The 72,089-nt window shown below is 37.7% G+C and overlaps 1 protein-coding gene across 1 annotated transcript; it reads left to right on the forward strand.

Moving 5' to 3' along the window:
• Window positions 1–2,632: 2,632 nt before the first annotated feature.
• On the forward strand, window positions 2,633–55,110 carry cfap74 (cilia and flagella associated protein 74). The gene is made up of 38 exons (XM_088937863.1): window positions 2,633–2,738; window positions 4,390–4,483; window positions 5,210–5,359; window positions 6,570–6,668; window positions 7,471–7,575; window positions 8,999–9,172; window positions 10,246–10,356; window positions 11,991–12,093; window positions 12,450–12,607; window positions 13,122–13,341; window positions 13,683–13,877; window positions 17,415–17,588; window positions 18,109–18,227; window positions 23,910–23,976; window positions 24,975–25,064; window positions 26,496–26,669; window positions 27,093–27,249; window positions 27,609–27,712; window positions 29,571–29,693; window positions 30,097–30,218; window positions 33,736–33,864; window positions 38,631–38,718; window positions 42,096–42,269; window positions 43,128–43,261; window positions 44,009–44,285; window positions 44,687–44,839; window positions 45,937–46,094; window positions 46,689–46,823; window positions 47,423–47,532; window positions 48,003–48,058; window positions 48,616–48,735; window positions 49,348–49,503; window positions 50,350–50,470; window positions 50,948–51,102; window positions 53,277–53,403; window positions 53,699–53,826; window positions 54,377–54,511; window positions 54,742–55,110. Exons 1-38 carry the CDS (start codon window positions 2,633–2,635, stop codon window positions 54,859–54,861), a joined length of 5,121 nt encoding a protein of 1,706 aa, XP_088793989.1. The 3' UTR covers window positions 54,862–55,110.
• The last annotated feature ends 16,979 nt before the right edge of the window (window positions 55,111–72,089 follow it).

Genomic DNA, 72,089 nt, shown 5'->3' on the forward strand with positions numbered 1-72,089 from the left:
TGCTTTAGCATAAGTCCCAAATTGGGCCTATTAGAAGATTTGTCCTTATTATGGAAAGCCTTGTGTCTTTCTAAAGAGTTGGAACACAGAAGAATAAGAAGAGTTGGAACACAGAAGAATAAGAAGGATTACAAAGAGAAAAAAACACGTGGCCCTCTTGACTTGTTTGTTTACTACTAGCCTACCAATCAAAACATTGTCTTTTTATTTCTTAAAGGACCCCAGACTCCCACAATCCTCGGTGTAAAACTATGCTTCCTGTCTTCTGTCCTAAAGGGCTATAATGTTCATTTCCACTTGTGTTGCTGCTGATCGTGAAGAACTCCCCAGAGTTTACTTTAGTGCCTTTCAGGATTTATAATTCTTGAATCACGTCTCAAACGTTATCTCCTCTCTTCCAGCCTATAAAGATTCCTTAATTTGTCAGAGTGTATCATCCCTTTCAAACTAGGAAGTAGTCCAGTTGCTGTCCATTGTACTGCTTCTAGAGTAGCAAAATGTTTCCTGTAAAGTGATAGCCAAATTGAACACTATATTACCTATGGTAACAAATTCTCATTTGCCGTGATGACCTGGAGACCCATTTAAGCAACACAGTATGTACCAGAGCAATCCGAGTGAAGTGGGATGCTTAAGGAGGCAACAGCAGTCACCTGGGATTTGAACTCAGCTCCTACCACAGCTCCATACTGCTCCCTAATGCATTGTACATATGTTGTCATTTACAATCATTTTGTATTCATTTTAAGTTTTCCACAAAAACAAAAAAGGGCACCACATTTCCCCCATCCCCAAAGCTCTCTCACACACACACACACCCTCCATCAGTGTTAAATCCACCAGAGTGTCTACAAAAGAGCTGCTAAAAACCAGCTTGCCGGCAGTGCTGACAGAAGTAGCATACAATAAGAGATCGACCATGTCAGCAGCAGCCCTCCAAGACTCCATCTGTCCCTGCAGCAGCGGCATAGATGCAAGCAGGTAGAGCCCCATACGAATGCTGTCTAGATAGGACAGGACCCAGAGGTCAGGGGAGGCGATTTAGTTTGTGTGAAATCCAGAAACCCTCTCCCTCAAGGACAGATGAGCATTTTAAAGTGCCTCAAGGAATAATTTCTCCCTTAGCATTCAAGTTCCTATTCTTAATGTTAACAGCAGCTAAATATTGGTATTGAAGCCTCTCTAACACATACAGTACATGGAAGAGGTCAGCCTCCCAGTTTATACAGGCAGGTTGAGGCTGACAGACCTGTCCGCAGGGGGTCAGCATGGGCCTGTGCTGCATGACGGAGACGTTAGTAAAGATACTACCATCTATTCAGGCTTCAATTCCCAAATGCATAAATTATTTTTACAAAAAAAACTGTGGTGACGTACACAGTTTGTATGCGAATTCAGTCTTATCAAAATTCTTCTATGCAGTTTTCAGACTAACAAGACTAACTAATTAACATGAGGAGATATATATATATATTACAAAACATTTCTAAAGAAATATCAGCTCCTTCAGATTTATTGGTTAACATGCAAGATAGAAACACGGAAGAAAGACAGGTTTTACCATTCCATTTAATAGGGTCATAAAAAATCTGTTCGCTATTTCGGTGAACTTATGGTTCTTAGGAAAGCCCTTAGCTGTAATACATAAAATTAATTTAAATTTAGCGAATTTTTATATTGTATTGTTTCCTAAATAAAAGAATTGTTTCTTGCTTTAAGACTAATTTAATGGTTTATCCCCCTACAAACTAATGGTCCGGTCCTGTCGCCTTGGAGACGGGAATAAACAATTTGGACCTTGAGTTAATGCGGAGGTAAAGTTGGGAGGTTCTACAGTGTGTAAAGTATAATTATTTCAGTTTGTGTCTTAAGGTTTAATCAGATTAATAAAGAGAATATATGCTTGTTGTATAAGTAGTTGTGCTGAACTTTGCAGATGCCCCGAAGGCTAGTTCGTAATGTTCATTGGAACCAGAATTATTATTTTTTTGGTAGTGTTTTCAAAAAAGGTCGTGGCTTCATTATGACAGTCGTACCGCAGCATTTATTTATAGCTGTTTTAGTGCTTCTGGCCTTTTCTATTAAGTGTACCGTGACAGATTAGTGCGTGTTTGGTATGCATTAAATGCAAACTAAAGGTTTAAACCCCTTTAAACTAGTGCATGTCATTCATCGCGCAGTGAAACGACAACGCTTGTGATTTGTTGGAATGACGCAATGACATTTAAAAGCGTGTGCAAGGTGTAAATGAACAGGTAAAATCGGTGGTCGGTCAGGAACCATCAAATTAAAACCTAGGCTGAGGCCGCATTTTAAAAGTGCGATTCCGGGGGGGGGGGGAACTGCGTAGTGTGGTAAAGTAGAGTCAAAACATGGTAAAATCTTTGCAGAATGTTGTGGTTATATACAATTCTTAGTTTAGCTGTATAACACAGTATTATATAGAACCAGAGACAGATAAACGTATTATTATTGTATGAGCATGGTGAAAGTTTTGGAAAAGTTGGAAAGTACGTTATTGTATAGGCAGGGTGAATGTGGCTTTGGAAAATTTGAATTTGCCTCGGTGCAAATTTGTTTTTGTTGCTTTTGTTTTTCAGGTGCAGGATAGGCCGGGCTGTACTGGATCAGAATGGACGCGACTGAAACCCGCCCGTGTTCGGAAGGAGAGATGTCAGCGGTTTCTGACGGACACACGCCGCTAAAGAGCGTATGGACTGACGATGACCAATCTGCAGGTTAATCAGAGCTGTCGTGGCTGCTGTCTTCGTCTTCTGCTGCTCAGTGATCTGTGGGCACTAGTCTAGAAAGATAACTCTTCTTTTCCTTTACTACCCTTGCAACGTTTTATGAATAATATGGATAGTATATATCTGGGTGTGTGTAGGGAAAATTTGATCAGAAAATCATTTTCAAGATATAACTGTGAAACTGAAAAAATAAATTCAAGTTATTTTTTTGGGGGGGGTGGTACGTGTGGAGTTTAATTGTGCTTTCTAAAAAATGTAATCATTCTAGAACAGACACATTCATAATAGTTTTGGCTACAAAGTTTTTAAAATTTAAAATTAATATGTGGCATCGTTGTTTATCCTCTACAGTACTTACTAGAATCAATTATTTAGGTGGTAGGGCCTAAGATGAAAATAATTGGATGTAATTATATCAGTCATTACAAAAGGAAACAGATGAATGAGTGAAAAATACCATAATTTGGAAGGAAAATAGATTATTATTGTGTCATTTTTGGAAAATATAATACTACAACTTTTATCTTTCAAGGAATTTGAAACCTGCGTTTGAAAAGTCTATTAGAAATACTGTCATGCATGAAAGAGGCACAGAAAAAAAGCGAATTTTTTAATGCTGCAAGTTTTGGAGGATTATGAAAGTTTAAACCACTGAATTAATGGGGAATATGCTAATTATTCAAAGCTGCTTATAAGCCAATTAACTGCAGAATACTTTCTAACAATGTTCAAGATATCTTTATGCTCTTGCATCTACACAATGTCTCTGTTTTTTCTCATGTGTTTCATTGCTTCTTGAAACAAATGATAATTGTTTCCTTTGCAATCTGGCAGAGCCATTTCCAGAGTTCTCTTTCCTTCCTAAATTGTGTTTTAGCGCTTGAGCAGTCCGCAAGATGTTTTTTTTTTTACTATTAGATTGTGCTGTTGAGAGCAGTAACATTAATTTGGGCAATCACTGTGACGTCTGGGAGCTATGGCAAAAATACTTAGGCTGTGTGTAGCATGTTGAGGAAAAGGATGATGCAGTGAAGATAATAATTCAATAATACAATAAGAAGTTGAAATTGTCATGCTTATTAATAAAACTCAAACCCCAGCCAGGTGTCGGCTTTGTTTATAATGTAATACATTTGCCCGAGGTTAATCAGTAATGCAATCATAAATTGCAGAAAGACCTCATGAAATTTCCACAATTCAACAAATGATTTCAATGTAAAATAAAATAGCAGTGATGGAACCTATCATGGACTTTGCAGCTGCATTGTTCTGTTTATTCTTTTTAAGACTATTTTCCTTCAATTAGACATTCCTTGGAAATAGATACTGTACTGTAGCTACTATATATACTTGCTACAAAAATTCTGGTTGCCTGTTATAAAGTAGTACACATACAGTAAGCAACCTAATGACTTTTTGTGGACAAAATACTCTCTGATGTTTCATAAATCTTGTTGTTTATCTAGGTCTTTCTTTTAAAAAAAATAATACTTTAGCTTTTATAACTGGTTCTCTGACTGTGTCCTGATTTTTGTAGCAGTGTGTTTAAGTGCTTCAGGGAAAAACTGCAATTGCTGCATCTCAATAAAGGAGTTTTTTTTTTACATTGGCTAATTAAATGATTTTTTTTTGTTTCAAGATGAGGAGGCTGACAAGGAAGGGTTCCAAGATGAAGACACATTGTTTCCTACATCTGCAGATGAATTTGGAGGTTTCAGCTCCTCCTCTAGCTGGTTAGTGTGATGTGGATGCATGGGATTTTTGGAATGTCAGATTGGGATAAAGAATGTGCACAAAATCTGCCACACTTGTAAACCTGTTCAAATTCTATCTCGATATAAAATAAGTGGAGAAATACAGGTCTAGTTTATTTAACAAAGATAAAGAAAGTATAGTGTAATGCACTGTAACTTATTAAATTAATTAAGCAAGGCAGGAAGTTCAGGAGGTGATGGAAAACAGTAAGCATGCTTATATAATTAACTTTATTGTTGGTCTCTTGTAGTATTTGATGTATAAGTCCATAGATAAGCATCTATACTTAAAATGTCACATGTTTTAGTCTTATACTGTATATACTGTATAAATGTATATGGCTTAAAGTATTGATGAATGAAGCTGAGATGTAATCCAAACAATTTTTTGAGCAGTTACCTTTAAAAGTATTAATTTTTGAGTGTATAAGTTATGTCTTACACCATAACCTAATACTTTTAAATTTAAGTAAAAAGAGCAGTTTATGTATATATTTGGTAGTACACTTTTTTAACCATTGCCCAAAACATAAATATACAATTTAAAATAACATGTAACAGAAGCTAAACTGAACTAACTCTTTCCTTTTAATTAATTACAGAAACATTATTTGACCTTTGTGAACACCATATGCCACTTTAGTGTCTGTAAAAAATAATAAAGCTGTAGTAGTTACTGCTAATTCCGTGTCTTCTGTCTGAAAGGGAAGAGGAAGAGGCTTATCTGACTGAAGACCAGGACCGCAGTAAAAAGAAGAGCTATGCTGAGAGAGTGCGGATATTCAAGCTGCGAAGAAACCTGGACCAGCTGGACTCCTTCTACAAACAGAAGGAGCACGATGTCCTGAAAGCCAGGTTTGTTTCTATTAGAAATTAGACTTACATCAAGAACATAACCCTGGCAGCATCTACTCCCTTTCTGGACCAGCTCAGAACAGAAGGTTAATTTCCACATCAACTGGTTCATCTGTTAAAGCCCTTTTTACTTTACCAAAGAAATTATCATGCTATATTTCTACCTTTATTATCAGCCCAGATAGGACACACTTACAAAATAATACGCTTCCAAGTCTGTGGAGCTGTGTTTCGATGATCATGACTACGCTAGGTTTTCACTTTTGCGATGTAGTGTAATGCACTGTAGTTATTAACTAAATAAATTACGCACGGCAGAAATTTCCAGGGGTAATTGGAAACAGTCAGTGTGCCTGTCAAATTTAACTTCCTCGCTGGTCTCAGAGGTGGCAGGGAGATCATCATTTTTCTTTCCTTTATCGGTATTTTTTTTTCACCCCAGTGGCAGATTGCAGTGATGCAGCTCATTTGATGGCAAAGAGAATTCACATTGGGAGGCCTGGAGCTGATCTATAGCAGTGATTAGAAAAGCTGTGTGTAGAGAGCTGCTGCTCTCCCCATGCCAGTGCACCTTCGTCTGCTCCAACCCGGGGCTATGAAATGTTCTAGCAAGCGTGTCTCTCTTACTCCCATGCAGCAGCTGGAACGACAAGAAAATTTTAAAACTGGCATCTACAGTATAATGCATAGGAACTGTATGGTGACGACAGTAATGCATTCCCAGACAGAACTTATTCCCTGACCGCAGATTCAGCAGGATTCCCTTGACTGTACAATACGGGTAGCCCCCCTGTTTTTGAAATTAATGTTTCACTCTTGTGTTTGGGGGTTTTATCAGGTCAGTTTAACTGCTTACCCCTGCATGGAACGTCACAGTGGTAAAAAAATATAGAATTATAAAATTAAAAGTAATTATTTAATAATACCTAAGATGTAACTGCTTTTTTACTTTGTTTTTGTCTGTTTTTCTGCAAAATTGAGCTTATTCATATGTATTTAGACCTAATTTATGTAATTTGAAACGCACCATATTTTAGGACGAAAATAGCTTCTCGGTGTTGCTGTACCTCCAGAGCGAGATAATCCAAGACAGAACTGGACTCCATACAGGGTAAAAGACTGCTGTCTAAGCCAGCTCAGGGCATGCTGTCTTGTGTTCCTGCCTTGGCTCTGAGACCCACAGACCGACTGTGACTGTCTTTGTTGTAAGGGAGGAACTGAAGGCATGCCGGCTACGTATCGCAGAGCTGGGGAAGCAACGAGACGTGGTGGAAAGAGATATTGAGGAGCTGAAAGAGTCTGAGAACACGTAGGTAGACACCTGGAAATGCTCAACCACCAAACTTGTGTATTCCTAGGCTATACTTCTCACACATGGAGGAGCTGCTACTCTAGAACTGTTGTTATAAAACACTGTAGAAAATACATGGCTTTCAACAAGAGCTTCATACTTAATTAAGACCAGTCATTATACTTTCAAAAAGCTTTATATGATTAAATGGTGTGAAAAATGATCATGCTCAAGCTCATTCTTGAGGAAATGAGAACCTTCCAGGACGTTATTAGGCAATTAAGAATGAAATTAATTTATTGTGTTTAAGTAATGTCAGTAATGTTTATACAAGAATGCAAAAACTCTTTAATTCACTGTTTCTCTGCTGTGTATCTTCTGATAATGTGTTCTCTTCATGGGTTGCAAAGCTATGAAAGAGGTGTCCAATTGGCTACAAGACAGGTTAACTGGATTTTGTTATCCATTCACCCCTTTCATTGCCTTTTTTGCAGGCAGCTGCCGATAATGCACCTGCAAACCTTACTTCTAACCCACTTCCAAAGAGAGCTACTATGACATAGTTTCCTTGAAGAAGGTCTTTGTAGGAAGCATAGCAAGTGGCACTTTGAGAGCTTTCTTATACACTTAACAGGCTGTCAGCTCCCAATGGCAAGTGATATGTCATAAAGTGAAATTGAATTGCGCTTTGTACACAAGCTGAATGCAAAAGTGTTTTTTTCTGCCTCAAGGTATTCTAATTGTTCCCCATTTTACAGAGTTTAAATATTCATCTTTTTTTTTACTTTTATGCTGTTATTTTTGTCCTGTTTCTCAACAGTGCAGCGTTGTTCCGCCTGCGGGCCCTGCACAAACGACTTTGTTCAGAGCTCCAGGGGGAAGAGGACCTTGAGTCACAGATAGCAATGGCATTGACACAAAATGAGTAAGTCAAAGGGGGCGAGAATCTTGATTTCTCTCTTGGCTCCAACCAGGGGCTGGAAATTTGGCTTTGTGTTTCTGACCCTAAGTCTGAGAGAGTGAGTATTGCAATACCCATAACTAACAGCGCCACCACATCCATTTCTTGTATAATTCTAAGTCTGTTTTTGTTCTTTTTTCCACCCATTCTGCACAAATTCTGCAAGAAATCTCTTCTGTTTCTAAGGAATACATTTTGGATTTTGAGACCATCACTTTTATATTGTGCTTAACAGAGGAAGCTACTGTAGTGGGAAAATTTAAGATCGTGATATAAATTTTAATGATCATAAGAACAGATTTCACTAGGCAATCATCCCTCACAATCCAAATGTTTGTGCAGCTGCAACTGTATTATATTGCTCAGGACCAGCTACCTCAAGAAATTAACAAACTTGAAGTGAGTATTAAGTGTAAGGAGGAAGTTTCTCAGATGTTTTTTTATAGCCAAAATTAACTTATTTACATTTTATGTGTATTTTAATTAACTTACAGTACAATTGCTTATATATTTTGGAAAAAGAGAGCTTCTTGTATTCTAACATGCAGCTGTTTCTGTTCAATTACCCCAAAATTTTCTAACTGCTCATATTTGATGAGGTTTCAGACATCATTTCCAGCAAAGATTTCAAGCCCTATTGCTTTCATTGCATTTTTTCTAAATTCCTGGGAACTGTCTGTCAATCTGAGAGTCAGAGATACCATGCATGGGTGCTCATCATATTCCTAACTGCCTGCCTGTCTCCTTATCTGCCATCAAGACGTCTCAGCATAATTTTCTATGCAGTCTGCTGATTAACATGGAGCATATGCTGGAGTAGGGATTTAATTTGCAACTCTTCTACTTGAAAGACACACGGCATATAATAATTTAAATATAGAATTATTTGTTTTATTTTTAAATTGTGAGGCAAATATCAAAATGCAAAATACGTGATACTTTAAAGAAAGCCAGAATCAGTGGCAAATTAGGGAGCTTATCAGCTTTCAACATTAGAAACAGGCTTTGTTTTTCTTAGTTGATAGGTATTAATACAGCACCACCAGCTTTTTATAACTTCAGACTTTAAAGTTATGACAGTATTTTAAAACTTTATGTTTTAAAATGGTAGCATATCCTTGCATATCTTTAATTATAATTAAAATTTGAACAGCAACAATATTAAGATTAGACACCATTATTTTATGATTGTTATTGGTAGAAGTAGATACACGCTCCATTAATTTAGAAATAATAGTAGTAGAAGTAGACATAGCAGTATTCAAAGTCTGAATTTGTTGCTCAGCTCTGTACTGTGCTCTCTGTAGCTCAGTTCAGTAGAGCTGCTGGGGTCTCGGGGTGTTCTTGTCTGCAGCTGCTGAAGGAAATTGTTGTTGTGGTCCGACAGGCTGGAGCTGTGTCAGGTGGAAGTGGAGCTGGGGCGGTTCTCTCACCTGCGCCAGGAGGTTCAGAGGCAGGAGCAGGCCCTGGAGGCTCAGCAGGAGCAGCAAGCTGCCCGCAGGCTACGGCAGGAAGAGACAGCTGCCAGGGCAGTCGAGCTGAGGAACCGGCTTGAGAAAAAGTGATTTGAGTTTGTTGGGGAATCTGTGCAGTTACTTTTTGGTGATTGAACTTTAGGGGCTGTTAATCAAATATTTACTACACCCCAACACATCTGATGTGTTGTGATGTCTGACATCAACAATGATTGCTCATAGCAATGTTGAGACACTTTTCTTTCTATTCACACAGTGAAAATCTGATCCCTGTGTAATATTTTATTTGAGTTTTTTTCTCCATATGTAAATATGATTTCCTTTTTAATTATTGTGTTTGAAAACATATTTTTGAAATGCTAGAAAAATGTTTTCATAGCCTGACTACTTTTTTAGATGATGTGACTCATTGTTACAAGTTAGGCATCTTGCATCACTGGCAGTTTAACTGTTCAAGTTACGGCAAAATTTGCTTTGCATTCTTCAACTCACTACTGCTAATTTGTCACTTTTCAGTATCGGAAAATGGGAAGCAATTAAAAACTTCTGCAGAATTGCCTGGTAAATGTAATGAAAAACATGCCATAATACCTAAAAAATTAAATCCTGGATGAGATTGGTTAACAGATCGGTATGGGGCATGCTGCACAATATGGATAAATGTATTGCATGCTGGAGTGAAATCACTTAACAGCAGAAGCCTTTCTTGTAATAATCTTTTTATGGGACTACATGTAGAGAATAAAAACAAATCGGTTAACTGAGCTCTTTTAATTTGTTTACCATACATTCCTGTGTAGTACTTATTTCTTTTCCTGCAGCAGAGCATAGGTTTTGATAATTACTATGCTTTTCTATCCAGTCCTGTTTGCATTTCAATTAGGTGTGACCATTTGGATGCTCTGAATTGTCCCTTTTATATGGGCCTTGTCAAGGGCGTTTCAATACCAGTCTATGACGAAACAGAATCAATGCAGCATGATGGACCTAATGGCCTCTTCTTATTTGTGGTCTTTCTTTTCATTACTTTCTTAAATAAAGTCCTAGATTAAGAATAAAAAAGTACATATTTTAATTGAAAATTTATTCAAAGTTTATTCCCTAATATAAGCTCTCAGCATCTTAAGATCATTTTAACTCTTCCTTTGTTTTTTACTAGAAGACAGATGAATTCCCTGAAGGAACGAGAGGCTCAACATCGCAAGGCAGTGGTAGAAGCACAGCAGAACCACAAGAAAGCTGTTGTGTATCTGAAGGAGACGATGAACAGGTAATGACTTCATTTATCACCCAGCAACGAGAGCTTAACACCTGGTAAAAGTAAGATGATTTATATAGCTTTCTAATACCAAAAAAAGAAGTTTGATGGTACAGAATAAATAAAGGTGCTACTTCTGCATAGTCTACTAAGATCTGTGAGTAAAATATATTATAATTTATGGCATTTCATACTCATTCAGTATCCTCCAATATCTTATTTTTAATTTAATTTTGATATTTGATTTTAGATGGCATTAGTAAATCACCTTTTCCAAGATGTTTTTATTGAATAACTATCAGTTCAGAGAACCATAATAGGATTATCTGTGTTAGAAAACATATAATCCAGTTCATATTTAAAAAAGGAATCTAATAATTTGTGAAATCTGAGAGAGAAATATTTTTTAATTTTTTTCATCTTTATTGAAAACTGAAGAAAAACACAACATGATTGATTTAGCAGTCAGTGCAGCAAAGCAATGCTAAAGAAATTAAAATATGCATTCACTTCAGGGCATTAACTCAGCTGTCAATATGAAAGATAGGAAAAAAGTCTTGCTTGCAAATTTGAGCTGTTTACTTTCTAAAGCTGCAAACAACACTGGAAATTATGTCAAACAATGAATTTTACATTAAAAGTTTTTTTTATTCAATAATGCATGGCACTATAGTTTTCAAATTCACCTCATAGTATAGCATTGCCAAATATTTGAGTCGGAACACTAGTCTTCTGTCAAGTCTACTGGTTTCACATACCAGTTCTATATCCTCTTGGGACATTTGGGAAAAATTGTTTGATCTCTTGGTTACCTTAGAACTGGGGTATCAAGCTCTAGACTGAAGAACTACTGTGTCTTGGGGGACTTTCACCTGGAAAGCTGATAGAAGTTGATAAAGTGGACTAATAAGCTAAATTAAGAGGTCAGAAAGTGAGCTGTATTGGTTTTCCTTATGCAGAAACTTGGAGAGGAAACCACCAATGATGTTGGTGTGGAGAAAGATTGGTGTGATGTTGTACTCCTCTGTTATTGTTTAGTTGTGTTTTGAAGAATTTACAAGAAAATTAGTTGGATTAGTGAGTTTTAACAGCTACAAAAATATCACAGTGAGGGGATTAAACTGCTTTTGCCACTGATTCTACCTGTTTTTAATGGGATTGAGATCTGGGGCTTGTTCTGTGGAAGGTATTGGATGTCTGTTTCTTTTCCCTCAAGCCAGCCAGGCATTGTCTCGTGAAAAAACAAATTTTGTTCATTAGGTTAAGGGTAATGTAGTAGAATCTCTTTAGGAAAATGTTGTTTAATTTTAATTTGTAATCGTATGTAATAAAAAAATAAACATTCTATATTTGTCTTGAAATATTGTTTGTCTTGACCTCGTTGTTGGTGGTGGTTGTTATGCTGTATTTTTGTGTTGGACTCTGCCATAAAACCTTCCCTTAGTGGATAACAATAAAGTTTTAATTTTGGAAATTCCTGTTAAGGATTCATGTTTTTTAGAATTCTAAAAGTGGGATGATTGAATTATTGTACAAGCTTTTGATTTTGTAAAGCTTGTATTCCTTTGCATTCTGAGCTGTGTCCTGGTATGAAATTAATCAATAACTTGTCCCTTTGATGCGGTGCTCTGTTAAAACTCTTCTAGAATTCGTCAGAAAGAAGCTGAAGAAGAGATGCAGAGTCGAGAGCAACTGGAGAGACGAGTACAGGCAGTGCTGTCACTGAAGACAAATATTGCAGCCACCAGGGTGAGATGGCTTGAAACCCATTGCAGGAGTAATAACTTCCCTTTCAAATAAAATAAATCTTGGCCTCTGTATTGTAGAAAAGTTCTATTCACAAGAAAGTGTTTTCGTTTGAAAGGTAGTGAGCCATTTTGGGGGGGACCATAGGCATTTCGTTTTTTATCCAAAGCATTGCTGTTATTAATCCTAGAGTTTAGTGATTAGCAAATCCTTGCTGTTCCACATTGCTGTACGTGCATAAACATCAGCAAAATGTAAATTCTGCTCCTGTGTGGTGGATGTCATTTTAAAGCAGAGGCGTTGTTGAAGAACTCGTGTCTGACTTTGTTCAATCATATCGGGGTGTGCTTGGGCTTCAGGAAAACCTCCGCGCTCTGCAGGCGCGTGATAAGGCCAGGATTGCAAGGCAAAAGGAAAAGGAGAGACTGGTGAGGGAGTCGGTGAGGGCCGAAGGAGGAGACGTCACTAAGTACATGTACCAGCAGAAACAACTGCGGGAATTTGAGAGGAAAAAACGGTAGGCTTTCTGAGCTCGGAGCCATGCCACCCAGATAACATTCTTTGAGGTTGTTTTTCATTGTCTAGCTTTTATCTTTTGTTTGGATGTGTAAAGACAAATCTAATCATTGTCAGTTTTGAAGACGAATCGCGTCCATAGGTGTTTCTTTCATGTGCCTGTCTGTGAGGAAACTGGTTGAAAGATCAATGGCCTCTGAAGTCATCAATGAAAAAAAATAACTTCCTGGACCTGTTTGAATAGCACGTCACCCCTCACCCCATTCACACAGAAGTTTTATAATGGTACCGTTTGTAATTAAAACTTAAACAAGCTAAGTGTTCATACTAACAACTGGAAGATTTGCACCAGAAGCCTTGATAAGGTACATTTTATGCTGTGTAAATGGAAATGAATGGGAGCCCTCTGAGGCATTTCAATATCTGTATAATCTATGTCTTTGGGGTAAAACCCTTTCCTTATTAAACCACGTTCCTTTCTTACTGTACTCCTATCTTAATATATTCTCTTTAAGAGCATTTGAGGAGCAACAAAAATCCAGGAAAATCCAAATAATCTCTAAGATCCTACAAGAAGAAGCCTTACTGGAAAAACGCAAGAAATACCAAGCTCAACATTTTCCCACATATCGGAAGAGCCTGGATAAGGCTACCTATTCCACGAAGACTCGTGAGAAACTATTGGAGTACTTAGATTTAACTTATGGGGAAGCAGATGAAGAAAGCTATTCTCCAGTAAGTAGGAAAACCTACTTGAAGAAATGTAATGTAATTGATTTCATGTAAGAAAATGCTGTCTTGAAAGCATTTTTCCTAATATATCTGCATTTCAGAAACATATTTGGTAAATAACTGTCCCATCAGTGACATTCCACCAAACATTTCTGAGGTTTTGTGTATAACTGATGAACAAGATGTTAGCCATTCAAAGACCAACTTGTTCAGGAAATGATCTGTAATTTGAGGTGGGTTATATGTAATTAGGTTTGATCTAATTCTGGGCCCCATTTATTTGGTCGTTTTAGAATAACCATAACCTCGATATATGTTTTTCCCCTTTTCTGTTCTGTTCCCAGGAGTGGCGCATTCCTTCCCCATTGTCAGAGGATGAGAATCCAGTTGCTGAAGATGGAGCCGTGCTCCCCGAAACACAGCCTGACTCTCAGGGTTCCCCTGAAAGGGATGACAGTGAGGAGGAGAGGACAACAGAAGAAAGTCTTGCTGTACCTGAATTTACAGGCCTATGGGATCAGAAGCATAAAGAATACAAGGTACAGGCTGCATGTATATTTCAGTCTCTGTGGCTAGATCATGCTAGAAACATGACCTTTTTTCTAGAATTATTTGTGAAGGTACAGGAGCACACAGGCTCAGGGTATTAGACCAAAGAATCAAGGCATCCATTCAAAGTTAATTCAAATAGATGCTCTACAACATTCCTGATATCAGTGTAGTTTTATGTATGTATATTTGTGTCATTGCCCCAACATTCTGTTTCCTATCCTGTTTCATTTCTGTTTGTTTGCTCTAAGAAAATCCTTGTGCTGAGAAACTTCTATGAGTTTATAGTGGGAACGTTCTGATAATTTGTTGAAACATTATTGATTGAAAGGGGAGCACCAGAATTCTGGCCAACATCCATGCTTATAAACAGAGATGCAGCGGGCACATCATCTGTCTTCAGAACAGTAATTGAAATACTAAGTGAGAGAGACACGGAGTTATAACAGTGCTTATGAGGAGTTTATTGAAAACAGTGCATTGGTTCTCTGAGCTCAATCATTTTAAGGCACCTATGTAGCTGAATCGCCCCTGCTCCAAAATTTGTGATGACAGGCATCACTTCATATTTGCTTGTACTTCTGACGTTCTCAACAGAACATGACATTCAGCCCTGCTAGTTCTGTGAGTGAGGAAGCCAAGTGGAAAATATAGTTTTAACATTTGGTTCAGAAAATCATGTCATAATAGCCCATTATGGTAGCTCATCTTGTGTTAACAGGGGATTAAGCTGAATCATGTAAAAAGCTGGGAAACTTCTTGGGTTCCTTACTTATTAATGTATTACTTTTTAAATTAATTTTTTGCTTTTGAAAACTGAATGGAATTACTTACTTAATCAAATAGTAGATGAAGATGATCATGAGGATGATTTTAAAAATGACTAGACCTATATTGTATGTCACACGAAAAACATTCTTTCTAATATAATAATTCTGACTCCTCATTGTAATGTAGCCTCCAAGAAAGACAAAATTTAGTTAATGACTTTATTCATTGTTGGGGGTGTTAATACTTGTGACATTTATAGCCTTTTAAATAACTGGATACATTGTGTGTATAATTTGTTTCAGGACTGCTGGAGGCAGCAGAATGGAGCTTCACTGATGTTATAATAGATTATACTTTTAATAGCTGTTTATCAGCCCTCATTTATTTCTTGTAAAAAGTACCGTTATAATATCATCTTCTGTTTGATTAACAAGTTGCAAATTCCATAGCTCATACTTCGACCTAATTGGCTTTGAAATTAAATTAGTTGTTTTTTAACACCATTAGATATAAGGCTTTCTTTAACAGAAAAAAGCTCATTAACCCCCTGGTAGCTACCGCATTGTGTGCCATGTTGTGATGTTCTGAGAAAACGTAAGGTTCTTTGTTTAATATTTTATAGAACACTCTAAATAATAAATTGCCATCCATACTATCAATATTAAGATCACAGCTTTAAAGTATTTGTTTGTGTTCTGCTAAATTATTTTTTAGATTTGGTTATGATGTCATTCTTTTTGTATGACGTATCCAAACTTTCAATTTTCAAGGCTATTTTATAATTGTTGTCTCCTTCACAAAACAGAGGGTGTTTTGAGAGATGTTTCAAAATGGTTCAAATTTATTCAGTGTTTGCCATATTAACATAACATACTAAAATGCTAACAGCCAGATTAAGAAGTAATATTCTCTCTATCTAGCTTGACATATTAATGGAACTTCCTGTGCTTTTTTTTACATCTGCTATTATTTTCTCTGGATAGAAATAGTATTCCTTTAGAATTCAGAACAAAAAAAATGCATTTCTCTTGGAGATATCAGCTTCAAATGGAATCAAGCATGTAAAGACACATTGGGAAATTATACATTTCAGTTTATAGTGTTATGAATAGCACTAGGTGGGCCTCCTATATATAAATATAATTCAATTTGACATTCACATTTTTAAACTTTATGAAATTCTGATTGTCTTTTTAAACTGAATGTGTTTCACTTGAGTATTTCATGATTTTAGCCTTAAAGTTTGGATTAAATCATAACATAGAGACACTAAGCAAATTACAGAACAAAGACATGGATGTATGGGATTTATTTAGTCATGGTTTCTTGGTTCTACCCAGTAGGGAGCAGACATCAGTCACTGGGCTTTTGGATTAGCTGATGCTGATTCAAAACATGAATAAGGCACATGTTAAATCAAAGCACAATGCGTCATAGTTTCAATAAAATACGTTTTTATGTTTGGGGGATCTATGTAAGTGTCAAAAACCTGTTCATATAATGCAAGTTATTAAACCTGTCAAGAAATCTTGACTGTGTGCTGATGTTTTAAAGTTGGATTTATTTTCTATGAGCAGTTATTCAGTACTTTCCTCTGGTCAGCCCCCAAAGAATCCATTTGCAGTGGACTACAGGGCCTGTTCATTCTGTTGAAAGTATTTTAAATTATTCCTGAAGGTTAAGAACTGCTGCCTGCCATTATTCATTTTCCACAGTGAATGTAAAAATGCAGTAATATGCTTTTCTGAAGCAATGGTCCTGACAGCATATTCACAACAGATTTCATAGACAAACATCTGGTGAAACAGCCTTGGATAGAATTTGGTGTCTTTACCCATCCAGGATTAAAAAGTGAAATTAGCTTTATAGAAAATAAATTTCTCATGGGATATCATACCTCTTTCTAAATTTGAATGTGATTAACTCAATCACAAAAAAAGACACAAAACTCCATCAAAAAGTGTAGTTTAAATGAGTTGAACTTACTTTAAATTGTGAAAACTCAACACAAGGCTGTTTGCTTTGTCAAACCTAGATTTAAGTAAACAGTTTCAATATGATACTAGAATTGCATCTCTGTGTAAACGTTTGATATATAGATTAATAATCCTTCTCAGGACCTAAAACACCTGAAAGACCTGAAAAACTCCAAAATGCAAAGACTGCATTCACACAATCCCCAACGGCCTTAGCTCCTGCATGCTGTGACATTGCAGTGAATATTTCTTCATTATGAAAAATGGGTTTGTTAAACTAGATTTCTAATTTGCACCATTTACTGACAAGGCACATTGATATGAGTCCGTTCATGTTATCAAACTCACTAATGTGGAAAATCTCAGGATTTGGTTTGCTTAAATCTTTATAGGAACTAACATCATCACGTGTCCTGAATTTGACCAAGACTCATTTGTGCTCTCCTAGCTCAAGCAGTGATCCCCAGTGGTCAGTTATGTAATCCATGATGTGCACACTCACAAATAACCAGGTCATTGTTTGACTTACTTTTGTAGATATTTTACAACATTCCCAACAGAATCCAGGTGCCAAGTACAATGTACTTCATTTTCCTGGTTGCTTTTTTTCCTTTCTCCAGTGTAGTTTGACATCTTGACTGATCAAACCTTCTAGATACTTGCTAAATAACATTCTCTCTTACTGAGAATAAAACAAAAACAAGAACTTCTGAACTATGAAAACTTCTCAAGATTAAATGTTTGCAATGTGTGTTGCCAAATTTCTGTCTGTTTTACTAGATACCTAAGGATGATGCAAAATCCAAACCTGTCAATTTAAGCAAAATGGACCAAGAGATTTTAGCTCGGACTCTGGAGAAGCAGAGGAGTGGAATAGTGCGAAAGCAAGTTGTGGTTGGTAGGGAATTTAAAGGATGCCCTTTCTGCAGCAAACCAGAAGTCATTCACTTCAAGGTACCATTGGGTCCAATCTCGTGTGCACTCCATCTCCCTTCTAAAGACTGCAGAAATACAATTATCTGTTTGTGTCTGTGATATGTAATGGAAAGGAAAATAGTACTGAAACCATGCTGATTTCTAGAAAAAAAGCTTTTCACTCATATAGATCTATCATGTTGAAGATGATATGCTTTTAGACCAAATTAATTGTCATTTCAAAGGTTTTACAGTATATAGCTTTCGACTACATACAGTACGTGTATTCCACTTCACCTACTTGAAGGCCATCTCTTGCAATTGTAATCTTTAAGTTGTCGAATGCAACTGAAACAAGGGGTTAAATCCATACAGTACACAACAAAAATGCCACGTTTTTGTGTTATATGAATATGAATGTTACATTAATTGAACAATTGGACATCCTGTTGAGACTGTCCTTTAAACTCAGTATCGATCATTAAAGTCATTCAAGTATAAAAGTATTTAATTTTGTTTAAGAAAGGACTTCACTCTGTGCCTTTTACACCTGCTTTAGGATTTTGATGTCGGAAAGACATATAAGAAGAGGGTAACTCTGACTAATGTCTCCTACTCAATCAATTTCTGCAAGCTATTGGGAGTTAGTGAGCACCTGAAAGATTTCATCTCTGTGCAGTGAGTATTGGTGCTTTATTTGGAAATTTTTTCGTGTTGAAATTCTACCCTGAGAAAAATCAGGATATCCTGTCTTAATTGGACTTTCTCTGTGTCTTCTGTCTTCACCCATTTTGTTTCTGAAATTTTTCCATCTTCAATATTTGGTTCTCCATTCTCTTTGAGTTATCTTGGGGGTTTCAGTTTCAGATAAATTAAATTGTCATCGGCTGTGATGTTCTCTTCCAAAACGTATCCTTCATCTTTCATAACCTTGACATTTGCGAAAATAATTTAAAAAAAAAATCTATGTAAAGATGGGAAAAACTCTTAAATGAAAAGAATAAGTCTAGGACTCCTGCACAGCAGTGTATAGCTTCATGAAGCGAGAATGAACATTTTTATGTAATGAATATTCCCTCATTACAAGACAAGACATTCAAAGCCACAAAAACCCCAAGAAAGGTAAGGAGCGATTATCCTCCATATGGTCAGTATTATCAAACATGTTTATTTCTTAAAAGCTTTTTCTAGATTAACCATTGATTTAATTAAACCCTGGATCTACTGATTGCATAAATGTTCCGTTTCCAACCAGGAACAGTGCAGTGCTTAATGAAGGATAAAAACAGCACAAGGCAGAACTCTTTCAGTATATAGCACTTTCAAGTCGTTGTGTTTTGTTTTATATATAAGGTATTTAGAAATGGATTTTCATACTGCATGCAATGTTTTTTTTAGATGCTCACTTTATTTAGAAATGTGTATATATGTACAGACAGTAAAAGGTGTAACAGACATTTTGTTTGTTGTGAAATTGGGGTAAATTTCTCCCCCATGGTCTTTAAATATCACAACAATATGAGCAATCCCCTTGTAACAACACGGGAGTGGGCGGAGCCGCGGTGAGCACCGGTAAAAGTTGACGCCCCACCCGAGGGGGCGGAGGCACCGGCATGAGGTTAGCAAAAACCGATAATAACACAAAAGGGGAAAAACGATACAAAAAGCAAAAATAGAAAAATGCTCCCCTGTGCACTTCGGCATCCAGCCTGCAAATACCCTGTCTAACGGCCCAGCCTGGGACAAAGAACCCGCTTAGCACATCGGTAACTGGACTGGACTGACCTTATTTAACGGGGTCCAGTCTAGAGCAGGGGGCGCAAGGCCAAAACTCAAAAATAAAAACTCAACTCGTGCAAAAAGGGTCAGCCTGCCCTGGTGGAGATGCACGGCGGGACAGAAAAAGAAAAGAAAATGAAAGAAAAACAACGGCCCTACGCTCGGTCACAATCCCCCTCCAGGACTGCCGCTGGAATGACCCTCCCCTTGCGGGGGTCCGCTCGTCCCTCCAGGAGGTGCTCGGTGTGTTTTAAAGGGCCCCACATCTGCGGCTCGTCATTAATTAGCCAGAACAGCTGTGGTTACAACGGCAACGCGTCGCCCTTAATCAGGGCTCCGCCTCCACACTGAACACGCCCCTGTGTAATGCCACACCCCATAAAGATGAATCCACCATTTTTGGACTGGTTCTTTCTCTCCAAGGAGCTTGTACTGATAGGATTTTATTTCTTCCAGGAAGAAAATAAAGGAGAATTTCCATGAAAACAAAGTTAATGGCTTTTTCAATTAACCACAATTAAATGCACTGGTGAAATGATGCAGTTGGCAAAATGGAGAACTGTTAGCTGAATACTATTAATAATGATTTTCTAAATTTGACAATATAATTCGATAGAAGATCATTAATAAATGGTCTACACTAACCTTGTTATTCAGATGTGCAGAAGGGGAAATACACAACTTCTGTTTTGGAAAAGATTTATTGCAAGCACAGAAAAAAATATTTTCACTTGGTACCGATTTATTATCTCCTCTCATTAAAGGTTTTGCTGAGTTGCATTGAATTATCATTTTAGCAAAAGGTAAACATAACTTGATAAAGTCATGCTGAACTGTTTTGTATTATGCTTAGCATTCTGAAAAAAACTCTTCATAGAATTGCCTGGATTTTCAAATATAATTCATTTAAAGTACGAAAACCTCATTTATTTTGACAGTTAGGATATGACAAGGATTGTGAAAGTAGATTAAACATAACCATTTTGTTCTGGTCATTTAACAGTTTTCTATATAGTGTGAAAATGTATCTTGTAAATATAATTTAGAAAAATTTAAAGAAAAGCATTTTTTTAAATCTTTCATTATTTTTGGATTTAAGGAATATGAGTTCTTCTATTGAAAGCAGAATTTGCCAGGAAAATCCACTTACCGAAAAATACAAATAAGCTATTCAGCAACTTATGTAAACACTGTACTCAGAAAATAAAACTTGTTCCCTGTTTGGCTTTCATAAAGCTGCTCTTTCTGGTAGAGAGTATTTAATGCAATCGGTAAAATAAAAAAACAGCTTTGTGAATATTAGGAAAGAGGATAAGTATAGCTTTTTAGAGGGCCACTCAATAAACCCAGCCCTTACAGTGAAGGTCTGCAAAAATAAGCAATAGACTATAAAGCAATTTCCACAACAGCAAGCCCATTTAGACTACACGGAATGTAAAACCCTTATCTAGCATAGTGTCTGCAGTCAGTGTTGTAAAGACAATTTTTTTTTTGATAAATGACTTTGGAGTTAAGCTTAATTGGACAGTGCTTTGGTGATGGAAGCTTAAGTCTTTTTTTGGGATTGAAGCCAAATTTGAAACTGGACATTTAAAGGCGAAAACAGTTTCTGGAACTCAGTGTTTTCTTTATTTACATGTAGGCGGGATATGTCAACAGTACGGGCGCCCTCTCTCTTTTTCAATCTTAGAACAGTTATTTTCGAAAAGGAGTAGCAGTTTCTGCACTTTGACTTGAGATGCAGGGAAGCTGGAGGCTGGCACCTCTTTATCTCAGTGCTGTTTTCCGTGCCAGGCCTGTGACTCCTGTGTTACTGGCACGCTCCAGTGAAGTGACATAATGCATTTCCTGCTGATATGGGCCAATACGAGTACAAAAACTGATTTTATGCATGGCTGTTATGTGTTTTTACCACACTGCTGCCTTGGCACAGCACCTATGGAGGCTCTTCTAAACTTTTGCCATTTTTTACACAGATGAAAAGTGTGCCGTTCTGAATAGAGTGATTTTTTTTCCCAGAACTTGAAAAAGTCACCTTAAAAATTGCAGGGCTGAAGATCTTTTAAATGTTCGAGTGGGGAGCTGTGTCAGTGTGTATTGGCTTCAATGGAACAAGTAAAGCTTAATTCATGATGAAAAATACAAGATAGAAATATAAAATTTTTGGCTGTGGTGCTTTCTTCAGGTGTAACACACCGAGTTTGTCCTTTCTATTATTTCTAGATCTTTTAAAAACAGGGTCTTGTAGCTACTACGTTTCACGTTCAGAATGGATCTCTTTGGGGTTAAAAAAAAGTCACAGAATAATGTTGGGGGGGAAAAACAGTGAAAGTCTGTGAACACACATTTCCAATATAAAAAAAAGACCTGATGTAAAGGTATACTTGATGTATTGATAATTATTTTACTTCCAGCCAATGCATAACTTTAATATTAAGATTCAGTTGCGAAAAAAAAGCTTTCAAATCATTACCACTTGAGAGTGTTGTCAGCTTGAGCAATCAGACAGAAAATTACAAAGGCGTACATCTGTGGAGGTAATCTAAATTGTAGTGCTTTACTACTGATTGATATTAATTTTTCTTAGTGACAAAATTAAGAAGTTCTCATCACTTTAATGACAAGGGGATTTGTTTTGTCTTACTTTTGCAAGCTTTTTTATTTTATGAGGGATAAAACAAAAAAAATTACATTCACAGAAGTAGGTCAAAAGATACTGGAGGGATTATAAAACATATTCCCACCAATGTCCTTGAAAGCAAATAATGCATTTTGGGGTGTGTTGACAATGCACATTCTTCAGAGTTTGAACCCACTTTCCTTTTTTTAGTATTTAGTTTAGATTTTGATCTGTACTTTGCTTTTTCTTTTATATACAAAGTGTTTGTGTATTATTAGAAAAAAGGCTATTGCAGGTAAGCATTGATGGGTTGCTATGCCTTTGATGTGTATGTGCATCCGTCCCAGGGCACACATACAATTCAGACCAAGGGAGACCAGGGCACTCATACTGCCATGCAGGTATACAGAGGCTATGCAAACTCAAAGCAGAAGGCATTCAAGTCTGTGATTCAACCCAGGTCCGAAGAAGTCTGAGCCAGTAGTACCAAACACCCCATCACTGTGACACCCTGTAGAGAAAACAAAAATGTCTTGTGTCCTTTACATACAGTACATCCAGTGCATCAGGTGAGAGCCGTGTGTGTTTGCGTGTATTTCTCATGTCCTGTCCATATGCTAAAGACCAGGTTGAATATAATATTGAATTGAATAGGGATAATGTGAAAGTATGTCATTTATGAAAAGCAGCTAATTTAAGTGCTAATACTCAAGATAATTCTTATATCATGAGATGTTGACACCTTGGAATTGTTTCACCACATGCCTTCAGCCACTCAAACATTGGCAATAAAATGATATAATGCTATAATATTGTGTTTATGAAGAGATTTGAGGAGGCACAGAAGGTGGTAAGAGTCACTGTAATCTTCAATTTCCTAATTTTGCTATCCATAAATATTTCTACATGCATTGGAAGTTATTAACCCTATATTGTACAATCACAGTCAAATTATTTTTTGGACCAACAATCTTTTCTTATAACAACTGTAAATCTTCTATTATCTTCTTCTTCCCCGTGTGTTTAGAGGGCTTAGGGTTTTTAAACTGCTCAAGGCATGCAACTTTTTCTCACGTCACATCTTCAGTTTTCTGTGGCTTTGAATGTTCATTACCAAGGGCTGCTTTTGCCTGAAGAAAATGTTTAGCAAAATGAATTTGTTTCTGAAACAACACTAATATGTTGACTTTTGTGCCCACACAGTGCTTCATTTATTTTTATTGTATTTCTTTCTGGGAGAACTTCATTTAGCCAGGGGCAGCAGCTCCTACATCATCTGTATTTCCAGAATATGTGGCACACTACTTGATTTTAGTTTGAATTGTTCTATACAATCTGACCATAAAATGTTTTCTTAAATGCTTTCTAACTCTGGGTCATTCTCTTGTGCTGGTTTTATTGCAAAACTCATCTTTTATATTGTAACTTATCTTTTGTTATTTGGATTAAAAAGTGGAGAGGAATGGCACTTTCATGCCTCAGACAGTTAAAGGTCAAGATATACAGTACCCGTTCTTGAAATGCATATTCTGCTCTTTGGTTATTTGGTTATGTGATTTAATGTTTCTTTCAAAGAAAGTAAAATAATACTGAGTAAATTGAATTCCGCACAAATAAACACATATACAAGGTAATCACATTTCAAAATATTGCTATAACAAAAACTGAACTAGTGAAAACCTATATCCTGTGTAAGTTGTTTTTACAGGTCTTCGGTTCTCAGATATTTTTTTAAATAATTTATACATCATATATTTCATAATACCCAGTTTTGCACTATATAATAGACCACCACAGTTCAGCAGCTGAGTGCAAGATCCTGCCTATTCTAAAAATCAGATTATCAAGGATGTTCTTCTCCTTGTCTTAACTCATGTATCCACCTACTGTAAATCATAGTTCAGGCTTTTTTCTAACCAAATGGAAAAGCTGTTCTGATTTCTTTTTCTGTGCTATTCCAGCTTTGAACCCCCAGGGGCTATGTCTGCTGGGATGTCCTGTGACATGCTGGTCACCTTTAAACCAATGGTAAGATGACAAACCACTAGTGATTGAGTTGCATTTCGATGACATGTGTGTGTTTATTCTGCACTGACCCATTCCTCTTACACTGCCCGACGAGAGAGACCTGTTCTTGGCTTCTTTGAAGAGTAACACTTTCCATTGCCTTGGCTAATATGCAAACTGAACTTAATCCTGAGGGATGAGCATTCAAAACATTTTTCCTTGAAAAGGGTTATTATGATCCACCTTCGCAAGACAGAATAGTTCCCATCATTTGGAAGCTAGAGTTTCACGCTTGGACAGCAAAAACCCTGCTTGCTGTAGCTGTGTTACAGATCACTTGTCTTTCAGCAATGGGCAAAATGAAATCCAGCACTTCAAGCAAAGTTCTTTTTTGATTTATTCTATTACCACAATACAAAAATTGAATACAAAAGCATGAACTCAATGCTTCACTGGAGTTGAGGTGGTTCAGGTATTTCTGAAATTGTTTGCTGAGATGTGCTTTAGTAGATTAACCTTTCTTGGCACCTGTCATATTTTCAACAAGACTAACGAATAATTCAAGAAAAAACATTAGGGTAATGGTTTTATTCGTTTGAAATCCAGTTTAATTTTTTTGTTGTTGTTCCACATGTCATTTCCTAGTCTATTTGTGTGCCAGTGATGATTAACCCTTGACTTTCTGTGTTGTCTGCTGTAAAACAGCTGTCTTTTTTGTAAGTAAACATGTACACAGAGAGCCTGGAGGCTTTTTTTTAATCAGCTCAATCTTTTATTGCATCATTAGGTTTTGTGTCAGTGTTTGCACTCCAGTCATTCCCCATTTGCTGATCTCTTTGCTAATAGACTTAGATTATTAAGACTTAAGTTTAATTTTGAGAATGTAATAAGTGAATTAATGCTTAAACCAAAAATGTTTGCTTGGTTAGAATTGCTTCCAGTTATCCTCTGAAATGTCTCAGTGCATTTAATAAAACCTGTAATCCTAATGGATGTGGATTTTTTCCTTTTCCTTTCAGATAAATAAAGATTTGGATGGAGAAGTACAGTTTCTGTCTCAGACAGGGCCATTCTCAGTCTCTCTTAAATGTACCATCAAGAAGTGTGAGGTGAGTTTGATGAAAATACCACTGGCACATTTTTAGACAGCTGTGCTGAAGTGTTCACATTTCAATAAAGTTACTACATAGGTTGAGTAGTTCTACTTTTTCGGCATCTTTTACTAATATTTTTTCTTTGTTTTATTTAAACACATTTCTCAAAACTGTTTTGAATCTACAGTGAAATGTCTTATCATTTTTAACTACAGCATTACAAATGAGTATATTTTTTGTGAATCTGTTCTGTGCTTTTTTGAGATCTGTTTCTGTCTTTTCAATTTTCTAATATTCAATTATGGCTGATATTTAACTGCTGTTACTTTTAATTATTTTACGTAATCTGGTTGTTACAGAATTTAGCATGTCACCTGTGTTGGTATTAAATCAAATGATTTTTGACAAATGAGAGTTCAGGGAAATTATTTTGCATACCAAAGGGTCATTTTTAATGTGCCCACATCTAGAAAACTAGGTAGTATGTATCTGAAAACGCTATATGTTTACCCACTTCCTACCTGTACAAAGCAATTCATAAAGATTTTTGTTTGCGGTTCTCGAAAATGTATTTTGAACTTGATAAAAATCTAACACGTAGTAAATGTGGTTAATTGGTAACATGGCCCCCTGTTTTCTCACCACACCCTGACTGAAACCTTTTGTTACAATATAAGTCAAGTCTGCACGTCTAGCTCATTTGAAGATGAAGATTAATTATTATCTCACAGCACTGTCACAAGTCGCTGGAGGGATAAATAACTCAGTTACACTTCATTTTTCTCACTAAGTGGTTTTGTGTCCCTTTCTTGTTATCAGTGACTTTTTAAATACTTTATATATGCTAGACCTATATATAGTGGGGGTGATTGGGTGGTAAAGAGGTGAAAGGCTGAGATTACCTCCTGACAGTTTAGCTCCTGCCTTGCTATCATATTAATATTGGATCAAAGGATTCTTGGTTATGTTTAAGTTCAAGTTTCAAATTTAAAACTTATTTTAGCATTAGGTTATGGGGGATGGTGGTATGTTTTTTTGCAGCTGTTTGCACTACTGACAGTTAGCACAACCAATTCTATCACTGCACTCCTCTTAAAACAGTTTGGTACTTTTAAAGATTTTAAGGCAATTATGTGATGCAGAAAAGCATTTTGTCTTGAGTAATGCTCTTCTCAAGTCATTTTTTCAAACAGTCATTATGCACTGGCAATATAATGATAATATTCCCTTCTGAATAAGAAACAATACAAAATTGCAAGAATCTATGCTAGTAAAAGGTATCTCTTTATTAGTCTTTTGAGCGAACAACAAGTACCTTCATCTGAATACTCGGGAGGGATCCCTTTACGATAAGTGATGTGTCCCTCAGCAGGCTGTTGAATCAGTATATGTATTTTTTTGAGCCCAGTGAGAGATTTCTCATTATCTGTCTTCTACTTCTCACAGCTGGCTGTTGATAACAGCCTCATTGATTTCGGTACCCATGTGGTGGGTGAGACAATTTCACGGGTAATCACCCTGACCAACCGTGGGACCCTGGGAACACACTTCATTCTTGTTCCATCGTCAGACTCTGGTCCAGTCCAGCTTGTATCAGAGCCTTTCTCCTTGGAGCCAGAGGTGAGAATCTGGGCATCATATCGAGTGTGTGTCCAACAGCACAGCCCAACATCAGGATTCCCCTTGGAAAGTCTCAGAACTGATCCGCTTTCTGTCTGAACTGGACAACAGACCATAAAATACATAGTTTTGTTGCATATAAGCAGATGTAGAATCCACTGGGTTTTTGGCTGATCCGCCGGATTTTAAGTAAAATTAAAATGAGGGGTATAGCTTAATTTGTTGACTGTTCGAAGCAGAAATGATTAAGTCTGGATCTCAAGTTCAACATTACATCTTATATCCTAATTACTTCAATTACATTGTTTGAATTAGATGTCAAATCTTAAGAATGTCGCTAATTGAAAAGTACATATCATACCCCCAGATCCATACCTGGTCTGAAGGCAGTACTGTATTTTCATATTTCTTACAATCCGTCAGGTTTCCCAGGAGGTCACCAGTGCAGAGGTCATCTCAGAAGGACAAGAAACATCTCTGCAACAGGTCTCTGGGGAAGACTGTGACAGAGCAGAAGAGAATCAGAAACCTACCAATGGGACAGTGTCTTCTTACACAGAGAGAGAAACGTCTGGTAAAGGCATGTGAACAAAATCAGCTAGTTGTGTTTTTTCAGATCTAAGGAATATGTTTTTTAGGCTTCATGGTAAGGAAGGGGTTTCACACTATTGTCTTGCACCCTTGTCTGTGCACATTGTCTTGTTCTGATTGGGTTTTCTCCATGTGCTCTGCGATCCTCTCTCAGTCCAAAAACATGCAGCCCAGGTTATTCGGCATCTCTGAATTTCCCTCCGATGGACTGGCATCCCATCCAGAGTTAGTCTCTAGCTCTCCGTGACCCTGTGTAAAGATAAAGCAGTTAACGGAAGGATGGATGTTCCTAAGTCTATTATGTTCTAAATTATGTATTTCTCCTTTTATTTCTTATTTCTTAAACAGAGCTGAAGGACCAAGAAGCTCCTTCTGCAGAGCACGGTGGAGCAGAGCTGCTTGGGTCTGGCAAATGGGGTGTTGTGGAGACAAGTGAGATTAAACCTGGAGAGGTAGGAACTGTACTGCATACAGTATGTCTTAGAGTGTACACTGCACAGATTACCTCTAGAAAATAAGAAGTCCGGTCACTACAACAAGTTCACCTGTGCATAGATGGATTCATACAGTTTTCAGAATTAAAAAGAAATTGGTCAGAAAAATGTAGAAGTATACATACTCAATTTTATATGAACAAACACATTAAAAAGATACAATTTGAATGAGAGATGAAGCAGGATTGCAAAGCGAGGGATTCTCAGGTTGAAGATCTATGAGCTGGAAACATAAAGAGCAAGTTGGTGTTTTCTGTGGGGCAATTATTTTAAACTTCACACTGTCTGCAGACTGAGAACAGGACAATCAACATTTCCAGACACTCACAGCATTACTGAAGCACAAAATAAAATGTGCCACTGAGAGTTACAACTTATCAACTGCATCAAAATGTTTAAGCCACTCTTTATAAATTAGGAATTAATACAGTATATATTGAACACTTTCCTGGATATTTATTTACAAGTGTGATTAGATTACAAACCATTACATATTGTTATATGGAAAAAACTTGGATCAGAATTTCAGGCTAAAAATACAGCTGGGCACTAAATCATTCATTATTAAAATCAAATGTGGGAACTCCATTGGTTAGTGTGATGCTGAAGTTTGGTAACATTCTGCTAATAATTTTGAGTCGTCTGGAAGGGTAGATTGTGGCAGCTCTTTCCAGAATTCCACTTCAAGAAGATTAAATGGAAGCTGATGCCTAGGATTCTTTGAAGGGATTATTGGGATTATATACAGTTGTCAATTAAAAAAATCCTAATGTCTCTGAGCAAACATCATCTTGTTTAAAACAACCATCCTCATAATTATACTTTTAGAATTGAATAATGAAGATGATTTATCACTGAGAGTGGCAGAAGATTAAGTAGGCTGATTATGACATGGTATCAGATAATTTAGTTTGTCAGTTGTATGTATTACATACAATTCATCAAAACTATTTTTATATCATGATGTCACATTATATATAATTCACTTTTATTTTCTTCCCAAGTGTTTATAAAATTGAACTGGGACTTTGCTGTCAAGTTAAGGAAAGATCCATCTTACTTAGGTTGTCAAAATTCCTTAAAACTCTCATGGTTTATTTTGAATTTTTCATGCACAGGGTTTGCATTACAGATCCAGGACCTGGATTTCTTACGTAACTCACTGCATGAATAGATACCCCATGTGACGCTAGTTCTAAATTCTTTTGGACAGGTTTTTTGAAATGTTAGTGCAGTGCAGTTTGGAAATGTAGTTTGCAAAGTCTTCAGTCTTGCACTTCACTTTAGACTCTAGATACAGTATCCATCTGCCAGCAGATGCCACTCAATTAATCACTTAATGCATTACATGATGGTGTTTACATGCTTCATCTCCATTCTGGGTGTGTAACTTCTTCCTAATGGAGTCTCCTGATGTGAAGCTTTATGACACTGAGCTCTTCCTATGGGAGACAGTCTGTGTAATTGTGACCTTCATTGCTTTCTGAAACACATTAATAAACCTAATGCTTTTTCAGGGTGTTTGGATCTCTCCTTTCTATGTTGTCTCTTTTCCTAAACTGGAAGTGCAATTTGCCTCGCGTCAGACACACTTCTCCAGAGTATTTACTGTATGCCAGTTTGAAGTTGCTTCATTTGTGTAATTCAAGGGGGCGCTAATGGCCTGAACCTTTTTGTCAGCAAAGTCTACACATTCTGAAATGAATTTTAAATCAAAACATTGTAGAAGTAGAATTGTTTCCTTAAAAACACAAAAATCCAAGGAATGGAAGCTTTCTCTGTAATTTTCTTATGTGATGTTTTGTCCATCTTCCAGGTCCGGGAAGGTGAAATTGGTCCATTATCCTGTATCAAACTGCAAATCATTTTCACTCCCACAATTCCAGGAGACGTTCAGATGGCCTTTGATATCAGGTTCTCTGACCCCAGCGCACAACCTGTAAGTGGACATGTGGTGATTGTATTTGCTGTGGCCCTTAGCATCTTCCTGTATAGGAAGAGTCATAGACATGAATGTTAACAGTCTGTTGGTAACCTAACAAGTTTAACATCATTATGTACAGTTTAGTTTATTTCCCTGGCTTTTTTTCTTATTCTGCCTTCCTTGTACTCTTTATCACATTCTGGAGCTTAGTTTTGAAGTTTTTTTTTAATTAAGGACTCAAAATGTTTATCTATGAAAACATTCTAGCTATGGTGCTCAAAATGGGTCAGCGCACATTTGTGTGCCACATCTATACAGTATAGTTACTCTTTTTCCAAAACATTTCAAATTGCATTTTTTAGTACAGTTACATTGTAAAGTCAACTTACAACTAACTCATTTTTTCCCTAAATTTCAGATTCCCATTACAGTACGAGGGGTTGCCATAGATTTACCTGTTTGGGTTGCACAGCCAAATGTTGACTTAAAGATTTGCATGTATGACCGCCTTTATCAAGACAGCATTGTTGTGCATAGTAGGTAAGTCTATTAGCCTTGGATGTTCCTCTTTTCTTGAAAGAAAAAAATATTTGTCCTCACAGACTTTATTTGAAGCCGTATAAACAAATCAGATGTTTTATATGTTGAGTTTCCTATAACGTATGATTCAAATATTGAATGTCTTCCTGTCATCATATTCTTTTTGTAGATGCTTAATCTTCATTGTAATATAACAAAATGAATGATTTATGGAAAAAAAGATGTCAAAATAGACATCAGTGTAGTTTTGAAATAAGATTATTTGCTTTATTTTCTAATTACTTTTTTTTGTATATACTATATCGTTTTTAAAAAAACCTACTCCCACCCATATAATGTATTTCTTTTCATGCCAAACATTTACCATAGCTGTTTGCACGTTTGGATTTTTTTTTTGTAAGGCTCCATAAATATTAAATGAATTTAAATGAGGATTTCTTTTAGGAGCTATTAAAAAATCGTTCATTTAAAATGTCGCGTTACTTGTTCAGTTAAGTACTTGTCGTAACCTATAAAAACAATTGGATGACTTTATTTTTTTGTTATCCTGTGCCCCCCTTATTGTCAGGGGAACCTGGAATAGTGCATCAAAGAGCAGGTACCATCTGGAGCTCAATTACACATTTGTAGGAAGTAATAGTGCCTGAAAGCATGAAGGACAATAGGGTACTGTTCATCTATCCCACAAATCAGATGACAGGAGCAGCTGCAAATTAACTTGAATTTGGTTTTAAAAAGTTTTGATTTTTCCCCAGACACCCCTCCTCTGTCCTGTGTTCCTGTGTGTTGATATCAAGTCAATTTTGTTGCAGACTTATCTATATGCAGTCTGCTAATAAATATATAATGTTCCTATGAAGCCTGCTGTAAAAGCTTTACTTTGTGGCACAATGAAAGTTGAGACCTTGGGATACGTGTTGCAAAGGACAACAGCAGTGGACACTGAAAGGCTTTGTACATCTGTGTACCATGTGCTCTCACACACGAAAATCATTCTGAGCACACATGGTTTAATAAGGAAGAGGTGCATGTTTCATGTTGTCACCCTAGCACGTTATGTATAGACAGGTTTCATTCAAAACACTGACATCTGCACTGAATAAATAGATTGCTTTTGTCATAAGGATCATACGCTCCTAATAACAAAACATTTTATTCTCATGTAGTTTATTTCCAATAATTTACGTTTCTTGTTTCTGGAAAAAAAGATTCTTGATTTTAAATATGAGATTGAAAAGCCACCTGAAAGGAAAGGATTCTTGCGGTTTTTGAGGTAGGCGTTCCCACTCATGCACTGTGAGCAGTCCAGCCCTAGTCTGTATGTCTGACAAAACAGATGCAACACAGCAGGCATTGGAATCTTCCAAAAATTCATGTTCACCAGGCCCACATGCCCCTTCTAGGGTTTTACGCAAATTAAACTTGAATGTTTTGATGCAAAATACTGCATTATTCGATCTAAGAAAAGAACATGTGGAAAGATTAATATATTATTTTCCAGAACGGAAGAGGTTATTGCAACTACTTAAATTAAATATGCACATACAGAGGTGATGTAACAAAAGTATCAGCTGATATAATTCTTCTGAAAATGTTCAAAAGCAGTTAGCAGATGTCTATGAAAGCAGAATCTTAAAAACGCATCCCATAAATATTTGATTTGATTATCATTAAAACAGACTGTGCCTGACCTAATGTTGGCTGAACAGTGAAGAACAGAGAAGAATAAGTATCTCTAACACCTGGCTATCCTTTTTAATCCTATTTCGATGTTTTTGAAATGGCTCCTGAGAGGCTCAGATGCTCAACTCTTAATATAGAATTTTAAAAATATCCTCCTTCTCTCCAGCCTTCCCAACTCCCCGCCCCACCCCTCCTAAACAGGTTGGCACTATTTTTGATTTTCCAAATTAATCGCCTTACTCCCCAGTTATGAATGACTGTAGAGAGGGTGCTGAGTAATTATCCACACCGGCTCTCTGGGTTTCATTTCAAACCAGGCCCAGGGCTGCTTGGGGGAATGTGCTGCCGAGAAAGCAGCTCAGTCTGCCATCTGGACTGACAGCTTTTAGACCCACAGTGGGAATGGAAAGTGACACCAGTGTACCCTGGAAGCCTTGGAGCTTTTAACCAGGGGTGGACATTAGCACAGTAAGGGGTTGAGGGTATACTTGGCAGCTGGTATAAAACAAGGGGCTGAAGGCAAACTAGATTGTAATATTAAACTACATAGCTGTTTCATACAGTACAACGCAAGTAAGCATTTAACAATTGGAGTATCCTTTCATGTGCGCATTTCCGATTCTTTTAAACACACAATGAACGATACCAATGGAAACTAAAATAGATTGGCACAATCCATATTGTTACAGTTAGCCCACTCATTTAGTTTTTTTTATCATATGTATTTTCTTAATGTTTGCCTGCGGTCCTATACAAACTGTAGGTTAAACAGAAACCTCAGCCACACTCAGGTGTGGTGCGGTTGAGGTGAGGCTTGTGGTTAAGTGCTGTTGGTTTGTCTGTTAGGTATAGCTTCTAGTGTGGTCATACTAAATTGGGATGTAGAAAAACTCAGGGAAATGTGCCACACACAATGCATGGTATTGTACGCTCTTTTTTCCTTTACTGCCTGGGTCCCTACCACCTTCATTGTCCTCGTCCCTCACGCTTTTAAACATAATTGCCACAAGTGTCACTTTTCAGAAGGCATCAGCCTGTGGGTACACTACTGACATCAGAGGTTAAAACAGCTTGAAAGCCAATCAATGAGTCCATTTTAACAGCAAAACACAGAAATGAATCAAATTGCAACAGTCCTCCATCCTGTTGCTGGAGTGGCATCTGCACTGTGTGAAGTCCTTTGCAAGTATTGTATGTGTGTAGTTGGACTTTGCATGAAGAATCCCAATGGTAAAGATCCATTTATATCACCAGCTCCTTGTATGTCCTTGCCACAGGGAGAACCATCTGTGGGAGTCTATTAAAATTGGGTCACTTACATTCTAGGAGAACAAAAAAATTGGGACTCAGTTTTCAAATTATCCAGCAACTCAGCAAAGGACACAGTGCTCTCAATATCACAGAGTGACTGCAACTCAAACCATAACATTCTTTGATCATGACAGTTGTACAGCTCTTTCTACAAATGATTAATGATCATAAGTGGTTTATTTGAAAGGTAACATTAATATTATGATGATGATGACTGTTTAAAAAAATAAAAGTTAGAGGTGATTTATGATCAGCTGTTTTTTTTTAATTTGTTGGCAGTTTCTTCAAAAATATCATATGTCATTTTTTTTCCACATTTAACCACATTTTCCACATTAAAATTGAAATATCTAATTGAAAATGTGGTTAAATAAAATGTTTTATTCACTTGTCTCATCATGGTCTCGGCACTGGGACCCTGAATACTAAAGCCACAGTGAATCAGATGTATGTGCACCAACCACTTTACACAGTAAGTCTTTCAATGGTCACCTTCACATTAGCATTCTCTACTGTGTTTCAGGTCCAGCACGGCTCTTCGTCTCACTTTTGTGGTTTGCAAGGAACTTCGGAACCACTTAGAAATACTTCCTAAGACAGGGTACATCCAAGCTCAATCAACCTTCAATGTGCAGCTCAAATTCCTGCCCAGGTAATTGGCATCTTGCAGAGAAGACCAGATTTTAAAAACACATCTTAATATTTCAGCTTCGCTGCTATTAACCCTTTCAAATGTTTCGAAATCTTGAGGCGCTGTTCTAACTATGAAACTTCCTTCATATTGGTTGTTTGGTTGGTTATTATTGACACAACTTTTTAAATTATATTTTCCTTTTTTTAGTAAGGAAAATGGAAACAACAAGCTTTCATTTGTTGTTAAGGCATCTACAAATGTGGCTTTTTTTATACCCCTGTTTTGAAATCTAGACAGTACTGTAAAATGTGGGTAAAGTACATAATGTTAAGTGTGGTTTTGGGGAAGGACAACCTAAGCACTAAGATGAATTAATAATAACACATATAACATAAAATCCAAGATGATAATTTATGAGGTTCACATTTTTCTCTCCTAATTGAAAAAAAAAAACTTTACAGCTTCACAAAATCCCGAACATTTAACAGACTCAGTGCCATTAAGACTTTAAAGACCTCTGAGCGACATATTCAAATTAGAAACAGGTAGAGAAAGGAAGAGTTATTTTTAGATTACGGGACAGTATTGAACAGAATGGGGTGGCAAGTTCTTTTCTGTGTAGCACTGAGGCATATGAATAAGGTCTATGTTCTGGTGCAGTGACTTCATATGACAAAGATGTCTCTTTTCTGTACCTTGTTGTGTTAATACTGGGCATGCAGGCATGAGCAGAATGTCAGACGGCAGTAATCAGCTTTCATGGAGTGGTGGGTTTTGGGATGTGGATTAGGCAGGAATTACAACACTACTTCCTCTTCCTCCAATTTCAGCATAGAAGCTGTTTTATTTATGTCAACTTTCATGCATGATTTACACATGTTGTGCATCCACCTGTACATACATACCTGTATATACCAAAGTTCATCATATTTTACGATTCAATAAAAAATGTATAAATACGTAATAAGTATTAAAATAAATACATTAGACAAATCTGAAATATGGTTCTTAATAATGTTTCCAATTTAAGACCATCTTTTTTATCTGTAAGAGTTGTTTTGAGCCCTTAATTTATGGATTTTCCATACCTTTGCATTGGCATATAGAAACAGTAAATGTATTCTTTTGGAAAGGAAGTACAATATGCTTTTCATTATAATATAGTGTATTGTTCCACTATGCACTGAACTGCAGCTCAAAAAGGCAGAAAACACTGTGCCAAGATTAATGTAAGTCTCAAGACTGCAGAATCTAGCTTTGATTATTTTATCTTAATTGTTTAAGGTTTATTAGTTTCATTATGGAGTCATGAAATCTTCATGGGTTCATACTCTTCCTCAGTGAATGAATTGAGAATCCCACCTTTATTATAATGCCCAAAAAGTCTGCTGTAATAGGCTAGAATAGCTCCAAGTAAAAAAGGAACATCATCATTTTGATGTGCATAATGAGTGTATATAATTAATTAATATCTAGTTTGTTTTTGCTGAAGATGTGCTTTTTAACATCTTTTATCTAAAGCAATTGTTTGCTATCATCTGATTATTTTTCCTGAGCTCATAGAGTTGGGTTAACCTGAATAGAAAATAATTAAGAAAATGCATCCATGTCTCTATTAATGTCAGCAAAGAGCGTGCTGTTGATTAGCTTTCAGATTGGGATTCTACTTCTGGGGATTGTAATAAGCAGCACAAGTAAGCAAAACTGAACCAGTGTGAAATTAAAGTGTTTTAAGATTGCTTTTTTGTTTAAAGCAAGTTTCAAAAGAAGATTTTTTTTACACATGCTGGAAATGTGTTATTCTGTCTTAATCCTTTCTATAACCCCTTTGATGATCACTGTTTTCATTGAAACCAAAGGCTTTACATATGAGATAAATGTGATAAAAAAATTCTAAATGCCTTATGTATGGCATGGTGAGGATTTATATCCAAAAGGGTTGAACTCCACTCGTATGTATATATATGGAGATGTTTTCTATGAATTGTGTTGGGCCTGATCTATAGGTGGTGTCAAAATAAATTTAAACAAGTGTTCAGTTGTTTCAGATGAGACTGAAAATATTGCAAATTGTACAGCTGTTTATTTTGTTACTCAAACATATCAAGGAAAATGATAAAATGATGTATTTGTGTTGCAAAGTACAGGTAACAATCTCATAATATATATAAATGCATACTTATACTCTTATCTTGCAGCAAATCAGTTTCAAGTTCTTCTTTAGTTAATTAATTCAGGAATTTAGGTCCCTGTGACTCTGTTTTCTATTCCTATTGAAGTTCTTTTCCTGCAATCAATGAATGTTTCTCTCTTAGTGCCTTTAAGAAGGCCGAGGGCCCTATTAGAATAATGCAAATCAAAGAACATATTAATCAAATTAATTAAAGATTTTTACGTGATTTTCGGCACAAATCAATGGTGACGTTGTACAGAGATATCAAATATCCCATTAGATGGTAAGGAGTTAAAAAGTAGATGTAGACCACAGTTGAAAAGGAAATTGAGCCAAATCTGAAACCAGCTCAATCCAAACATTGACCAGACAGATGGGATTTCTGCTGTCCTACAAGGACTTTCCACTTTCCACAGCCAAGCTAATTCAAGTGTCCAGCTCCAGCAGAGATTCCATTAGCAAAGAACAAGGGATTCTGTTAATAAATTAAAATTAGTGTCAGGCCTCAGCGACTGTCTCAGTATATGACAATAAACAAAAGACGAATCCTGCTTTCCACCAGACACACTGGGAGTTAGTCCATGATTTTCTTCATGTGTGTTGCTAACTAAGCTGTTTTTGTTCTCCTTTAGAAGACACCTTACAAACCTTTTCCAACAGTCGAATTATTTGGATTTGAAAGAACTGCGGGATAAACTCAAAGCAATGGTAGCAACAGGCTTCCAGAGATCTTTTAAGTATAATTGGGTTTTAAAGTGCTTTGGTGTTATTTAGAATCCCCCAACGTCTGGAAACGTGATTAAAATCACATAAGGCCATTGACTTACACAACTAAGTTTTCATGCAATAGGAGTTTCACCAAACAATTGACAGTGGCTTCAAAGGAGTTTGGCTTCACAATGTTTAAGTGAACTGTTTATGTGCTGTTTGATTTACCCGTCCAGGTGTCATGTTCATCCTCTGATCAGCAAAAGTGCTGCATTTCAACATTTTAACATTTATTCGCAAAAATATGACACCGGGAAAATTATTGTCCTGCCGAGGAGGTTGTAAAAAGACAAAATTTCAGTGTATCTATGTCCATTTAATTGACATAATAAAGAACACATTTTATATTTTGATTTTTTTGCTTGTTAAATGCAGCTACTGTAGAAGGTACTTTGTGTGATGCTGAAAAAGTCCTGTCAGTAGAAAAAGTCCATGAACTCTAAATATGGTCTCAGGTCTGTCAGAGCTACAAAGTAATATAGCAGGCGTAAGACTGGAGAATCGAGGTGGACACTCACTGAAGTTTGTCTTCCAAAGAGCCAGATGTAAATTTGGTCCACCACCAAAAAATAAATAAAAGAAGGGTGTTTGTAACTAAAAATGGTGTTCTTTGGAATTGCTAGTTACAAATGAGTAGGTGATGCAAGAAATGCTAACAACCACACCCTTACACACAGCTCCAGAAAGCAAAAACCTACCAGTGCAAATGCATGTCTCTTAACCCTCCAGTTAAAAACAACTTTTTCTGTGCATTAAAGTTTTTCAAGTGTCAGTAACTGTTGTAGGATTTGTGTAAGTAATGAATGAGAAACACTATTTCTGCCAAAAATAATGTCCTAGTTTCGCTTTTTAATTGATTCATTGTTTTTTGTAGGTTTCATTTTTTGTTAGCTTCATTTAAGTTGTGGTATGCACTGAAAGATGTCATTTCTCAGTGGAACAAACACCAGAGATTTATGGACCCATTTCTGTAGCACTTAATCAAATGATATAATCTGATGGATTGTTGTGAGGCTCCTGCCCTGCTTTGATCATGCATTTTACTGACATCACCATGGCTACAGCACAGACAGAGTGCAGGTCTCTCCTGTGGCTGAAACTGCAGTTCATTTGTGGCCATGATTTAATAAGCCTGACCAATCTTCCACACTGTAACTAACGCAAGAAGTTCTTTTGAGCAGTCAGAACACTGAAATGGATTGCTTGATTGCAGTCCTCTCAAACACTCCTAACTGGGTTTTTAGTCACTTGTATGTAGCATTGCTGCTCAGCTTTCCATCCACTCATTAGATTCCATTTAGTTGTTCAGCTCCACTGGCTGAGACTGTAATGCATATAGTTCTCCCTGAAGCCATTCTGGCTGTGGTACCCTGACTGCACTGTTGTCTTGTGTTAGAGTTATCGTTTTTATTGAATTATCAAAAGCCTTACAATCCACGAAAGAGCATAGTTTAATGAAACCAGCCGAGAAGAGAAAACAATTGCAAGAAAAAAATAATTAAAAAGACATCAAAAGGTGCATAACTTGTAATAGAGGTGGAAAGCAAGCACTAATTGTAATGTATCAGACACATTTTCCTGCCTGTTGTACAGCCTTAGATATTTGTTTTTCTCTTCAGAAGGGTACGTTTTAGAATTGTATTTTAGTTCTAATGTTTAGGAAGGTACTGTGTATATAAGGATGTAATTGAATTCCTGGGCAAAAACTGTATGTGTGCTTATGCTACAAGCATTTAATTAAGGATTGTGTTCGAGGGATCTCTGTGATCTCTTTTAAGCACAACACCAGCAAATTATAACCTAGTGTTATAACAATGCCGTTTTCTTTCTTTGTTTCCTCTAGACATTCCTTGCCAGATGATGCAGGGGCGTGTTTTGATAAAGAGACAGGTGTGCTAGAAGTCCCTATGATGATACAGGTGGCAGATCAGGTTGGTAGCACTCTCATCCTCATTAGCCATTTACCATCATCTGGAACAGGGAGATATTAAAAAGGCATCAAACTGCTCATTATTAAATGCTCATTTTCCACTCAGGTGAAGCCTTTTCTTCATTCATTACACTGGCTGATTTTCATTTGCTCAACTCCTGTTGAAGTCTTTTAACAATTACTTGCAAAAGACTAATAAACTTAATGCATGTGGGCCAAATTAAAACACCATCCCAAGAGGGCAGTTATTTTGTTAGCACTAATGAGGTGCACATGGTAATGAAGGTTGTTTTTATATTGTTTAACCTTTTGGATGCCTTTTTTCTGCTTTGCTTTTCATTTTAAACTTTCTTGTATTTTGAACTTTTCTGGGTTTCAGTGGTTCTAATGGCAAGTTTGTCCAGTAATACAACTACTGATAATTGACCATTCCACATAAAACTGTTTGTCATCCACGGACAGTTCTTCAGTGTGCACAGAATATTCTGTTCTATCTCAGCCTGAAAGATGCAGTATGGTGAAATTATTGTGTACGGTTTTGGTCACCACTCTAAAGAAAAGATATTGCTGCTCTGGAATCTGTCAGAGAGCAGCTAGACACATTTTAGGGCTTAAGGGAATGTCCTACACTGATTGGCTGAAGGAACTGAACCTTCTTAGTCTTGAATAGAGAAGACTATGAAGGGTTCTGTTACAAGTATTCAAAATCTTCAAAGGCACTGACAAGCCCAACCTACCAAAATTCTTCAGAATGAGCACACAAGAATGAGGACACAGGTGGAAACTGTGTGGAAGTGCATTTTGAAACGAGAACAGGACACACCTCTTTATCCAAAGGGTTGTGGGAATACAGAACAAGCTACCCTGCCATGTTGTTAATGCAGACCCCCTGATATCTTTCAAGAAGAAGCTGGATGAGATCCTTGGATCAATTCACAACTCTCAAATGGGCTAGATGGAATGTCCTTGTTTTTGACCGTTCTTATGTTCTTAAGAAAATGTACTGTAAGTGTTTTACTGCAGACAGGTAATATTCCATTGCTAAAAAAGAACAGGGGAATAACATTTTTTTTTCATTTTAATATGAACAATTAATTAATCCATAAATACTGGTCACCATACACCTACAGTATCTGGTAAAAACGTTAAAGAGTTAAAGATCTGCCTTCCCACTGCTACCATACGGAGTCCTGGTCCATGGCCCCTTTCATCTGTTTGAAGGTTTTCAATATATTGCTCCTCTCCATCCTGTGGGAGGGTGTATGTCTTCAGTTTGCACTTTAAAGTGCCCCATGTGCTACAAATGTAATTCAGCAATACAACATAACACAGACTCCATAATAAGGATTGAATGTAGTTTGCTTACTTATCAGAAACTGCAGATTTATTGAGCACAGTGATTACTCCGGAGACTTCCTTTAAATCTTTGTATAATGCCAAATACTATCTATTATTAATGCTGTTTCTCTTTTTATATGCAGCAAATTCTCCCACTTGGTTCTGAAGCATCCAGTCCCTTCTATGTGTGCTTATAGTGAAATATTCTAAACAGAAGATTTTGACATGAAACATTTACCCTCTTCTTACCTTTAACATTTTGTTTTCTGGGCAAAACTAACAATTTGAAAGCTACAAGTGGATCTAGTTGAATTGACATGCTTTCTTAAATACTGTTCCTTTGGATCATGTTTTATTATAAAATTGAAATTCAACTGTTTCACATTTGCAAATTATGAAGTATGTCTCAAAAAGCACTTTTAAATTTAAAACAACTTTCACCACAGCCATAAAACAGGAATATTTAAATGTAAAAAAAATGAAGTTACAGGCAAAGAACGCTTTGGAGTATACATCATTTTCTCTGCCTTTATTCCAACTTTAACTTTCTATTTTGATTTGAAACTAATAACACAATGCTGTGCCTGACAGTTTGTGGGAAATAGCACCCTCCTGTGGATCACAATATTCATATTTTTTAATCCCTATCAATTATATTTATGCAACGGAATCTATAAGGTTTACCTTTTCATATATGACTAGTTTCTTTGTTTTAAAAGCTGGTTGAATCTTACACCACCCTTGTGAGTCCTGCTGTCAGGATTAGAGAGTTCCTTTGGCTTAGAAATGCCACCCTGCCCATCTCAACAGTGCGAGAGGCTGGCGTTTGGATGACCTCATTGCCTCATGACCCAAAATTTCATAAGGCCAGGAGACACCTGCAGAGTTCACACCTGTCCTTGAGCTCCACAGCCTGGCATTCACCCCGGTGTACATTTCAGGTGCAACCGTGCATCAGCATTGGAGCTCTGAATCTGAAAATGATGAGTAAACAAGGTTGAATTTTTTGCAGGGCTCCTCAGAAGTAATTAAACCAGGTTTGAGTCATTCACAGCAGTGACTGAGAATCAGTGAGCTTACACACTGTGTGGAAGAGATCAGCAATCCTAGCCTAGATGACTCCAGCAAATACCCAGCAGAGACACCTTATTAGGGAGCTCGGAGATGTGACATTATTGGAGATCTATTAATCTATTTATTGAGTTTTTTAGGAATCTGTTGATATTTCAACCACTAAATGTGTGGGTTTTTTTTGCTCTATAAGATCTTGAAACTCAATAGCAGTTTTAGGACCAAAAAACATGGTATAAAAACTACTTTGACAAGAATATGTGTTTTTTATTTGCTTGTTTATGGAATTTCCTGGTCCAGGGATTTAATATAGTCAGTAAATACAAGATGTTTTATATGCTAGACTTTTCTGAGTCATGTGGCTCCTGATACCAGTGAAAAACATGTGTCTTGGGTAACATTGTTAAAAGTACAGTAGTTAAATGACAAATGTGACTGTTCAGCTTTCTGAAAGCAATTAGGATATTTTAGAATTTGAATTGCCTCTGGTGTTGAGCTCATAAGCAGGCCTGTCATGTCTGACAGAGTGCCATACGGTTGGTGGATTTGGTCTCTGAAAGACTGCCTTTTAACTGCTGGATCACAGTTCCTCTCACTGTGAGTCACATTCACGCTGCGACACAGCAAGGTTGTTTTTCTTTTTTGCTGTTTTTGTTTCACTGCAAAGTACATGCATGTCATTTCTGAAATGAAAAGATTGTGCAGACAAAACGGTTCGTCTGTGTTGCCAGCTTTGATGAGTACTTTGCTAAAACAGAAACTTTAACGTGATGCCAAAATCTGAATTGATATTTAACTGAATTTTAAACTGAATGTATTGTTAAGAGTCTGAAATCATTTTTTGAACACGAAAGTCATTTATTCTGGTTTGTTTCCATTAAGTGCTATTAATTTACAGGTTTGTGCATAAAGTTTAGTCTGTCCCAAAAGATGAGAGGCTTTATGAATGCAAATACTTTTGTGTTTCAGGCCCATCCTGTACCATTCACAGTCCACGCTGTTGTCACAACATCCGACTTGGAGTTTGGAAGGAAAGGGTTAGATTTTGGCCACTGTTCCATCTATGAGTCAGTCTGGACTAGTGTCCTCCTCAGCAACCATTCCCTTCTCCCTCAGGATTTTGGGTTTGTCGGAATCCCAAAGGTAAGAGACTATATCTGCACAGAGACAGTTTTATAACCTAAACTAGCACTGTGCCTTGATTGCTGAGTTTTTTCAAGAAGCTGGGTCTAATTATTCCGAACTGTAATTATCGATGTGCTGTTTGTTGAATGTACCCAGATTTTTAAATTGTTACGTGCACTATCATGAAATACATGTTAATGTGTAGGTAGAGCCTTTTGAATTTGCTAGATTTAGAGCCCCATCTAGGTGAACTATAATGGTACTACAGATACATAGACTTTTTTCATGAGGAGAGGTTATGTAGGGATGCAAGAAGTTGCAGTGCAGTTCAGTTTAATTTTATTACAGGACACCATCCAGACAGCTAGCAAAGTGACACTATGTTCTTTCATTCCTCGGTTCTTAAAGCATAGGGACTTTCTTCATGCTTTTATACCCTAAGACAGCATGAACAGACTCCTTTGTTACAGTTCATGTTGTGTTAGGGAAAGGGACACATTTGGGGAAAATGTATATTAGAAACACAATAATAATATTTCTGATCTCCATAAAAGCTAGACTGGCCATGCCCAGTTGTCAAATATCTCTCATAATACCAGTTGGTTTAAACACCGTCTCAGTCTCTAGAGCCCCTCAGTCTGTGCTGCATCTTACAAAAATCCAGTACAGCTCAAAAAACAATAATTCTGTACGTGGACTTGAGCTTCAGGAAAACGTCTCAATGAAAAAGAAGGAACTTGAGCACAAGAAAGTTTAAAGTAATATAGTAGCATCTGAAACATGATCCTTCTTAGTTTGTTTTTATGTCATCCCCAGTTTTAAGCAACATAAGAATCCTCTTTAATGGTCTATCTGCCATAATATTTTTTTCTTCAGTTTATTGATGTTCAGCCCAATGATGGCTTTGGCACTCTCCTTCCTTTGGAGACCTTGGAGGTTGATATCATTTTCAGTCCCACAAAGGCAAGGGAATACAGTTTTGAACTCATCTGCAAATCAGGAATCAACAGGTAACAGCAGGCTACCACATTCAAGAGCAATAGCAATTCTGTGATCACAAGCTTAATTTAATTGAAATTTGGCACTCCTGTTTTATATGATGTATCCAATGTGGAATTACCTAGATCCTCTTGTTAAACTTTGTCTTACGGGGTCTCCTGTACTACATGGTTGAGAATGAGGTGGACATTCTCCTCCTAATTAACCCTAACCTTACTCTAGTGGTGCTGCACCAGTAATGTCTGTTATTTGGGTAATTCCAGCCAAAGTCAGTGAGTGACCAGAAATAATTTTTATAGTTTGATTTTTCTTTATTAATTCACTGGCTAATTAGTGTGGGCGATTAGTGATTACCCCTGTTTGCATTCAAATATGTTGATGAGATACTTGAAGGTAAAGGTATTGGTGGAATACCTTTACTCATATATGTTCATTTTAATAAGCTGTATAACAGCTGAAAAGTGTGCACTGCTTTTTTGGGGGGACAAACTTCTTTAAAAATAACATCTTAATATGTATAATATTTACTTTGCTTTACGGAGGTTTGAATAATGTTTTACACCTCAATACCTCACTTCTCTAATTTTTTCCATGATTGTTCTGTACATTCTTCATGGTTTAGAAGTTCAATATATCAGAAAGGTTAGAAAAAATTACATAAACTTGGCCTGCATCTACATTTTTTTCCGCAGTGAAAATTTTAGCAACATCCCATACAGTATGTCTTTTAACAGTTGCCCCCTTTTTTTTACATTTAGAGACTTCAAACTGTCCTGCAGAGCAGTGGGTGTGCACCCTCCTCTGGAGCTGTCGCACTCTCGAGTGCAATTTGGTGCAACAGCAGTGAATGACATGTCCACTGCCACTCTGTATGTGGTGAATTCTCACACCAGCAGCAATGAGTTCACACACCCTGTGCCAAGAATAGGCAGAGGGGAGATTGCACCTGTGGGACCAACGTCATTTGAGTTCATCATTCCAGATAACTCGGACATCACCATCACCCCAGAAGTAGGAACAGTGATGCCAGGGAAGGTAGAGTACATCATTTCCTAAACAGTGACAGCTAAGGCTCATCACACAAAGCATGATGCAACCTGTTTTAAAAGCAAAGTCAGGAAAAATCGACCACCTGTGTCTGATCTCATTTAGAGAAAGCTCTGCTCAAATGGTAAGGTGCACTGGAAAACCTTCTCAGCTACAATGGCCCCATCACTTCCTGAAAAGGAACAGAACATACTACAAGTAGCTGCTGTGATTGACACCCGAAAAAGGCTCCACAGTCGAAATGTTGTGTTTCTTTTCTTCTCTTTTCAGCATGGAATAAACCTTTACTTGTTCCCTAGAAGATAGTCCTACATGTTGCAAATATAACCGGATAGCACTGATTTCTCGTACCTGATTCTGGCCATGTGTGTGTGTGTTTGTGCCTGCAGAGATGTTTAGTCCAGGTGTCCTTTAGGCCCAGTATCTCTGATGAGGCCATCAGGGAGGAGGCTGTCCGCTTACTGTGTCGCGCAGAGGAATTACGGGTGCAGGAACTGGAAACAGAAAAGGAGGCAGCGAGTGCCAAAAGAGCAGAGCTGGAGGTAATTGTAGGTTTTGAATTCTCTGTATTCAGGGCATTTTACTGTCTGTTCCATCTACAGATCAGGTCCAGATGACTGGAGGCTATTTTTGTATTTCAGGGTTAGAAAGAATCGGCATTGATGAGCGCATTTCAAACCACCATGAAAGTAAAATGTATGCAGTAATGTGGACAAACCTCCAATTTAGATTACAAAATAGATTACATTTCCAGGTATGCACAACCTGGCATTCCTGTTATTATCTGTGGTTCAGAACAAGGCAACAAAACATCTGGTGACTTCAAGCGACCCTGTTACTGTATATTGTAAATAAGCAGGGCTGTGAATATACCTCTTTTAATCCAATAGAGATATTGCTCTTAACTCCGAGACGGCTTTGCCAACAGATACTACTCACTTGTTAACTCTGCATGCAGATCATGTTGAAAAGTCTGCTGCACAACCTGTGCTTACTCACTCATACGTTGCAGTACATTAGTCATGGCAGTGACTAGTGAGCAGGAAGGGCCACCTCACGTCGCAATTCTCACATGTTCTCGCTCTCGCCCATGGCGAGACCAGGGCTTTGCGACAACATAACGACTATACCATACTTTCACAAAGTTCACAATTTTGTGCTTAATTAGGAATTTTGTAATACCGTTTTTTTCCTTAATAACCGGTCTGAGAAATAGGGACTGAAGTTACCCTTTATCTAGATTTTAATAAACATCTTGTACCCCTACTGATTTCAGTCAAGACCTGTGTTTTCCAAAGTTCCAGTGTCGGTGAACTTTTTGATAATTGTTTACATTTGTGTGATCTTACATTAAAAGTATTGTACATTTCTAGAATTACTGCAGACCAAAACTTTGAAAATATATTCCATGCATAATGGTTTTAGGCATTAAATTATCTATATTAATTTTCCATTGGCATTAGCTCCTGTGAAATTTGGCAATCAGACCCAAAAGGATGTAGAGTTCAAGAGATATCATAACAGCATGTTGCAAGATGTGGAGTCTTTGGGGATTTTAAAACGTTGAACATCTGCTGGGGATAAGTTATGCCTAAAAAAGCTTAATTACATTATCTTATTTTCTTAAAACCTTGTTCAGAGTAAAAAAGAAGCTCAGTCAGAACTGAAAAGGGGGAAGAAGCAGCCAAACCCAGCTTCTGCCAAGACAGCGGTGAAAGAGAGGTCCAGCAAAGTGTCAGTGTCCCCCAAAATCTGCAGCCCCTTTGAGCCCCCCAACCCAAGAGATATCCATCCAGAGTAAGTACTTTATGCCGTGCACCTGGCTGGTAGTCATGGTATTCTTCCAAAATTAGCTGTTGTCCTCTGAAGAAATAATGTGATAACAGATTTATACTTTGTTTTGTCATTAGCTTTCTGCTGTGCATAATTGCTGATGACAGTGCTCCTTGTCATCAGCAGTTATGCTGTGCATCAGCAATTGCCTTGTCAACAGAGAAATAGTGTGTCTGACTACAATGTTGCTTACTTTTCCAGATTTGGAACAGATTGGGGTGAGATCTGTAAATTCTAGGCCTAAAATAAAAGGCGCAATATAATTATAAAACCCTTCCTCATCTGTCTTTGCAGGCTAAATTAAGCTTGATTAAGAGTACCAAGTTCTTAATTAGAGCAAGAAATATGTATAGTATATTTTGGAAGTAGACTGTTAATAAAATATTTAGGAAGTGACCATGTTTAATGTAAGATATTCTGATTGGGCTGCTATGTACAGATATAAATACTGTACCTACACACATAATTAGGATACATAATAATGTTACTTTTCACTTCTGAGATTCAGGTTTTTAGGTACTGGTATGGTGATCAGTGATAAGATTTTCGTTGTTTTAGGTCGGACACCTTTGCTGCTGCTAAGACTTCCCTGCTCCGTTCTTTCACAGACTGTTTTAAGAGCTACACCGTCCCCTGCTTTGTAGCTAGTGGAGAAACTACAGACAGCAAAAATCCAGAACATCTGCAATACAGGTAGAGCTGTCTCTCCAACATCTTGTTTCTCAGAACCCCGAAGAATCTCGCAGTCTTTTTTCCTTCAGCAGTCAAATGAGAGCAGATATTTGAATGGAAAATGATCATTTCCTATAAATGTCCAAATATCTGTTTTTAAAGGGTTTATCAATGCCATTCCTCCTATGCTAGTTCAGCCTTCTATTATCCTTAAAGCACATGATAATATTGTTCTAATTGTGCAGTTCAAGTAGGCAGCTGTGTCAGCATGCGTAGGCTGCAGAGGAACAAGTAAAGGTTTATTTCATGCTGAAAAGAGAAGAAAAATGTTTCGGCGGTGGAGCCTTCTCTGGCTGTGAAGGCTCGAAGGAGCCTCCACAGCCGAAATGTTATGCTTTCAAAATGGAATAAACCTTTACTTGTTCCTTATTCTAATTGTGGCCTGCTTCACTGAAATAGTCAAAGATCCTATTTTCTATCAAATTTTAACAGCCACATTACAGTAGATAGTGGATAGATATGGCACCCACCTTGAAACAGCTATTGTTTTACTGTGATTTCCTGTGCCAGAGGTTACTGTGTACTGCTAGAGCTCTCTGACCCGTCACTCTGTTCAATAGTCCTCACAACACTCTGTACCTGGAACTGCACTGCCCCATAGTGAGGCCCCCTCTAGTGGTTGTGTCGGACAATGGCAGGACGTCTGTGAACTTCAATGAGGTGGCAACAGGTCAGAACATACGGATATTTTTGATGATGCCATTGTTTTAAACAGAAATGAGAGTGTTATATACAGGTACTGTACACAGTTTCCCCTAATTTCATCTTTAGTTTTGTCACGCCTATCAAAAATGTGTTAAGATGTATTTTAAGAGGACAAATACTGCAATAACAAAACAGTGGACTATTCAGTTTTAAATGTTTAATCCAATTCAGTCGGGATAAATCTTACTAGTTCTAGATCTAAGTATCTATTAAAACAGTTCTCAGGTAAATAGAGGGTGATGGGAAAACTGACTGAATGTCAATGAACTCTTAACCTGAAAACAAGGCTTTCCACATCTATAACGTAGAAAAACTTAAAATGGGCACAGTTTACACACATCAGTAATTTAAGGGGTGGTTCAGTATTTCTCCTGTGCCCTGTATCTGGATCTGATTCATTCATTTGTTGTTCTATCTTTGTTTTTTTCTCTAAAGGCCAGAAAGTAGTACGCAGGGTTACAATACAGAACATTTCTCAAGGCTCTCTGGATGTATCCTTTGTTATCAGCTCACAGGAGAGCTGTGCCTGGAGAATGAGGTCTCTTTGTCCTGTGCATCGAAAGGGCTTCAGGGCTGCAGAAGCCACGCGAGTCACACTCGGCTTGTGATAAGATAAAGCAGATTGGGAATGATAATGGCGATTGTGTCTCACAGACTTTTTTTAATTAAGGAGGGTAGCACAGATTTTAAATGGGACTGAGCACTGTCAAGCACTGACTGTAGCTACTGATGAAACCTTGTTGTCATATAGTAACTGATTAGCTGAATTTATCAGGTAATAAAAGACTTCTTTCTGAAGGCCATGTCCATGTTCTTACAGCGTAGGCTCACCATTAGGTTGTGTTGAACTAGATTGTGTCAAGTCTGGCTTTATGCTTCTTTACTTCCTACAGCGTTTGCTCAACAAATTTGCCAAAAGGGCATTGTTATGTTATTGAAGGTAGCTATTAATCATGATTGGTAATAATTCATGCTGTAATAGCAATAGATTAATATAATATAATGAAATATTAAAAGAGCAATAGTCCTTAGCCAGTTGTTTTATCAGTTGAGTTCATCACATCTTGATCCCAGTGGGCCCTTTCTGCTTTTGAACGCACTTAGGCGTCTCGAACCTGGAGCCATGCATACCCTCCTCATCTCTTTCAGGCCCGCTCAAGGCAAAAAGGTATGTTATGTTCTGCATTATGCATTGTAAAGGAAACCAAGCACTTTGTTTCTCATTAAAGGTACGCTGTGAAAGCAAGGACGTAAAGTTTTGCACACAGTTACTGCTCTCCGAATATCTAGTTGCTGCTATGTTTAAAAAATCCAGTATCATTCTTATACACAGGAGGCTGAGACACTGAGGAAGAAGCTAAATGAAAGGCCTTATGTTGTAAAGCTGTTCTGAGCTGGGAGGGCAGGAACACAGAGAAAAGAGGAGAACTGAGCGGTAGATTTGACAGGAGTTAGTAACAGCCGCTTTATCTCTGCAGTGGATTGGTCTTACAGTACAGAACCAAAGCACTCAAAGAACTGAGTGGGTAAAACCCTCTAAAATTTCAAATCACTTTGTTACATGATTTTCATTTCATGGGAGCTTCAGAGGTTTTTCAGTATTTCAAAAAGGTTTTTTTGAAGAGCCGAAGCCGCAATTCCAATTAGAATTTATGGAAATTATTGCCAACATTTATTGATGCATGGTATTCATTATTAAATTAATCACAATAAATTCTTCAAATGTCAGAATGCAGTGTTTCCTACATTTTAAAACCCTTCATAAGTGTTACTTTTTCAGTACTATGAGACCCTGCAGATCCAAACTAAGAAGATGACCCTTCGTCTAAACCTCTGTGGTATCGGATTACAACCCACTATCAACTGCTCTGTTGAAGGAGGACTCATCAGTTTTGGATATGTGTTAGAGAAGGAGAGTGCTACCCAGATGTTTAAGGTATCAACAGTCATTTAAATGACAGTTTATTGTTATACTGTCAGTTTATTGTCATAGTAACAGAAAAAGGCATTGTTTTCAAAATGAGCAGAATGTGAAGGACAGACAGATGAACCATTGAATTAATACTTCCTTGTTTTTTAATGACAATGCTATTGTATATAACTGTTGTGTTTGTCCCCATTGTATTTTAGCCATGTATCATTGCTTTGTTTTTCATCTTAGGTTTTTGCCAGTGTTTCCTTCACAAATCTGTGTATTGATATTTATTAACAAAACAATTTTAATTCAGAAGCAGCAACGTCATCTGTTAGAGGCAGAATGGATTCTTTGGAGCTTGTGAAATTCAAGTAAGGGAGGACAGCAGTTCATTTCCAGTCATCATTAGCTGAGCAGAACAGTCCTTTCCATTTTCCTGTCCGAGACAGAACAGAAGACATCTGAAATAAAATTACATAGTAGATAAGTACATAAGAACAGTTACAAATGAGAAGAGAACGAAAGCCCATCTTGGCCGATTGATAGTAGTTAATTGATCCAAGGATCCATATGTTTCTTGAAACCAGGGTATCAACTTCAACAACATGACTGGGGTGTTTGGTCTGTACTCCCAGAATGCTCTGAGTGAAGACGTCCCTCCTTTGCTCGGTTTGAAATGCACTTCCCTGTAGTTTCCACTTGAACCCTCTCATTCATGTTTCACTGTTTATTCTGAAGACTTATGCTGGGATGACTTTGTTAGTGCCTTTTAGGATTCTGCATGTTTATATCAGGTCAAATTGTAGGCTATCCGTCTAAATATAGTTTGACCCATTTAAATCACACTGTAACTTTTGTTTTATTTAGCTGCACAACACCTCTTCCCTCCTGGTGAGCTACAGTCTGAAGCTGGAGAGCTTGTCAAATTCCACTCATGAAGGTCTCCCACCATTCCTCGCATCAGGCTTGCAGTCCCAGGCTCCTGTGGGTAAGATTTCCTGGTTCAGTCAGGAGTGGTATCTGTCTATCCATTTGGCTAGCTAGGTAGCAAAATGGTTGTATCATTTTTCTATACAACTTTCAACATAATTCTTGAATTTAGAAATAATTTGTTTCAAAGTAATTTTCTTTATTATTGAAAAAAAAATCATTATATGAGATGCGAATCCTTAAGGTGACTTCTTTCAACTCACCGTGGGTACTGATCAGCATTGTTAATGGTAAATCCACTTAAAACGATAAAGCGAAGAAAATTGAGAAATACAGAACGGAATTTTTTAATTCACACTCTAGTGTAGGGTTAGGTACCAAAATTTAAACAGGATTTTTTTTAATATCCATGAATTAGAATATCTCTTATTTCAAACATACTGTCTGCCAGAAAACAGCGTAATTCCTGATGCTGCATTAAGGCAATGATAAATGTGGAAGCTGAGTTAATGCCGTTTCCCTCCCAAATTATTAGGTACTCAGAACTACAGTGGCCTCAGCGTGTTCAGCGTGTCGCCCATAGAAGGCACTATTTCCCCAGGGAAGAGCCAAGATATCACTGTGACTTTCCAACCTGACCACGAGAGCCTCTTTTACTCAGACAGGCTGAAGGTGGAGCTCATGAACAAGGTAACAGTGTTTATGCTGTGTCTTTCATACCCCTGTTATTCATACCCCACCTTCCTAAATTTCAGTGTATGATGTTATTTCTACCAGATCTTGAATAATTCATTGCAGATGAGTATTAGTCGCTTAAATAATTAAAAACAATTAAAAAGCTAGTAATAATGAAAAAGATAGTTCTCAAGTAAGAGAGACTGGAATGAGCAAATGTTAAGCGCTGTTTTATATCAGTGCAGGAATAAGTTGGAATAAATAAGAAAGGAAAAAATAACTGCTTTGGCTTGTAATACAAACCATTTCATGTGTCATTTCATGAGGTTTCCTTTTTTAGAGTTGACAATTCTTATTTTGTGGAGACATAACATTCAGGAGTTACTCTATTTCTTCGTGTTTTAAAAGGATAATGGTGTCAGAAACTAAATGCTTGAACTTTGTGTGTTGGTGTCACAGTTCTTCTGTATTTTATTATTCCATTTTCATTATGATGGCTTTTTTTCACTTAATTTGGAACAGAAACTAATTCTAGTGTCAAAATGATGTGCTTACACAGGTGAGAATAATGTCACTGTGCTGACAGTAATAAATTTTAGTGTGAGTATACTAAGTGATTACATGGTATGAAGGAAGGTTTATGAATTGAATATAATTGTTCATTATCTAGGTGCCTTGAGGATAGTATAACCAGGTTTCTTCAGGAACCATTAGAGTGAAAACAGTGTACATTTTAAAAAGGCAGTCAGGGTTTACATTTAAAATTGGCATGGGCATGTAATCCAGAGACCCTGATCCAATTTATTCTAGCCTGTAGCTTGAAGTTCACAGCTAAAAAGTCTAAACTACTTTATTGTTTTTTATGGGTTGATCTGATTCTGTCAGCAAAGGCTAACTTTCATGTAGACAAATAAAAATATTTTCCTGATCCTACTGTCAGTGGCCAGTAGCTGGATGTATTGTCACTCTCACCCTCATCGTCCCTTGCATAACTCTCTTGGGCTTCTGAGTAAACAAGGTCAACACAGGGTTTAAGATTAAAAACAAGTGTGTGTGGGAATTGAATCACCCATGTCACGGCTTCACATGCTGTAAGTGTTTCAGGTATCTCTTAAAATAGCAGGTTCACCACAAGGTCATATCTCTTGTCTGCCCATCATCGGGTGGCATTTATCTACTCTTTAGTCTTACACTTGGGGTCAACAAATCAACAAAATCTTTTTAATCCACGTTTATTCTATCAGCAGAGAAGTTATTCAGCCATTGCCTGGACTCTCAATGCCATGATCATGCAGACATAGTTAACGTATTAACTAGGAGTCTGTACTTTTTAGATAATAACTTATTTTGAGAATACACACCGCAAATTAACAGGAAAATGTGTTTTAATATTTGGTGTTTAGAAGTTCAGAAGAACATTATTTAATGAATCCATATAAGTGTTGATTTAAATTGATACAAAATCTTATTGCTTTTGTTTTAACGATCATGAGATGCCGGAAAGCAGGGACTTCACAAATCAAACCTCCTTATTGGAAACTTAATAGTGTCAGCAGTGCATCTATTATTCCACAATAGTGTGCAATAGTCCCAAGAGTTTGAGACACTTGGGAAAACTCCACACACGGCAAAAGAAGGCTGTGTGCCATCTTTCATAGTTTATAGTTTACCCTGACTTTTGCTGTGCTGACAGTATCATTTGCTACCACACACAAGCTTTTTTAAAAGTTCCGTTTGATTACATAAGGTGCACCAACTTTCATCATTCAAAATCATCCTGCATGAACAGTGAAATGGTAATTTTTCAGGAGGAAAACTCATAATATCAACTTGGCACGACTAAAAGTATACCTAGCATAAATCTGTGGTCTTTATAATTGAACTATTTATAAAAGAATGGTTACCAATTCAAACTTATCAGTGCACAGCTCCAGGTGTTCTATTTAAAGTTTGCAGCTTTAAAGTGTCCAGTTTTGGATAGTAACACACAATGAGGCCTCAAGGTGACAAAGTGATGCATTAACTTTAACTCTACCCTAAGTAATCCAGAGACATACCCCACGTTACAGAATGGCAGTGCATACAAAACTTCCCAGCCTGCCATAGCTAGCTGTGCTTTCTGATGGAAGAAAAGTTGGATGGTCTGCGTTTTTTTTTTCGATTTTTTTGGACGGTTTCTTCTTTTTCAGCAAACAGTGCAGGAGGTGCAGCTGAAGGGAGCAGCAAGGAGGCACACTATGTATGTTAGTGGAGGAGACCCCCTGGATGTCCCTGTAGAATCCCTGGCTTTTCTTCCCCCAGATGAAGAAAGCACAGGTTAGTCACATTAAAGCTTCTCATAGGGGTGTATTAAAAGACAATAACGTTCTTCAGTATAGAGTAAAAGGGTCATGAGCAGTGCAGTTTTTCTCAAACAGTTTGGTTAATTACCTTTGCTTTTTATACACCCATTTTCAATCTGTTCATTAGATTTTATCACACCATTACGGCATCAGTTATTTTTGTTTTTATGGGTGTTAATTTCTGTTATTTTTATTGAACAAGACAAATTCAGACTACAAGACTACATAGTGTGTGGGTTTTACTCTCTGCACCTCTGCCCCACTTGCAGAGCTTGAGAGACCACCCCTGCCTGTACTCCTGACCCTGAAAAGTGTCTACAGCGAGAGCACAGTGCCCCCAGCAGTCCGTGAGCTGGAAGTGGGATGTATTCGGAGCACCCAACCCATGGTTAAGAAGGTAGCTTCTCAAATTTTCCAGCTTGATCACAGTCACAGCAGCCATAATCTTAAACTTTCATTGTCAGCAAAGTGTGTAAAACTAGATGGAAACACACAGCAAGGAGATAGAATTCCTTTGGCTGTTTTGTTTGAAAGATATTTATATTTTTGGATAATTTGTAGATGCTAACAGTAAGAGTTGGCTCTTATCTGCAATTCTTCTTGGATTCATATGGTTTAAATACAAAACCATCATAAATCATTATTTGGGACTGCATCACTGCTAAATTAATTATTCCCTCTTTAATGCTGAGGTGTGGATGTTTTTAATCAGAAACCATTTGTATTTGAGGATTATAATTATTATCTGTAGGTAAACAGCAACCTGAGAGTTTTCTTTTTTGTGTGTATTCTGTGCGCTTAAGCAAAGAGCTGATTCATTGGCAATACTTTTTTTTCTGCTGCTGTGTAAACATTTTAGTGGATTATTACTCTGGGATGAGATTGGAAGTGTGGGTTTGTCTCATAAGGAGCTTATTGTTCACTGTCCAATCACTCTGCCTCAACAGAATGTGGAATTTGCTTTGGATAATCTTCCAGTCCTCCAGCAGAAGGGCTTCAGCGTGGATCCAGTAAAGGGAACAGTGGAGCCAGGACAGAAAAAAACCATAACTGTAACATGGGCGCCTCACAGTGGTCATAATGTGAGTGTACAAACTACTGTATAGCTGAAATTCAGATTGTGGTCTTTATTTCCATAAAGCTGAAAAACAAAATTTGTTATTGAAAATATTAAATTAAAAATGTTTTGATAACTTTCAGACCTGAAGAATCCATGTTTTTATTGTAATCCTGGTGTTTGTATTGTTGTGGTGTTATTGTTTTTAACGATTCACATTGATAAGACTTTCTTTGCTTCATTTTTCTCTTGCAGCTGACTCAGCCACTCTGTGTCTCAGTGCCACTGACTGTGAAAGGAGATGTAACTGAGATCTACAACATCACTCTTTTGGCCCTTGTAGTGAGAGCACCTGAGTCAGGCTCTGAAAGATAAGGGCAGTGTTTGCAGCATTCAATTTTCTTCCCATTTGCAAAGATATAATAATAATGCCTATAGAGAAATAATCTGCATATCTAAGTAGGTGCAAAAAAGAAAAATGCATTTTCTAGTTGGGATTCATAAAAATGAATAACTGGAGAAACATTTCAGAAGTATGAATTGAAACATCACTTCTTTCAGGTTCACCAATGTGCATAAAACTTGTTAAAAAGCATCATACTTTCTTAATAAAAGTGTTTATTTTACCCCATATTTTAAAGAGCAAAGAAATGCTCTGTGTTTTTCCTAATTCATATTCATACACTGGAAACATTCCTTCTTTAAAACGCATTCAGTTAAGGTTTTCAATATGGTTAAGAGTCCAGGTTAACACCAGAATACATTCAGACATCAGATTGCAGTAACCATGTTTTTTGCCTTGCATTTTAGTGCCTTAGATACAGCTAATAGCTTGTGTTTACAGTGCAAACTGTCCTGTTAAGACTTCTCCCACAACCCAAGATCAGATGGGAAAGAATAAGCCATCCCTTCCTTGTGGGAAGCATCCACATATCCATATTGACTGGCAGATAAAGAGATAATGAACGGAGCAAAGAAATAATGTTTTTGTGCGTTGATAGGGCGGTCAGCACTGCTGCCTCACATCCCTGTGGTTCTGGGTTTGATACTGGACAATGTGGAATCTGCATGCCCTCTCCTTGCTTTTGTGGGTTTTCTTCGGGTGCTCTGGTTTGCTCGTGTGTTCACTAGTGTCTCTACATTGTTCCTGTGTGCCCTCTGGTGAAATGACGTCTTGTCCAGGGTGAAGTCCCACCTTGTGGGCTGTGCTTCTGGGATGGGCTCCAGGCTTACCAGGGATAAGCGGTGCTCTGACAGCAGAGGTTTTTGTTTCGTTGTGTAATGAAAGAGTGTGTTCTTTTACACGGGAAGCGGCAAAACCTCTTTGCACAGAGATGAGACAGAGTACATTTCACTTGCTGCTGAGAATGACTTAGAACGTCCACACCCACTTCCAGATTGAAACCTGCCTTTCGCGTGAAAATGGAAACATTATCTTGGGCTACATGAGTAGGCTTGGGAACATGACTGGAAACAATCTGACTCCAAACTCGGTTTTGTGTGTCTCTTGCGTCCTCAGCCATGATGATCCGTAAATATTTAGGTTGGACGCTTTAATTTTATGCCTCCAGGTTAAGTATATATTTGATCTTTCATTCAAAATGTTATAGGATTTATCAGTAGAGATATTATTCACTTCTAAAGATACAGTATTTGCTTCTCTCCCAATGATGTTTAAAAACCGTCTGGGCAGGCGCAGTAAAATTTTCAAGTGATCAGGCATGAGATTTATAGTCCAGCTTTATTACACTGACTTAACATCTATCAGCAGCTAAATTTTAGAGTGTTCTTCTGGTACTTTAAAGTGTTCGATCAAACACAGCGCAACCTGATACAGCAGGAATTTCTGTTTGTATTCTCTTATGTGCATGTTCTCTGTGCATAGAAGCTTTACACTCTCCACAGGGCTGACATGCGTGATCATATTGGTGATGTCAGCTGGAAAGAGGGTCTTCCAGGGCTAAACAAGGTAAAACTCAACAAGGTGGAAGGCCATGTTTCATTGGACTCAAGCAACACGGCTTGAGTAAAATTAAAATTCACATGGCCGTCTTATTACCTGTGTGTAGCTGGATGTCAGAAAACCTGTCCTCCTGTCTCATTCACCTGCAGGTATACTTTCATTAGTTGTATCGGGAACCCCGGCTGGGACTCAACTTCTAAGTGAAAAGTGCAGTTTGAAGAATAAATATTGACAGCTTTTCTTTGGTTGGTTTGGCACACACAGTATCTGAAACACAAAAACAGTAGGTCACTGCTCTTAGAAGTCCTGCATCTTTCACACAGTGGAAAAACCTGTATTAGAACAGTGTTTCTCAACCTGGAGGGATAGGAAATCCACTATCTTCGCCTAAAAATGAATTTACTTATGAGTAAAATTGCTTAGATCTGTTGCTGGATAAATATTCTTAGGTTTTTATATGTTTAGGGCGATCACAGACACCTTTCTTGTGAGCTTATTTTCTTCTTTAAAAGATGATGTATTAACGTTCTTTTGAAGTAACAGCAGGACGACCTGCTGAATGTGAAAAGCTAGCCTCCAGAACTGCTGCTGTACTGGCTTGTATGATGAGTGACAATAGCAGTGAAGCTCTCAGGTGGAAGCTATGCAGAATGACATAAGCTTGAATGATCTGTGGAAAATGTCCTCTGGCCCTTAGTTTAAAATAAAAAATGGTTAGAACAGACCAAGGATTTACTGTTTAACTGCTTTGGGTTATTTGTGCATGCAGTAGATGTCAGATGTCTTGGAATAATTGGGGAGAAGATCACGTTCAGGCTGTTCAGGCAAAGGTGCTGCACATTTGCCTTATTGTTGCCTGCAACATGTTTTCTAGTGCAGAGCCAATTGCTTTACGCAAACCAGTCACACGAAGGATTTCCGTTCACCCATACTGTTTACACATCTCTAGTATCCTTTTCACTTTGTTTTGGAAAAATGTGTGTACAATTAAGGCAGTAGGATGTGTCATCCTTCAGCAGGTCACTGGTAAAAACCGGAAAGCATTAAAAAGCCCCATTTACAAGGAAAGTCTGATAAAAACTGAATGAAGGAGGATTTATAAAATTTTCCGTAATATGAAACCCAGATCAGCGATTACTCTTACTGTTTTGTTGCAGGTCTTTGGTATTCAAGCTGCTTTAGTCTAAGGCTGGAACGCTCTGCATGGTTCTCAGTGCTTAAACATGGTCTCTCAATGCAAGTCTATGCATCCCTGTCCTGGATATTCTGACAACACCTTTTATCTATGTATCTAGGCCTGTGAACAGGTGTAAATAGAGTACTTTTGCAAGCAGAACAGCTATTTCAACTCACCTTAAGTTCACCTCTCCCTGTACACTAGGGAAAAGGAGGGTGGATAGTCTTGGCCTCAATGTCACTAAGTCACTTCTACCTGCACATTATTGCCTCTTAAGATAAGGTAGGAAAATTACATTAACTATTCTTGCCTTAGGATCCATGGCTAATGCAGTATCAGGAATGCTATGCTTTTTTTTTTGCAAACAAAGTCTCCCCTGGGACTCATGTCTCAAATATGTATATACATCTTTCATGCAGTATCTGAAGCGTGTGCACATGTGATCAAGGTGTCCATTATAAATGCTAAAATGTTTATTTGGTTTTATGTGCTTAACCATCTGATAACACTAGGATAATTTAGCCTTCTTGGCACCATAGATATTCTCTGGCAACCCATTATAACGAACCTCAGGGGGCAGTAAGAATCATCTTAATATTATGGTTAATTATATAACTGATCAAGGCTAGCATAATTGGTGCTTTTGTGGTCAGGACACATAACAGCAATTTCATCTGGACTGTCTTTCTAGATGTGTAATGTGTTAGGGATAAATAAACACTTGCTTAAGTAACATAATGAGATAGAAATAAAACAGTACTTTTCAGAAAAACAAAAATTCACTGTTCAATCAGTTTAGTCAAACATGAACTCCTTTGTATCTGCTCTGGGGCTGTATATATAGGTGCCTTTCTACGTATCAATCATTACATTACAAAAAAAACAGCAAGCCTTCAGCTTAAGACTTGGGAAATGTGTATAACACAGTGAATCCGGTATAGATTTCAGGCTCTGGCCACATTCTGTTCTTTTTAGGAAAAAAAAAACGTTTTGACTTTCCAAACATTTAATAACTAGGGTCCTAAATCCTGGTTCTTAGAGGCGTTTTGGGTTTTGGGGTTCCCTTTAAATCAGCAATTGATTCAATTTAAGCTGGGCTTTTTATGTATGGCTGAGGCTATTCCTGATTTAAATAAAAAACCCTCTGAGCTGCCTACCCACAAATATAAATGTTATAAACTAATGCAATATCTGCTGTAAGCATTAACGACAAAGAAAGTCTTGAAAGATGTTTCAAGACTTTTTCTACAATGTCATTGTGGTGAAACTAACACTTTTCCAAAGAAAGCTTTTTTTTTCCCTTGTCTTCCCTTACTCTGTCTCATAGTCTTATCATCTACTGTCAAGACAGGTACCGTTTGTCTCTTTCTCATATAGTGAATGCAGTTAAACAAAAACCCAACCAATTTAAAAACAACAAAAACTAAACATCCTTTGGTATATCTCTTGATGTTATAAGCTACTGTATTTTTTTCACTCCCCTTAGGGGGCCTGAATTAGAAAGGTTTTAGCAGGGTTCGGGGTTTTAGTAGGATTTGGTTCTGCGTCTCATTCGTGGATCAATATTGCTTTTTCCACCATGAGAAAAGGTCAATTCCTAAAACCTGTAAGCTTCTAAAATGTAGCATTCTTTAAACCATGACATCCACTGCCCAGGATTTGTGTTATTTGAAGAGTTTGAGAAACTTGCACAAAAGGGTCATCTACTGTTTAAAGAGGAAATGGCCTTGCATTAAGAAAACCAGACATTAAGGCAAGACCTGCTGTTTCCGAGTGGAAAAAGTCCCAACTAGGAGCTAGTCAGGCTCTGCAGCTGAATACTTGGGGGTTCCTCAGCTCCTGTTTCGTCTTCAAACTTATAAAAACCCTAGGAAAGTGCCTGTCATTGCTAGACGACCTTTTAATATCTGATGGTATTAACCCTTACTCAATGGTTATTGTTAATTACAACATCACAGGTTTTCCGAATTTTCCCAAGGACTTTACAAAGCTCATTAACTTGGTGTTCCTGTGTAAGATTTCTTTCATCTCTTCTTTCCCTATCTGTTCTTGTATAAGTAAGTCTTTTCAAGGCATGCGATGGGGCAAATGTCAAAGTTAAAAGCCATATCTGGACTTTATGCTTGCGTGAAAGAACTCGGCTTTCCTCTGCATTTGTTAATAGGATCAGTGTCAAAATCTATCTTATTTATATCTTATATATTATCTTGTTTTTTTTTCCCAAGTCTGTCATGCTATTCTCCATGTGGAAATTCAGCCATAGATTTGATAATAATTTTAAAAGTGAAGTTAAGCTTAACCCTACAGAATATCACTAGTTATCACCACATTTAATTTGTATTTTTATTACAAAGACAAAACACAGAAGATTGAGATAATTGAAATTATTTTATTTACTACTCCATTGCCCTTTCATAATTAATAGTTAATGAATAGAAACATGAATATGTATTTATTAACAAATCTCACATGAGTATTACTCATACCCTCATGCTTGTACAGTGTTTGTGTTTGCAGTAGGGAGTCTTTAAACTGCCAACTCCTTCAAAAAAAGCCACTGCAGTCATTTACCATCAATATTGATGTCAGAGCTTGAACAGATTTTACCTTGCTGATACAAACATAATTAGTACTGTAGCTAAGCTTTTGTGGAATTGTTCCAAATGTGTGACTTCCTCATGAGCGCAATAATTCAGCAGTTAAACAGCGATCTTAGTTATTATTACTTAGGTAAAGTCTGGTCACAGAATATAAACCAGACATTGAGGGAAAAAAAGCCTTCAGGTTGCAACCTCAGGAATTTGTAAATAACTTTCGTGTCAATATAGACTCTGCGGTTGGTTAAACAGTTATGTTGGCCATTCGTTGTATTGAAAGTGTTTTCATTTTATGAAGTTCAGTGGATAATAAGTGTGAATATAGCTGAAACTAATTTAGATGAGTAATAATATAATCACATTTAGAGAAAACACACCTCACCACATAGGAAAGGCATAAAGAAAGGCTGGACCACAGCACCAGTTCTGTAAGTGCAAAGAGACTTCTTAAAAACACAGAAGTGGGGGAGTCATCTGACCTACTATAGCAAGAGAGGTGAGCTGCAGTCCTTGAGAAGATCTGGGGCGTGGTGTGAGAATTAGCTAAAAATACTTTCCTTTGTCATTGTCATTGTCGGGGTCATTGTCTGGAGCATCACTGGGTTTATTTTTTTGCCTAGTTTCCCAAGAAATTATAAGAAAATTAGTAAATGTTGTTTTTTTGTTTTGTTTCTGCATGCATGCTTTTATGCGACTCAGTGCAAGCATGCTGGGATCAAGTGTTTCTCTTTGTTGTTTTTTTAAACTTATCAAAACTTGTTCCACAGCCCTTACTGGTTCCTACACTCTAAGAGATCACATTGCAAAGAAAAATGTAAAAGCTAAATGAATAACTGAACTGGGGTGAGATGTACCCATTGACACCTTTGCATTTTTGGCAGGGAAGAATTCCGCTTAGTTATGCACTTTTATGAGCTTATCTTTCCATGTGCAAAGAGCTCATTAAGCATCTCATTCACTCTCAGCAATTGCAGAAGAAATGTCCATAGACTGCATGATTATTCATACTTTTCAGGGTGATTTCCTATGCGAAGCAGACAGGCTGAGAACCCAAGACTGAGAACCTCAAATCGAGGGCACATTCATGACTAGGGATAGTCTGCTTTTGACAATGTGATGACTCGTCCCTACCAGATACAGAGAGTAGTTGGCCAAGAATACACCTGTTTTAAGTAGAAGACTGAGATGAAAATCCCAAAGTCCAAGAGCTATATGCTTGTCTGCTCATATGTGAAACAGCTGGTCCAAGAATCAATTACTAATAGTAGCTCCCTGAGTGTTCTGTAAAACTGGGCTTCCAGTGTGACATCACTGATTACATTTGATAAAGTAAAACCTGACTATAAATCCTCATGTCTCAAAAGGCTGTGCTCACATTAAAAATAAAGAATTGAAAGGCTTGTGCTGATAGGAGGGTGCATCCTTTGTTTGGGGGGTGTATCACCATTGTCACATTTGCACGAATTAACCTGTTGAAAACTGGAAGTTAAACTTGCTTTATCTAAATTTTGTTAAAAAACTGGTACTTTTGGTGCATGACTGGTTCCTAATTTAAATTACCCCTTCTCCCTCCAGCAAAGATGTTTATGAACAATTTAAAGTTTAATTTTCTTGTTGGAACAGTTTTCTTAGCTAAAATATTGTTCCAATAAAAAGATGCAAATCACTGCCCTTTAAAAATCTCACCAGTGAAACCAGGGCTTGCATACTCCTCTGCTTTCCAAAGCACATTACCTCAGTAGACAGCTTAGTGTCTGAGTTAAACGTGCTTTCGGAGACTCAGTTAGTCTAATATTTGTCAGCCTCTGACCTTTTTTCAGAACTTTGTGTTTTTCCACTGGGAGATCTGGGTCTGCCTCCTAGGCTCTCAGACGGCCTTGAAAGATTTCCATTTCTTGCACTTACACCTTAATGAGCACATGAAGTCAGCAGTTAGTGGTTCCCGAACAAGTACTGTAGTAAATTACCGTAGCCACAAGTGTAATTAGTGAGCTAGCTGGTTGTTGGGAATAAGATATTTTAAACTACCTGCAAAGGACCCAGCTAATGGTTTTGTCAGGATAAATCAAATGCTTTCAGAGATTTTATTTTTTGTTTTCCAGAATGTTGTGTGATTCCTATCTAGAACGTGATGGCTTTTAAGAGTGCTGGGAGATGTTTCTGTGCCTCGTTACGAGCTCAGTCATGAGCAGGTTTGCAGGTTTGAACTTGCTTCCTCTGATTGTACTGTACTTGCTTGTCCCCCTGTGTCCTGACACAACCTTTACAGCCGAAATGACAGCAGCGGGAAAAATGAGGAAATGACACTTAGGGGGTAGGAAGGAAGTGTGGCACATTTTTAATCTGAAAATTGTAGAAGAGTACTGTCCAGTTCTCTTCAAAATGATCTTCCCCCTTTCCATACCTCAGCCATTAAAACTGTTATTAACAACAGTTCCTCTTAAGTAGCAGTAAACTAAAAACATCTAAATAGTGTTTTTAAATGAATATATTTTAAAAAATATTAAATTAATTGTACATGAAATTCTAGGTTTTTTTTTAAATCACCATTGAATATTTTTCATAAAATACCATATATATAATTTAAATTTTAGTCTTGTCTTCTGAATTTGTTCTTGTCTTTGTTCTGATTATTTTCATTTAACCCAGAATTATGCTTTGGGGTTTTTCTCAACTGTATATCAGCCTGAGTCAACTCAATGACCTTCTGAATCTAAAACACACCTTTAATGTTTGGCTCAGGCTCTCACTTGGAAACCCTCTTTCCCACAGGATGCAGTCTGGCCGCAAGTGAGCAGAAGCCGTATGTGAATAGTAGTGCGTCTGCGGATCATGATATCTGATCCAGCGCAAGAACTCTTGAGACAGAGGGAAATACCTTCATTTTATATCTCCAGGATCTACACATATATTCCAGTGATGTTAGATGGAAGTTTTCCACCCTTTGCAGTACAGACAGCTCATGTGACAGTATCTAATCCTTACACAGGACTACTGTTTATTAACTTGTGGAAACCTATGGACTAGTGAAAATCAGCCACTGGTGTTGTAGCAGTATGACTGAACACTTCAGTATTTTGTGGTTTTTGTGTCTTTAAAATGAGCTCCCTCATGATAGGGTAAACAGCAGAGGTCGGTGTGTCAAGAGGTATTTTTTGTCCTGTGTTTCCATGCAAGAGGGTGAGAAAAAGAGGGGAAACCTTCTTAAAGTGCCTAATATCAGTTTTAGGTGAAAGGACGATGTTATGAGCAACTCTTTTGTTTGGTAAGGGCTATAAAGATGCTGGTTCTCACAGCAGAACCATGGTTATCCCTTATGGAAAGCATTTGTGTCGTTACATATAAGTAATGTGGCAGTTATGCATGGTTTAGTGTTTTATAAGTAGCTTGCATGCATCTTTTCTATAAGTTAGATTATACTCATCTTGTGTCCTCTTCTGCTAGTGGACTTGAAGAAATGTATAGGCAGAAGGTACTTTCAGATTATCAGTCTATAATGACACCGAAAATTAAAAAAGTAAAAAAGGAGAAAAGCATTTTTGCCTCTTTTTGATATGGTTGTAAAAGTGGAACTGAGAAAGAGGTAATAAAAACAGCAAGGTCACCAAAGCGTCTACTGTACACTAGCTTGCAGCTTTGTCCTACCTTGTAAAACACAGCTGTTGCTTTGATTTTATCAGTAATGGTCCTGAATAACTACATTGTGTTTTGTTCTGTTCTGCATTGGCGTGCCCCTGCCAGGGCAGGTTGTTGTGCTTCACTAATCGGCTGTCTTAATTACAAAGTGTTCTGTCGCTGTTACAATTGTGCGTTGATCTAGGAAGCAAATAATAACAAAATGAAATCAACAATGAGGATTCTGAAGCTGTGTATGGTGACTGAGCTGAGAGCAGGTATTGTGTACATTCAACTTAAGCACATAACCAATGACTCTAAGCGTGCCACTGTTTGCTCAAGATGAAAAGTTGTAAAACCAATTAAGATCAGATGTTTAGGCTCCTATTTTACATAGAAGGCCACTGTTTCCATTATTTAAAACCGATACTGAAGTGACTGGAAAAGCATGATGTTAGCAGCAAAAATGCCCAGTTTTTACAAAAATGGCAAAGCCATTTCTGCATCAGTGAATGCCTTTTGGAGCTTCTGTTGTAAATTGTGTGGAAATATATGTGGATACCAAAGAATTTCCAAACGCAGTGTTGGGGAGAAACTTATATTTTGTTTGGTGATGCCTCTTAGTTTATAGTCATCAGAAACCAAGGCTATAAAGCATTGCTGGAACCGAAGCAAAATCCCAGAAATGTACTGTAGTGTGTATGATTAGATTAGGCTTTAACATTTATTGACTACATATGTATCATAATCTGATCAGTATCAGGTCACAAAGTGAAGAGGGGGGCAGCTGAACCTTTCAGCCAGTTAAGGTGCTTGCTCAAAGTCCGCGTTGAGCCATACAGTGCAGACATCACCGGGTCAGCTCGGCTGTGGCGTTAGCTAACTGGCACTGGGATTGACTGCTCAGAGCTCAAACAGCCGAAGCCGAACACCACTGGAGTTGGTCTCGGTCAGCCAGGATGTCCTTCACCTGCTGCACAGCGGCGACCCTGTAACTTACCCAGCACATGTGGGTTTACAGTGTTATCAGTGATACACAAGAAAGGTTACGAGCGAGAGATGGCCGTCCAGCCCTGCTAGCTTGTGTGTTGGCTAGCAGCTAAGTGTTCAAAGGATCTTGTACCACTGTTTTCTGAAGGAAGGAAGGTTACGAGTTCTGACAGCATGGCTGGGTATCTTGCTCCAGACACAGCCCTTTATGTAAAAGTTTTCTACCAATGTGCTTCCTTGTAGTTTCAACTTGCATTCTCTGATCTGTAAGTGGTTCACTGCTTCATTGGTATCAGACTCAATCCTCCATTTGTCTTGACATCCTCTGTAGATACTTTGTACTCACAGGACAGAAAACAGTGGGTGGCTTCACAGTGAACGGTCCTCGCTTCTCCAGTTCCCGTCTGAATGGTTGATTTGTAATTTGGGTTGTGTACAAAAAGATAAATATTTGGTGGCTTCAAAACGTCTTCAAGCTTTTAATAAAATAAAAATAAACTATAAATCACCAAATGCGTCTACAGTATGTACACGGTGGTGCAGTGCTTAGTATTTTCTCCCTGTGTTCATGTGGGTTTCCTCCAGGTGCTCCAGTTTCCTTCCACAGTCCAAAGACATACTGGGAGGTTAGTGGGTTTCTGGGGAAAGTGGCCCTAGGTGTGAGTATGGGGGTGTATGTGTCTGTCTGCCCTGCGATGGCCTGGCATCTCGTCCAGGGTGTACCCTGCCTTGCACCTCTGCTTGCCAGGACAGGCTCAGGTTCCCCTGCAACCCTGAACTGGACACGTGGTTGTGGTTAGAATCTGAGTGAATGAATTTGCAGTGTATCAGCGTTCTGCTATCATTACTATACAAACCAGCCTATCTGATGCTGAACCAAAGCAAAGATGTATCACCATGACCTTGAGTTCTTGTGTGCATGAGTGTTTGCTGTTTGGCTCCATGGGTGGAGGAGATCCTGTCAGGGCTGGTCTCCATTTCTAAAGCACTTCCTGGATAAATAAACCCTTGTCAGGTGGACTATTCTCAAGGCACAGCCCAGTGGTTTGTGTAATGTATGATGAGGCCTATTTACAGAAACTTAGAGGCGAAGCTTTCCCTTTTTATTCTTGAAGGTACAGTGTGTGTAATAATATGAAAATGAGTAACTATCCACTGTAAATAACATTTTCATGTTATTTCAAAACTTCAAGCTATTCCTCGCTTGTCAGAAATTTTTGGAGTGTCGTTGTACAGTTTTCTCCCCAGTTGGGTCATTGCTGTTTCAGAGCAAGTGGAAGCTCTGCTTTGCCTTTTCTCCCATTGACTGTGGAGTCACACATCAACAGATCAATATCGCTGTTGAAATTTAGCAGGAATAGGAAGGCATTAGGGAACAATGACCCCTTACTGGAATGTTTTTCCTGGTTGTGCCTCCAAATGCATTGTGGCTATTTTTGGGACTCTAAATCGGTTTTTACAATTTAAAAAATAATTGTGTTACTCTTTACTGAGAGTTCTGGAAAACGTATCTCAACCAAGCATTTACAAACAGCTGTGGATGTACTGTTGATATAACAGGTGACAGAGTTAGGCACTGTTTAATGTATAGAGGAATAACTTAAGTGATGTCTGAGTTTAAATATCAGAAGCTGCAGTAAAATCAATCACTTCGAGCTACAAACCAAATGTTCTAGGAGAGGTTCACAGCTATTTAAAGCACTGCAAGAGGCCTACCCTGAAAATTGGAGTAAACTCCTTAAAACTCCTTAATAGACACATTATTCCATAAGATAAAGGTTTATTTTAGAGACAACCTGATTTAATAAAAAGATAATTCTTTTAGTTTTAATACCATGAAGTCTGTTAACTGATTGTGGTTTGAAATGAACAAAAAATATCCACAAGTAAAAAGTAAACATTTTGACCAATAATTTTCTAGTTATCAGCTGACCAAAGCAGAAAAACAAGTTTTGGAATACAGACATGGCTGCATCAAAGATTACATTGTACTTAGTGTTTGGCAAAAAGTGCATTTTGCACAACAATTATTTAATAGCACTGCAGTATATGTATTGTACTGTTACAGGTTTGGATTTATGAAAATAGAAAATTGCCAGAAATAGACTGAGCGGTTGATCAGTAATTAAAATAAATAATCATTACCCCCAAACTGTAAATATTTTGCCATTAATATACCCTAGCAGTTGGTATAATTACAGACACCTGGGTCTTTTTTTCTCTGGCACAGCTTTGGTGCAAAGAGTAATACATCAGGTAAACTGGATTAAACAATTAGTCATTAATAATATTGACACACTAAACAACACACAACATAAACATAAACTTACATGTTATTTGGTTTATAAACAAGGTATTTTGGAGGCCTACATACAGACCAACAAGAAAGATCCCCAGAGTGCTACCAAGTATTTGAATCATACAGTTTATAACGCCTAACCGACCAAAAAGAGAATTAAAGCTACTTTCTGCACAAAACAGAATACAGACTAGGGTTAAATCTCTCAATATATAGATCCAGATGCTACAAAATGTATAGGAATCTCCCTATTCTAAAAATGCATCCACTCACCAGGAGAGACCGTTTTTGACCTGGGGATTCTCTATACAGGAAATCAGTTTCCTTAAAACAACAGTATGACAAGCCGTCACATCTTGTCTCAAAGGCTGGGAACTAGGACCTCTCACATGGCATTGTCTCTTCTCCTCTCTTTGCGCCTTGCTGTTCCTTCTCTCGACTTTTAATGACCCTGAATTATGTACCAAGATAATTTAATGTACCAAGGTAAACCAGCCATTCTTTGATCAACGTGCTCAGATCCAGTACAACTAAGTAAACACTTCAGTTGCTTTCTTGTTTTGAAGCTTTGAAGAGAACTGCAAATGTTGACACTAGCTGGGTGTTACTGCCCCCCCGCCTAGCTGTAACAGTATATAGCTCTGAATATATATATATAACTGAACCCAAAATGAAATGTTGAGTTTTAATATTTTAAACCTGTAATTGTTTAAAAAAACCTTGGGATTTGAGCTCCTTCCATTGAACAGAATACGTTTCTCTCTTTAGTGGAAAAAATAGTCCAGGCTGCAAACATCAGGTGTGTTAATGTTTCTGCTCTATTTTTACGGACACTAGATATAATCACCAGTGCCAGGAAACAAGAGAAGGCCAGAAAGGCAAACTTTCTCATGGGCTCATCAGTCGCTTACCTGAGGCAGTCTTTCATGTCTTTAAAAGACACTTGAAGTGCGTTATTGATCAGGATAATTGTGTTTACAGTGGTTATTGGATTCAACCTTTTCTGACCGCCTGGTTGTTTAGACCACCTGAAATCAAATAAAGTGATTAGTGGTTTCCAGAAACCTTAAAAGCTGGCTATTTTATTTTATTTTTCTCCCTCGACTGCTATTTTTATGTATGCTATTTAAAAGGAAACAGTTTTACTTTCTGCCTATCTTATAGATTCTAAGGTTCAAAAGATTTCTGTTTCTGCTGTTCTGCAGATCTACAGCTGTGTGTTTTAAGTGCTGGATCTAGGCAAAATGACTGGGCTGCAATGTGAGAAGCCATTGCTTCTCAGATTTCACGCTTCCTTTTGTTGTTCCTGTTGATGCTACTTCTTTCTTTTCCTATCAGTCATATCCTGACATTATCACGTGTGCAAGATCTTGAATTTACTTCACAAGTGTGGCTATTAATATTAACCATGCAGAACTCCAGCTTTGCATTCTCTTCTGTGGCATGTGTGGATTCTGTCTTACCTTGTTATAGTTTGTATGGAGGTCCCCAGAACAAGGGATGAGTCTTGAATGGCACTTTGAACATCCCTGTCAGACTTTATTATAGTGGACCTTTCTCAGAAATGTGCAGGGGAGTACAGCTGATGTTGCCCTGGCCTGGAAATTGGTGAGGGGGGTGTGCTGGAATGTTTTATTGTTTTAAACCTAGTTGTCCCGTTTTGGAAGAATTTAAAATTAATAACAATCGTTCTGCAGTCAGAATTAAATGTAAATTGATATACTGTATGCCAAGGCTACTCAACATGCATCCCTTGCAGTAGTATAACATAACCAGCATCTGTGTTGTTATATTGTCAATTAAACAGTTAGGGACAAGGGTTTAGCATAATTCTGCAAAGTAATAGTTAATAAGAATTTTATGTTAATGATGAGTGATTTTCAACTGCAGAAGAGCCAAAGACTTCCTCAACGGCACTGACAAAGTCAACCCTACGGACTTATTCATCATCAACACTGAGGCATGGGCCAGAGGATGCAAATAAACACTGGTGGAAGTGCATAAAAAATAAAAACAGGAGCCACTTCTTTACACAAAGGGTAGCGGGAGTATGGAACGATCTAGCCAGTCCTGATGTACCTACAGTACGAGTAGCTTTGTTTAATAAACCCTAATCCCATCAGAAACATATTCTGACGCCACCAGTGCCAACTCATCAGCATCAACATAATCTTTCACTGGGAATACACATTTCTGATCCTCTGACATCCTGTGGTGTGAATCAATTGCAACATTGTGTGCATTACGTCAGCAGGTTCCTAATGTTAGGAGCTGGAATAAAATAATAAAGCATTTTTCCTCTTATCATACTGCAATGTGGTTGTACCACAAAAGTCCTGGGACTGATCAGATTATGAAGGTATAACAGAGCCTGTTTTTTTTTTAACTCACCACAGTTAGCGATAACTCCAGCTTTTCCTACTGAAACCATTGTAAATAATTTGAGTAGCTGTGAAAACAAAGGAGTGTTGAGAGGGAGCCTTTATGTGTTTGGTACCAGTAATATTTAGTAGCTGTAATTAAATGTTTCATTCTTTGATTTGGTTTTTACTTTGCCTTCTGGTCTGCTTGAAAAAAAAGGTTCTAACACACTCATTAATGTAACATAACTCCAGAGCAGTGGAGGGTTAAGGCCAATCTTATGGACAATGTTTTGTTAGATCTCCTAGGAAATGTGACTTCACAGTGCTTGGTAATAATACCTACTGTAGGATCTTCACTTGAAAAAATTAATGGGTACACCTGATTGACATAGTGAATGAAGAGAAGTTAGCTTTTAACTCAAGAGGAGGGACAAAAAAGTTCTATAATTTTGCTGAAAATGAGCAAATTCTTTGCATATAATTTTGTTTTCCAGATTTAACAAGAATACAATTATTTTCTTTTAGCTTCATAATTGAGCATAGAGACCAGTCGCTTATTGCTTTTGTTTTTTGTTTGCACCCATGTAAAAATAATACAGGGTAAAAATAATATAGGCAAAATGATAGACCAAAATCTTGAGTTGCCTCTACTGCCTTGTTGCCAAGGGTTCTGATGCCATTTTATTGTAAAAACAGAAGAAGATGGAAAAGCAACCATGATCATATCATATCAGTGAAGTGAAGAAACAGCAAAGGATGAGTGAATGGCTTCCTGTGAGAACGGTCGTTGAGAGCAAGTGTCTCATGTCTCATGTCCAGTGACCCATGCCTGCCTGATTTAGCCCTGCTGTCTGAGAACGTTCCAGGGAAGAGGTAGACACGGGGCCAGAGACAGTGTTCTACCAGGTCCCGGAGTTCCCAGCCACTGACACTGGCTCCAGCAGGGAGCATAGCTGCCCCTGTCAAGGTGCCATGTTCCTTAGCTCAGGTGGGAAAGTACAGGTGCTGTGGAAGTGAACATACTGTGTCTTGCTGTTCACAATCCCTCCTGTGGCCTCACCCTGAAATAGTATATGAATGCGCCCCTTATTCTAATAGCCAAGGTGTCGACATTTAGAGGACAGAAAAAGGAGTCTGATGGGCCGGATTTCCATTTGCATACTTCGCTGGGAGTGGGACTGGGCTCTTCCTTCTCCTTCCCTGATGCACAGCTCTTTAAACGGCAGGAGGGCTTTGCATGACTCTTTATGGCTGAGAACACAAACCCATGCCCTCCCAGCGTTCCAGAACAGCTTGCTAAACAGGCACAGAGCACTGCAGGTGTCTGGAGTAGGAAGCACAACGCTTTGCGATGAGACAAAACCACGTTACGGGCTGTACAGTTCCCCATTGAAAATCTATTGATGGTTAGGTTTCCCTGCTTGTATGTTTATTGTGCCTGCATGCTATTAAGTTAAAGTTATTGGGTCCAATTTTCCACTGTGGGCAAACGGCCAATTCAGTTCCTGTACTGTAGAGCCGGAGGTTTGTCCACAGTGGAAAATGTAGACCCATGTGTTTACACACTAGAGTGATAGGGGTGGGGGGTGAAAAGTCAACATACTGGAAGTGTTTATAGCCTTTTACCAAGCCGCTGTAAGAAATATCCAGTTAATGTTGTGGAATAGAGGTCTGTCTTGTGCTGGGCCTGTCTGCTGAACCTTGGATATTTTGTTTCAGTCAAACCCTCGACTTCTGAAAGCTTCTTCTTAGGGCTGTGAGGCAAGTAACACTTTATACCCGAGAGGTACTTGGGAACAGAAGAAAGGTTATAAACAGGAAGAGGTCATTCAACCCATCTAGCCTGTCTGGTAGTTAGTAGCTAATTGACCCAAGGATCTCATCCAGCTGTTTCTCCAAAGAACAGAAGGTGTCAGCTTTAACAACGTGGCTGACGATCTTGTTTCACTCTCCCACCACCCTTTGTGTAATAAGAAAGAACATAAGAAATGTTACAAAAGAAAAAAGGAGCCAAGCAGACCAGTGGATACAAAAGATATCCAGACAAATCTAAGTGGGATATTTTTCCAAAATCAAGCTCTACATCCCAATGGTTGTTGCAGGCCAATAAAATAAACGGTAAATGCCACAACTGTAACACCATAAAACTCTCTGTGTGACTAGAGCATTTAAGAATAGCAGTGTCGTTGAAAGTTTAACGTCTGATCTGGTTGGTCTAGTGGGTCCACCCTTTGGATGAAGCATATAAAACACACAGGTGGGGACACCTGTCCAAGCACACTCCTTGTTTTGGACAAATAACACAAACTGAAGTGTAGCCACTCAGGCGGAGATAGGGCAGCTTGTTCTTTGAGATCACGCATGAGTAAGTACAGGCACAGGTGTAAGCACAGAATTCGGGGGGTTTCCGGGGGTAGGGGGGTTAAATGCACTTAGTTATCACCCAGTCCCTGGTGTTAATTGTAAAATTTCCTAAGGAGAATTAATTTGGTGTTAGAAAAAGTGGAACACAAATAGTTAAGAAGCTGCAATAAACTCAGAAGAGTGACAAAGTCCCAGACACAACTAAAACAAAAGAAACTCTAACCAGTTCAAGACA

Source organism: Atractosteus spatula, chromosome 20, assembly GCF_055471065.1.
Source record: "Atractosteus spatula isolate fAtrSpa1 chromosome 20, fAtrSpa1.hap1, whole genome shotgun sequence".
Classification (NCBI taxonomy): Eukaryota; Metazoa; Chordata; class Actinopteri; order Semionotiformes; family Lepisosteidae; genus Atractosteus; species Atractosteus spatula.

Bases quoted from the DNA above. Each gene is read 5' to 3' on its own strand.
- cfap74 (XM_088937863.1), top strand. From the start codon at position 2,633: ATGGACGCGACTGAAACCCGCCCGTGTTCGGAAGGAGAGATGTCAGCG. The intron at 48,059-48,615 runs GTATCCTTTGTT...TTGTTTTATCAG, and splicing joins TTTCTCAAGGCTCTCTGGAT to TTGAGTTCATCACATCTTGA. The intron at 54,512-54,741 runs GTGAGTGTACAA...TTTCTCTTGCAG, and splicing joins CGCCTCACAGTGGTCATAAT to CTGACTCAGCCACTCTGTGT.